The following is a 53,746-nucleotide window of genomic DNA, read 5'->3' on the forward strand; positions in this document are numbered from 1 at the left end:
AATTCGCTAAAAGATTTGATAAGTGAAAAAAATTGACCATCTCCAATAGTTTTCCATTTGGGCTTGCCAAATTAAAAAAAGGCCCACACCGCAACTACCCACACGCCGCTTTTCTGTGCGTCATTTTATTTTGGAATTTATTTGCTGTCATTTTATTTTGGAATCATCATTTATGAAACATATTTTGTTTGATTATAAAGTGTATTTGCTTGAATTTATTTGCTTCAATATTACTGTCATTTGCTGTCATTTTATTGAACAAACAAGTACTAAATTATTTGTTTTACCAAACACGGCAGCAGCTGTCTATCAGCAGCAGCACGGCAGTAGCTGTTGCTGTCAGCAGCAGTACGGCAGCAGCTCTATACCGATGCGCGAAGGAGTACGCGCGTGTAGAAATACGCGCGCGGCACCCGTCCATGGCAAGTGGAGACTTTTGGTAAACATGTTTAGAAAACTGTTGGGGAGGATTTTTCCATTGATTTGACAAATTTTGTGAGATGACAAGTGATTTACCAAACTGTTGGAGATGCTCTATAACTATCTTATGTGCTTACTTTCCTTGTCACGGTACTCTGCTAGCAGCGTGAACCTTCCTTCCCTCTCAACTCCGGTAGAATAAGAGGAGAGGTCGTCGGATCCTGCAGCAACGAGCGGGGATCCTAACACCGGTTCAAAGCTACTAGTTCTAGTGCTTGCGCGCTAGATCTCGCCATCGACCACACCCACTTCACCCAGCTGTAGCGATCCCGCGGCGTCATGGATACCACCGTCAAGATGACGTTTGAGGAGGTCCTTCGGCGATTCGACTCCTTCTATTCCGAGTGGGAGGCCAAGTTTGCCGAGGTAGAATCAGTGTGCCGAGATTGGGAAGTCGAGACAGTTCATGTGTCGCAGTTCTGGAGGGCTTCTCTGGATCTATTCCTGGAGCAGCCGCCCGCATCATCACCCTAGAGGACTACTGCTCCGTGCAATCCAAGGCTGCGGCAGTCATAGGAGAGTGGAACCATGACATTGCTGACCACATCAGGGAGATGGAGCAGAAGGTGGATGGCCTCGAGCTCATCCGTTTCTCAGAGATGAGGGACGAGCGGAACGATCGAGTCACCGCCCTGGAGGATACAACAGCGGTGTTTGAGGATTGGCGCCCCTGGGTTGAGGCATCCCTCTATGACGTTTTTCTGGAGATTCGGCGCCTCTCTAAGCCTGCGCCTCCTACCGCGACGGAGCTGGTCACACACTACCTTGGCACCATTAGGTTCAATGAGTTGGCCTCAGTGTGCCCAGCCGGAGCATAGGCCGACTAGCCCAACGGGCACTACGAGCAGGGCTACGGGGCAGTCACGACCATAGCCCACCCCTCTATTGATTGTATGAGCCCTCATCCTCCTCCCCCTATATTTGCTAGATTGAACCCGATCCCCTTCCTGCACATCACCACACACCTCCCTACTATGTGCATCCTCCTCTTGATCCTCCCGACCCACCAAATACCTTCCCTCCAACCATCCCCTTCAACCTACCTTCTAGTCTACGCACCACCCCCTCCTAACTAGCCCCAATTTGCCCTAATTTCTTATCCACACCCACAATTCCACTCAGGCCTCCCATTGAATCTTTCCCCAGCCATGGTCCCATCCACCAACTTGTCACATACCCTCAATCTAGCCCAACTGGGCCGCCTTCCAAAGCTTGACTTCCTAAAATTTGATGATGACCATGCCCAATTCTGGATCACTAGTGCCGTCAACTACTTTGAGATGTGTTGAGCCTCCTATGTGGGTCTGTGTCGCCACTATGCATTTCACTGGCTTGGCTAAACACTGGCTTCAATCCATTGAGCATCTGAAAGGTCCAAATGGCTAGAGGGGGGTGAATAGCCTATTTAAAATTTCTACAAACTTCACTAAGCAAGTGAGTTAGTAAAACAAATGGCGAAGCAATTCTAGCACTAGCTCAACTAAGCTATGCAAGCCACCTATACAAACTAGCACGAGGCTAAACACTAAGGCACAACAACAAGAGAAGGCTAGTTACACTCCTAAACAAGAAGACTAAACTGAACAATCTAAACAACAAGCAAGGTATACAAGTAAGTAAAGGAGTGGAGAGTGATTGTTATACCAACGTTGTAGAGTAGAGATATATCCAACCAATCACTCACAATCACAAGAGAATCCTCGGCAAGAGATGACACAAGATTTTTTACCGAGGTTCACTTGCTTCCCGGCAAGCTACTCCTCGTTGTGGCGATACACCCACTTGATGAATCACGAGCTAATTAGCAATCCAAAGCCAAACCCTCAGTGGGTGCCACACATCCACTCACAAGATGGGGATCCTCCAAGCCACGAGCAATCCACTAGAGTAGCCAATTGCGATCTCCCACGGGGAAGGCTCAAGAACCCCTCACAAATCACTTGGTGAGGCTCGAAACAATCTCCAATCACGAGCTCAACACCACCGCTGCTCCAAGCCGTCTAGGGCGTCGAGAAACACCCAAGAGTAATAAGAAATTCGTAGCAAACTCAAGAATCAAGTGCCACTAAATGCAACTCTTAAAGCAATGCACTTGAATCTCACTCAATCTCACTAGGATTAGCAAACAAGCAAGGAGATGAGTGGAGGGAGTGTTCTCTAGCTCAATGTATGCCTCAAGTAATCAAATGTGCAAGAGAGAGCCTCCCAAGCCGGCCACCAACTATTTATAAGCCCCCTCAAAGAACTAGCCGTTGGCTGTTTTCACTAGGCTCAAATCGGGGGCACCGGACGCTACTAAGTGGTCACTGGACGCTCGACCCCCAGCGTCCGGTGCTCAGAGGTAGGCCACGTGTCCTACTTGAATCCCGCGTGTCAGATTCTAACGATCACCTGCGCACCACCGGACGCTCTGTAGGTTCACACCGGACGAGTCCGATGCACACCGGACTCATGCGCAGAGAGTTTGTCAAACTCACGACCCCACCGGACGCTGGGCACCGGACGGTCCGGTGCGCACCGGACTCATGCGCAGAGAGGGTTGCAAAAACCCCTCACACCGGACGCTAACCACCGGACGCTACCAGAGTGCGTCCGGTGCTCAACCCTAGCAGAGTCAAGCTCTGACAGCACACCGGACGCTCGGGCCAGCGTTCGGTGCCTCCGCACTGAGCGTCCGGTGAGGGTTTCCAACTGAGAAACACTTCCGCGACTTCTTCAAATTTCCCACCGGCGTAATAGAAAATATACACTTAATTTTCTCAAAAGCGCCGAATCCCGGCGGGAGGGAGAGAGGAACCCACACCCCTCTCAAACCTAGGAATTCCACCTCCTTTGTAAATGTGCTAACACCAACAAGTGTCCACCACCAAAGTGCACGTGTGTTAGCTTTTCACAAACATTTTCCCAAAGGAGTTAAGTTAACACTTTACTAGATCCTAATGCATATGCTCAAGATATGGACCTAGTAGCACTTGATTCGAGAGATGACCGTGATTTCCCCTCTTGATAGTCGGCTATCTATCCTAAACCCGGTCAATCACTTCTCTACTCATCTTAGACCGGCAAAAGTAAAATCCTATGTTTATACCTTTGCCTTGATCACTTTGCTCCTCGTCTATCACCATGATCTTCACTTCATGCTTCATCCCTTTGTGGTCATGTGGCCACCTTTCCATGCCACCATGCACCTTCATCATATGTGTTGCTATGCCTAACTCAAATCACTTAGACACAAGGCATTAGCAACTTAGTGTCATTAATTACCAAAACCAAACTTGGGCTTTCAGCATCTCCTATCTTCCACTGACTAGAAGGTCGAGAACAAAAAGGGAGGCACCTGTTCGGATAAATATAGAGTCCACCTCTTCAATTACTAGCTTTATTAGATGGGTAAATAATAAATACAAATTCCCACCGAAAATAGTAACTCCCCTCGTTCTTGTCATTTTTATTTGCTTATATGACATGCCACTTCACCTTGCTAGCGTGGAACTTAGCCTGTCCCGGACACGTCGGCACGTGCAAATACTCTTTTCCTGGTCGCCCGGCCGCCGCGTTCCCCGAATCCTCCGCAGCCTCAACACCCAAGCCTACTCTGAGGACACAACCCTTCTGCACTGCCGGTCTCGCAGACCACAGTCCTCGTCACAGGCTCCATGGGCTACTTTGACCGGCCACTACGTCATCCGAGAGCTCCTCCGTCGAGGCCACTGTGTGCTCACCGTGGCTTGGTCCTGGAGCCTCATCCGCGGCCACAACTCTCACGATGACATTGTCGCTCCTCAAGTTCCAGCGCACCAAGCTCAAGTTCAAGGAGCAGCTGGCCGCAGAGATCATGCAAGACCCCACTATCAGCCACTATAGGCGCACGGACCATCAGTGGTCCGGTCTGGCAAGCTGGTCTAGGCGCACGCAATGGCCATTCAACGATCAGTTGCCAGTGACCGTTGGAGGAACTAGACCTAGGTGTCTAACCTTGTTGGTGCGACAGCGATCTCCTGTTGGTGGCGGTTGGCTATGGTCGTCCACGATGTGATTGGTTTGGGCTTGGATGTCAGGGTTTTTTTTCGCGAACAAGGCTGAAGGAGCCTGTATTTCATTAAGAGGCGGAGAAGTGTTGGAACTTATAGTACAAAGCCAGCTCAAAACAGATGGCGAGGCGCCAAACGAAGAGAGCAAGCAGCCACCTAAGCACCAGAAAGACAGTGCAAAGCAAGTAAAGAAAAAAACAGCTTAAGGCCTTGCTAGACCCTTGGTGTGGCGCCTTTGGTAGCACGTTCTTCGTTGGAGGCATTGTCGTGACTCGTGAGGCTCTTTACTCTCTAGGAGTTTGGTTAAAAAAATCTTGGTTCTCCTTTTGGCGTTGACAACATCTATGGACGTCGTTCCCATCATTGGAGTCATCGGTGTGGAAAACATACTCCCCCTGCTAGTTTACATCGCTTGTTTTCTTTGGTGTACAAAGTGACATTTGAATGTTGTTACTTCCAGTGTTCGTGGTTATTGTGTTTCTTGTGGCGGTAGTTTTGTTGTCACCTCCATCATGAGGTTGTTATTTTCCCTTTCTTTATTTATTGTAATTGCTTTTTGTCAATTAATATATGCCCTACATACTCATGTCGGTGGCTTAAACAAAAGATATGGTGCTAAGTGCAAAAAGAGAGGAGCCCTCAAGGTGCATCTTCTTGTCCTATGTACTCCCTCCGTATAGAATTTAGAACTCGTTTTGGACAAGCTTTGGATTAAACATTAAAAATATAAATCATCAATAACTTTTAAATTATTGAGTTTATAAATATGAAAATTATATGAATAGATTTGTCTTGAAAAATACTTTCATAAAAATATACATATATTATTTTTTAAAATATTTTTATAAAAATAAGAAGTTAAAATTGTGTTTTTGGAGACCGTATTGTTGTCCTAAACGACTTCTAAATTCTATCTAAAGGGAGTATTTATTTATTTATATATATATATCCTTTCTTGCGGCGGGGAAAAGAAACGGATTTGGGGAAGGCGGTCTCTGGTTTTCTTTCTTGGAGCGTGGGAAAGAAGGAGAGATGACGTCACGCACGAGCAGGGCAGGGACGGGACTGATCGAAGAAGGATTTGAAAATTTCGTCTGGAACCACCGTCCACGGGCCTGAACACCACTACTCTACAACTACAATACATTCCTTGCGGCAACGCAACGACTCGTGGGCTATACATTCGTTTGCGGCGGCTCGTGGGCTCGTGGCAGGTCCATCTGCAGCCAATTTCCCTCGACGGTCGCAGATGCGCGTGCACAGCGAGACGAGACGACTAAATATAGACGAAAATAAAAACTAATTGTATAGTTTAGTCGAAATTTACGAGACGAATCTTTTGAGCCTAATTAGTTTATGGTTGGACAATATTTGTTACATACAAACAAAAAAGTTACTATAGCAATTTTGTAAAAAAATTCCCAAGTAAATAAAGCGGTGGCAAAAGTGGTGCGTGCTCCTCTTCCTCTCCCGTACTGATCGAAGCAGGGGTGGCGTTTGTACTGCTGCTGTCACACGTACGGCTGCTGCTTTTTCCAGATGGCTTTGTGTTGCTGCTCCAGGCTCTCAAGCTAATGCTGCTGCAGGTTTGTTAGCAGTTGCATCAACGGCATCAACCCAGCGGTGACGCAACTGATGGTTACTGTAAAACTGATTGTCTGCTGAATATTCACACACTCCAGGGTAAAAGAAAGTCAGGCAAAGGAACTGTTGCTACGGTAGACTTGCAGAACCGTACCAGATGATGGAGCGATCGAGCCGGCCAGTGCTGAACTGCTAATCCTCATTCAATTCAACAATCATAATAGGAAAAACACTCAGTCATTTGGAATCTAATCTAAGGATCATAACAGCTCAATGGAAAGATGGAACACAGGCAATGAACATCAATTCAAAGTAACCAGAAGCACGAACTCATGGCAAATAGCTTCGGTGACGATTCGATTTCAGGCACAGATTGAGGTTCACATTCAACGAACTTGAAGCCGATCAGCACTGAGTGCTCGTGACGAATTACTGGGCTAACCATTCCCAAACCACTACCATGACAACTAGCATGACATACTATGATACTAGTTTCTGGGGAGACCAAAGAAGTATCAAGGCTTCACCGTAGAACACCCAAAGATTATTTACATTTTGTTTCCCCACAGTGATCAGACATAACACCTTCAGTGCGATTAAACTGCTTTGCAAGACAACGATCAGAATCCCCTCATTTATCCTGTTGTCACAGGCTTCGCCGCAGGCTCGACCTTCTGCTTGCCGAACACGTACCTACAACATGGCAGCATGGCACAGGCAGATGAGATTAGCCTTGAAACATGTCATAATCATAATTAGGGAAGCATCATATCTCAATAAAAATGATGACTATTAGAAAAATGCATAAGAAGCAGTATCAGATTAGCTAGAATGCTTGCCGAACAGCTAGCATGACTAGTAGCCAAATCGCTAGAATGTTGCTACACACTATTGCCCGAGATGGATCCCAACGGCATAAACAGGAACTTATTCACACAGGCTTGCCCAAAAAAAACAATAACACCACCATGTTTATTGAACAGACAGACTTAAACACAGACTTGCTAAATCTCCTATTCTCCATTATGCCATGATCAGTTCAATTCAAGCCCAAAAGAAAACGAGGAAAAAAAACACTACCATCACCATCCAATAAACTGGCTACTACAATACTACCAGAAATGTATTCCAACAGAACAGCATGGATCACCATGTTTGCTAAAACTACAGAAAGGATTTGAACATCAGAACATGCTAAATTGCCTATTCACCATCATCCATTCGCGATTAGGAGAAAACGAGCAAAATAAATGCTACTGCCAATAAAGCAATCTCTGATCGGTTGACAACATGACGAGTTTCTGATCACTTAGCGAAAATAACACCACTAACTGATACTATGCTGGCACTAGCGATGATTCAATCCAATGAACAACTCCATTCGCACAGAAAAGAAAACTGAAAAACAAATACTAGCATTCTGATCTTACCAGGTACAAGTTACCACAACTAGTTGCACACAACAATATGTCTCAACTCCCAGTCCCAACCAGGCAGGCCGGAGGCACAACAAGCAAAGTAGTACACCAACAAATAGCTAAGTACCAGAAGAAATCCCCAAGCAGTAGAAACCATGCATGCACATCATAGAACGAACGGGATATCGAGAAGAGATGGATGTGCACAAGAGACATTACCAAGCCGCACTTCCGGTTGAAGTAGTTCTTGAGGCTGATCCAGTGCTTTTACATGGGCAACAACTGGTTAATGCAGTAGCTTTCTCCCCCACCGTCTTCTTGTAGCATTTTTCCTGCACCTCTGGCGCCTACAACATGGTACATGCAGAAGAGATAGGGAAGCAGCTCAATAAAAATGATGTCTATTAAGTAATAACAGAACCTGGAACAATAAATTCTACTGCCATTGCCAACAACATCTAGCAATTTCTGAGACTACCATCACCATCCAACATGTAGATAGGATTGACACAGCACAATGCAAACCATATCTACAGACAATGCATAATATAAGTAGTAACAACTTTATTAGCTACTCAAATCCAAACCACAAGAGTACTACCATCACAAATCCTAACAATTTACACCGAAACAGAGAGCACCAAAACACCACTAACATGGAAACCACAGTAGATAAAGTTAAATGCAACTAAGACTGCCCAGTTACTCTATGACAAGGACAGTTAATGTTATTGTGCATTTGCTGGAGGTTGGTCCAGGTGTCCAGTACAAGTGAAACATGTAAGTTCATTATCCATTTCAAATCATCTGCACCTGATTTTAGCTCTGAGCACAAAACCAATTGATTAGCTAGCAAAATAAATGCTACTACCAATCCAGCAATCTCTGAACGGTTGACAACATGAGGAGTTTCCGATCACTTAGTGAAAGTAACTAACTGGTACCATGCTGGCACTAGTGATGCATTCAATCCAACGAATAACTCCATTCGAACAGAAAAGCTGATCCTATACCAGGTACAAGCTACCGCAACTACACACACAACGAATTTGTCCCAACCTGGCAGGCCAGAGGCACAACAAGCAAAGTAGTACACTACCAAATCACCAAGTAGTAGAAATCATGCACGCACATCATAGAACGAACGGGATATCGAGAGAAGAGGAGAGGGGTGGGCGCAAGAGACATTACCGAGCCGCATTTCCCGTTGTTGAAGGAGTTCTTGAGGCAGATCCAGTGCTTGTTGTGCAGATCTCCTTGAGCTGGTTTGAAGTAGTCTTTTGCGGTCTCCAGGAACGTCAGCATCTCCGGCTCCTACAACATGGCACAGGCAGAAGAGATTGTGAAATAACAAGCAGTAACAGAACCTGGAACAATAAATTCTACTGCCATTGCCAAGTGCCAACAACATCCAGCAATTTATGATCACGAGAGAACACTACGAGTTTCTGATCGCTTACCAAAAAAAACAACATTACAAAAAATGGTGACATGCTTGTACTAGCGATGGATTAACTCCATTCCAGCGGGGAAAAAGCAGCCCAAAAACAAATACTAGCATGGCACCATGACGAAAACCGTGATCACGGGACTAATTAAACACCGCAACAAATTTGCCACAAGCCGCAGGCAGATCACACAGTAGCACACCACCGAACAGCTAAAACCATTAACCCGTACACATCATCCAACGAACGGGATATCGAGAAATCACGCGGGCACACATCATCAAACAAACGGGATATCGAGAAGAAGAGAGGGGCGGGCGCAAGAGAGAAGAGAAATTACCACTAACATGTAGATAGGATTGACACAGCACAATGCAAACCATATCTACAGACAATGCATAATATAAGTAGTAACAACTTTATTAGCTACTGAAATCCAAGCCACAAGAGTACTACCATCACCATTCTAACAATTAACACCGAAACAGAGAGCACCAAAACACCACTAACATGGAAACCACAGTAGATAAAGTTAAATGCAACTAAGACTGCCCAGTTACTCTATGACAAGGACAGTTAATGTTATTGTGCATTTGCTGGAGGTTGGTCCAGGTGTCCAGCATTCATCTAGTGAAACATGAAAGTTCATTATCCCATTTCAAATCATCTGCACCTGATTTGAGCTCTGAGCACAAAACCAATTAATTAGCTAGCTATCCATGAAGTATCAAAATGAAATGGTTTCTCTAAATCCATCTTGGTGCTTTGTCTCTGCATTCAACCGTTACTTGTAGATCACAAGTCACTACCTCATTTTGCTCACTGGAACATATCTATACTACTAATTGACAGGTTTCTGCATTCAAAAATTTGACAGGTTCTTAGTTCCTACTGCATTCAGTATTTTCCCCCTCTATATGCAAGTAGCTTCTCATTATATGCCATATATATGCAGTACTGCTACGAAGTAGAAAAAATAGAAATACGGCATAATCGCAGACAGATAGAGAGATTACATAAATCAGTGCACTAGAGAGCTAGAACTCCATTAGATTCAAGGAAGCAACAGATAATCTATATACTTGATATGCATACAGCAACAACACAGGCCTGTATTCAATCTAACGAATAACTCCATTCCAAACCCAAAAACAAAACTAGCACAGTAATCACAATGACGAAAACCCTGATCACGAGACTGATTGAACGCCTACCAGGTACAAGTTACTGGAACTACACGCACACAACAAATTTTCCGCAAACAGGGAGGCCGCAAGCAGAACACGCAAGTAGTATTTCACCAAACAGCTACGAACCAGAAGAAATCACGAGAAATCATGAAACGAACGGGATATCGAGAAGAGGAGAGGGGTGGGCATTGGGCAAGCGACATTACCGAGCTTGAGGCCGGTCCAGTGCTTCTGAGCGGGTATCCCATTGAAGTGGTTGGCGTCGCCTCACCGAGCGAAGGCACCGAGGTGAGGGGTCGGGTCGCGGCGAGCGCGTCGCAGGCGACGAGGAGGCGCGCGTGCTTCTGTGCCGATATTTGGTTGAAGTAGTACTTGGCGGTCTGCACGAACGTCGCCCCCTCCACCACCGTCTTCTTGGAGCACCTCTTCGTCTCCGCCTCGAGCAGCGGCGCGGTGAGGGTCGGTGTCGCGGTCGTCGCCTCTTCATCCCTCTCCGTCGGATCTCCATCACCAAGTGAAGGCACCGAGGCGAGGGGGCGCGTCGCGGCGAGCGCGTCGCGGGCGACGCGGATGTGAGGCGTCGCCGCGGCACACTTCGCTACATCTGCGCTCCTAATGTCGGAGCATCGCCTGGTGATGCTGACGCTCCCCAACGGACTTGAAGCGATTCCGGCACCGCGGGCATTCGAAGCACTGGTTGTTCTGCTCCCGGAACATCTGCCGGTGGACAGTTTGGTAATGCGGCTGCATACTGCCAGGGGCGATGCAGGCAACACCGCCAACGGTGCCCTTCTGGAATGCCTCATACAAGCAGGCAAGGCATGGGTATCGGCCCTTGGGTGCTGCTTCACATGCGGCACGGACGGCCTGGTCGAAGAGCACCGAAGGCGATTTGGGCGCGTCGCCGACGGCCTCTGCAACAGAAGCCCCGGGCACCTGCTCCCCATCTTGACGGGCCGCATCAGCGTCCATGTAACGGAGGGCTTGCTAGATTTGGAACTGGCTGGCGGCGGGCGGCGGGCGTGGAGCGGGACGGGGTGGCTCGGGGAGCGGGAGCGGGACGGAATTGTGTGTGTCTTGTGGGACAAGAAGGGGAGCAGAAGGGGATGAGCAGTTTGGCGTGGGAGGACTGGGGGAACGGGGTTAATATAGAATCTTTCTCTGCAACAACCGAATTTTTTGCCCTCTCAGATATTTTTTTTGTCTATGTATTTACCAAGGTTCTGGAAACTTCGGTACTTTTGGATAGGGATTAAATCTTTTGACCGGTCAAACTATTCAGATTTTAACTAATATTTGACGGGATTTTAGACAAAATTTGATCAAAAAGCATGGAGATGAAATGAACTTATTGTAGCACGGTAAGTTTGCAATGTTAGACCATCTTCAACAGTTTGACAAATCACTTTCTATCTATAATTCTTTTAACAAAATAAAAAAAAACCCTCTACAAGAGTTTGATATTTCAATTCTCCATCTTTTCCAACTTAGGCCTTGTTTACTTCCCAGAAAATTTTGCAAAATTTTTCACATTCTTCGTCACATCGAATCTTTAGACGCATGCATGGAGTATTAAATATAGACGAAAATAAAAACTAATTGCACAGTTTGATCGAAATTGACGAGACGAATCTTTTGAGCCTAATAGTCTATGATTGGACAATATTTGTCAAATACAAACGAAAATGCTACAGTGTCCATTTCCCAAAATTTTTCGGAACTAAACAAGGCCTTACATATCTCGTTGTTTAGCGCGTAAATATACGTGTGGACTCCGCGCTTGGCATCGGTCTTGCTTAATAGGGCTTTTCGTTCGTTTAGCGGGGTTTTTCATTCACCTAGTGGGGCTCTTCGTTTCGTTAGTGGGTTTTTGGGTTTTTTTAAACAAATTTTGCCAAACTGTTAGAGATGCGTTTTTTTCCTCTCTATATTATTTTGGGATTTAGTAAACAATAAGATTTGAAAACAAATTTTGCCAAACAGTTGAAGATACTCTTATAAAGATAAACCCCACTAGTTATTTCTCTTGCCATGTAAATTGTTCACATCAACATCTACTAAAATATGTTACTAGCACATTCAACTATCTTACCATGCATTGTGTCCACATCAGATCCATTAACATATCCAACTAACCCATGTCATTATGTCTTCATTCAAGCTATTCATATTAGCAAACCACATCATTTATTAACATATATTGCTACATTATCAACACTATATTATAGATTCTTAGTGATTAGCATTTTAATATATTTATATTCCTTCTTCATAGCCACGACAAAGCGCGAGGAATCCTCCTAGTTCTATATTGAAATTAAAACTTGTAGGCATGTTTGATCTCTAGACTTAAGTGAAAAATTGAATGAACTCAATTTTTTGTAGTTGTTTTGGACCTCACCAAAACGGGTGAATTTCACCTAAACTCTGTTAATTTAGGCTGAATCCCATAACCATGGTGTTTACACTGTCTTTTTGCTACATTTGCTTGTCTGAAAAGCCATGGTTGAAAGTACTGTTTGCTGATTTATTGTGAGAGAAAAGCACCGCTGGCTGCAAAAAAAAGTACGACTTATAAGATAAGCGAACAAGCCAACGGAGCCATATTTGCACCTTTTGTTACTATGGACCTATTTGGCTGGGCTCATCTCCAGCTCCGGCTCTAGCTCTTCTAGAGTGATGTAATTTCTGACGACACAACTTCATTTTCCATGGATTACATATCCCAAAGAAATATATGCCAAAATTTTTAGTAAAAAATTCAACTTATTTTAATGGGTTGCAAATATAACATAAATATATGTCAAATTATTCATAAATTTCAGAACAACTTATAAGTTGTTTACAATTTGCGGTGGGACCCACCCTCCCGAACCTTAGGCCTTGTTTAGATCCAAAAAGTTTTTGGATTTTGACACTGTAGCACTTTCATTTTTACTCGTATTGGACAAGCATTGTCCAATCATGAAGTAACTATGCTTAAAAGATTCATCTCGCGATTTACAGACAAACTGTACAATTATTTTTTGTTTTTATCTATATATATTTAATGCTCCATGCATGTGGCGTAAGATTTGATGTGACGGAAAATCTTGAATTTTTTTTGATTTTTTAGGTGAACTATAAACAAGGCCTTACCCTTCCCTTACCTTCCCTTGAGGGAGCCACGTAAGCATGATGACGTACGGAGAGGGCCGGGTCCTAGGCCTTGTTTAGTTGCGAAAAAATTTCGGATTTCGCTACTGTAGCATTTTGTTTTTATTTGACAAATATTATCTAATCATGAATTAATTAAGATCAAAAGATTCGTCTCGTGATTTACAATCAAACTATATAATTAATTTTTGTTTTCGTCTATATTTAATGCTTCATGCATGTGCCGCAAGATTCGATGTGACGGGAAATCTTGAAAACTTTTTAAATTTCGGGGTGAACTAAACAAGGCCCTAGCTTAGCCCACCACTAGCGAAGCAGCTGTTGCAGCTGCCCTTCGCGCCGCCGTGGACCCGGATACGCCATGAGTCACCGCTTCCCAGGTGGCCAGGTGGTGGGGGTAGCTAGGGCGCCGTCCCCAGGCGGTACATAAGAGCAACTCCAGCAGGGCCCCTACTCAAGCCCCAATAGCTAAATATGAGTGCCCAGACTAAAAACATTACTCCAGCAGGGCTCCTATTCTAGACCCCATATTTGGCTGGGCACCCATATTTCTCCCTCGGACCCCATTCCTGTTGGCCCAACAGGACAGCCCCCATCCTCCATCGCATGTCCTAGCCCCAGCGTATGCTCCCTCTCTCTCTTCCCTTGCACGTGCATCACACCCTACCGTAACCGGCTCGATGCTCTCATTGTATCCCTATCCAAATGAAGAAGAAAGAGGAAGAAGAAAAAGACAATGACGAGTGAGTCTCTTCTGTCATTCTCTCTGGAATAGGTTTGGGGGCTCAAATTTAGGTGCTACTGTTGGAGTTGAAGCAAAAAAGTAGAGCCCCAAGAAATAGGAGGAGCACCCAAATTAAAAATAGAGGCTTAGTTTTGGGGGCTACTGCTGGAGTTGCTCTAAGCGGCGGCGGAACTGCTTGGCCTGCCAAAAGCGAAGCCGCGGCGGCTGCCCTTCACACCGTCATGGACTCGGGCCTTGTTTACTTCTAAAATTTTTTGCAAAATAGGAATAGTAACACTTTCGTTTGTATTTGATAAATATTGTCCAATTATGGACTAACTAGGCTCAAAAGATTCGTCTCGTCAATTTCGACCAAACTGTGCAATTAGTTTTAATTTTCATCTATATTTAATACTCCATGTATACGTCTAAAGATTCGATGTGACGAGAAATGTGAAAAAATTTTGAACTAAACAAGGCCTCGGAGACACCGTATCCCCGGGTATGGCCGCCTCACGCGGGTTCCACGCACCGACGATAGGCGGGTGGTACCTAGGCGGCGGCAGAGGCAGCGGGAAAATCGATTGCCAACCATCAGGCATAACAATTGTCCTAATATAAAATTCGTTGGTTAGAAAAACCAATTAGGTTTAAGCTTAAAATCAAATATACTATAACTCATTATCTGTTCGCTATAGAACTATCTGAGCAGTACTTTTCAACGATTTCCTTTTGCAATAAATCAGCATAAGCCACACATTTAAGCAAAACAAAGTCTACGTTTAATTTGAATCTATATAAAATATGTGAAACCAATTTAGATCATCAGCTTGTTTATTCCTTACACTAATTCATTACTCCCTCCATCCCATATAAACATTTGACTTTTTTAACCTCAAATTTGACCACTCAAAAAAATTATATAAACATAACTAAATTCAAGTCATTCTTGAATAACTGTTATTAATAAACCAAGCCACGACAAAAGAAGTGATATTTTGCAAATTCTTTTGAATAAGACGAGTGGTTAAACTTAGTGTTGAAAAAGTCAAATGTTTTATAATTTGAGATAGATTGAGCATTATTTATATAAAACAGATAAGTTCGTTTACTATAACCCTAATAAATATTTTTATAGTGCAGTGGTCTGGATATCATTATCTTTTGGCAAGGTCTATGATTAATTGTTAGTTTTCTTTTTGCTTTTTTTGTTTTCCGTGTAATACTTGGGTGTGACCCATTTTAATTCGCGAACCTATGCATGAGCTTATTTGGCTGAAAAAAAGAGTGAAGTCTAATGGTATCAGATATATTGGGTTGGGATACTCTCACTAGCCATTTACTAGTATAATGATTGTACTGCCGCCACGGCTTTATTTTAGGATGCACATAAAAACAAACGTGTTTTCTCCTAGTTCAACTTTTATACAATTTTATTTGATCATGTATACAATCTAGCAAACACTTTTACTTAAGAAGGCATAATAAAGTTATATCTCGCATTAACCATCTAGGTTACATTATTCTACCTAAGTCCTTAAACATGACTTAGAGATCTTCAAGGAAGCTATCAAAGTATTCATTTGCACAACTCTTCAAAATATTTGGCAAGAATTACACCCCCAGTGAATTTTATAGTTGTGCATAAGGGCACTCACAATGCAGACTCTATCATGGAGTCTAAAGTTATTTATTACCTCGAACAATGTGGACTTGGAGTCTAAATAAGACTTGGAGTCTTATTTTTTCTACCTCTTTCTTCAATAAATATGCTGCCACATCAGCAAAATACCATAAATAATATGTAATTAATTGTCTTGGACTCTGTGATAGAGTCTTGCATTGGGAGTGCCCTAACAGATCTTGCCCATACTAACACTACGACACACATTAAATGCAAAATTAATTCTATCAAGTTTGAAGTACTTAACTAATTGTGCTTTGACAATGTTGTTTTCATAGCATTGAAGTCAGCACAAATTCAACAATGCATTGCATAAACTAATGCTACCCCAAAGAATATATATATGTGGAAAAATAACCTTCAAGTCACTTGACACGAAGCAAGAGATAAAAATAAAGGGATATAAAGGGAGCCGCCTATGTAGGGAGAACCACGTGGCTTAGCAATGGCATGGTAAAACAGAAAAATATACCAGAAATTCTAAGATGGGTGGGATTCGAAACTGTACACTCTCTTCTGTCATCATTCAGGTGTTACACCAGTAGATGTTTAAAATTGATGGGCACAATAGATGTGGTTTTTTCCTAGTTCTTTCTCACTTAAAGCCCCCAAACCGCTAGTTTAATAAGAGGAGAATTCTTAATAGTTTTGCCTGCATTTGGGTGTCTATCAGTCTATGTATCAGATATAGAGTTTGTTCTTGGGAACAAGAGAAAACATGAATCATATCTAAAAGTAAGTCCTTTCATATCAATATTAAACCCAGAAAAAGGTTCAGCAAATAGAACACCACAAACAGCTGCTCTCGGGAGTCCAACCTCCAAACAAGAATGCAGCAGCGTGCTCCTCATTCCGTTTGAGCGCTTGAATTACAGATGCCCTGTGAAAATCAAGGTCCACAAGTTATTTGGGCGCGTCCCCGACAGCCGCTGCAACAGGAGCGACGGGCACATCCTCCCCAACTTGATGGGCGGCATCATCGTCCATCTAACGGAAATGGCGGGCGGCGGGCGGCGGGCGTGGAGCGGGACGGGGTGGCTCGAGGAGCGGGACGGAATTGTGTCTTGTGGGACAAGAAGGGGAGAAAGAAGGGGATGGGCGGTTTGGTGTTGGAGGACTGGGGTGGGGGAACGGGGCCCTGTTTAGATTTGAAATTTTTTGGCCAAAGTGGTAAAAAAAATTTATGGTCAGAATACGTGAAAAATTTTAGGTGTTTAGTTTGGTAAATTTTTTCTGACATAACTTGGGCTGCATGCATTTGCATTTGTCATTGGTGGGTTTCTATGGGAGTGCGTGCACAATTGCAGCCCAAAATTTTTTGGCCCCGTTTAGTTTTCAGGCCTCAATTCCACAAAATTTTTTCTCTTTAGGCTAAAAAATTTCAAATCTAAACAGGTGCTAACATTGTAAATATAGAATCTTTCTATGCAACAACCGAATATTTTAGCCCCGACATTTTTGTCTATGTACTCTAAAATGAGTAATATAATCCGTGACTAACTTATAAAAAACATTAATATTTATAACATAAAATGAGTATCTAATAAAAATACATTTATGATAAATTTAATGGTATTAATTTGATACTAAAAATATTAGTGTCTTTTTCTAAAAATTCGGTTAAAATTTTAAATGTTTAACTTAGTATTAGAATTGAAGCTTTTAGGGTCAGAAGAAGTATTTACCAAGGTTCTGGAAACTTTGATAATTTTGGGCCGAGATTAAATCGTTTTGATCGGTCAAACTATTCAGATTTAGGTACTGTTTAGTTTATCAAGGAATGCAAAATACAAAATACCAACTACTTTGGAACAATGAAATATAAAATCATAAAATTTTTAGGGCTATGTTCAGTTCCATTCAAAATATCAAATTTTCAGGGTTGGGTGGGGTTATTGAAGGTCCTTTTGGGTTTCTTTGGCCTTTTAAGGCTAAAATTTAGAATGCAAAATGGAAACCATTTTGTCAAAAAAAATTAAATGATGTTTAGTTCCATTATGCAAAATGGTGAGTCAAATCTAAAAAAATGACTCAAATAGAGAATTAAACAGACCCTTAGCTAATATTTGATGAGTTTTTGGCCAAAATTTGATAAAAAGCATGAAGATGAAATGAACTAATTATAGCATGGTAAGTTTGCAATTCTATTGAAATAAGAACTTGTAGACATGTTTGATCTCTAGACTTCACTGAAAAATCGAATTAACTCAACTTTTTTTTTTGCTGTTTTGGACCTCACCAAAATGGGTGAATTTCACCTAAACTTAGTTATTTCAGGCTGAATCCTAGAACCTTGGTATTTACACTATCTTTCTGCTACATTTACATTGTTTGTTACTATATTTACAATGTTAGCATCAATGTAATTTATTGGATAGAGTGATATAATTTGGGATAACATAACTTTATTTTCCATGGATTATAGATCTTAAAGAAATATATGCCAAAGTTTTTTGAAAAAAAATTACAAATTATTTTAATGGATTGTAGATATAAGAGAAATATATGTCAAATTATTCACAAATTTCACAACAAATTACAAAATGTTTATAATTTGCAGTGGGACCCATCCTCCCCAACCTTACCCTTCCCTTTCCTTCCCTTACGTGAGTCACATAGGTATGGATTAAAACGGATTAGATAAGGATGGATATAACTGATATTATATTTATTTTTATATTCTGCCTGGATTCTGACTCAAATACGTATAATGTCAACCATGCACTTCACCAAGATCAACCTAGTTTTAATATCAAACCCAAAGGAACAGTAGGTAATTTATGACCTAGCCTGTAACTCCTAATCTAAGGGGGTACAAACAATCTAGAAAACTATTGAGAATGAGGAAATAGCTAATGTACTCAGGTTCGGTAAACTTTTTATAATATCGTCTTATCGGACAAGTAACCCGAATAGGAGAAGAAACAGAGTAATCTCCTACCAGGCACCTATAAGTCTATCAGTCCTATCAACGGGAAGCGGACTACATAGGATTCAATGTAGCTATAAAGTCACCTACGCGAGCTACCACTGTCCGGCTGATCAGGGGACATCTACAAGCAACCATAGCCCAGACACCACGTCTATGCTACGAATCACTTCTCCGACCTAGGAACTACCCAAATCGAAGTACTCAATATAATATGAGTTGCAAACCAAAAAACGAATAAAAACAAGTTGCTTACTTGAATCAGAATCGTAAATACAAAAGTACCTCAGAACGCAGCTCCGAGCGAGGGAGCCGAATTCAGACGAATACAGCTCCTGAGGAAGCTCCGATAGGCCAGGACTCCTCTAAATCTCTACTCCTCTACTCTATCTCTCTAATCTCTATCTTGATTGCTAGCCTGGATCTCTATATGATACTCTGACTCTTCATCTCTTGATCTAGCCTCCTCCGAGGAGGTCTGGCTCTTTATTTATAGCCCGGTGGGATGGATATGCGCCGTTGGATCAAACCGACGTAGCAAGCGGCCAAGATGGCTCCTCGGAGGCGGTGGAGGAAGACTCCAGAAGGGGGGGCGGCCAACCCTAACCCTAGGGGCCGCCCGATGCAGGGGTGGGGCCGCCTAGCCCCACTTGGTGGCTGCTAGCTCCCTTGTTGCTTCGGGTGTCTTCTCGAGTATTCTTGATCCCTCTGGTGACATCCTTTCATCGCGGATAAGTTTCGTGGCAGATTAGCACTTAAATCCCTCTTTTTAGGCTTTTCTAGATAATTCCCTAGAAAATACACAAATCACCAAAACTCGTGGAAATTGTCAATGATAACCCTGTTCTAGTAAATATTCATATATGGTGGAGAGATAATTGCTAACAAATATTGTGGGTTAACAAGTGTCAACACATGAGTTTGAATGAGGATGAACCGAAGAAGCCTCTCTATCCTAATAGTACTATTCTACCCTTCAAATTTATTTTGTAGCTGGTTCTTCGCCTAGTAATACTTGGTTTCGGACCACATTTTCAGTTCATTTTAATTGGTTCCCCTCATTCATTTCGAGCACTCAAGTACAAATAAATCTGTTGTTCTTAAGCTACCTCGCAACATTCAAAACAAAATCACCAACCCCCAATTTATGCACAAAATCAAATTCCACTTCATTTGAGTAAAATGTAGACATGTACTGGTGAGGAACAACCAGAATACAACAATGCAGCACCATACAAATACACTAATGTATCTGTAAAGATGCTTATAATCTGGGAAAAACGTTGAGATGCAAAACTAGCAAATCATGAAACATCCCGCATGTAAAGATCTATGTTTACGAAGACTTTAAAGTAATGTTCCATAGGAAGATTTGGTTAAGTATATAGTAGTAACTGGCAACATCTAAATCGATAAATGTCCATATGGAACCTGGACCCGCACATTAGATTTACTGCCCAACAAGTTATCCATAAAAAAAACAAACAAACAATGAGAGATGGAGCCGACGCAGGCTAATCCAATCCTTAGCTCGAGAGGATCCATCCGACAGAGAAGGTGCCACAGAACACCTAATACCTAGATGTCATAATACAACTATTTGGTATGGCAAACTAAATCGACTTATTAATTTACCAATCAAAGTTACCTAGAGAATACATCTAAGATTAATGGTCACAACTATTTTGAATATAGAAGTCACTAATAGCAGTTGTCCAGATAAAAAGAAGCAATTATTCTGAATAACAAAAGTACAACAGCTTCTGCAAGCATCCTCCACTAGCTAGAAAAAGGATGGTTGAATCCAGATAGGAGATGGCCAATTCAGCCAAGGATAAATAGTCTGTGAGACATCAACAAGCTTCGACATGCTTCGCTCTGCCAAACTCCAAATACCAATTTCTCTCCGGTTATGCTTCCAGAAATTAATATACTCCATGGAGTCGTCAGTCATGTAGGCACAATTCGGCTTTAACCCAGGGAAATCCTTCACCGGTAGACACATAGAACCATTGTAGCCAAGAAACAATGCATACTCCGGCAGGCTCTTGATCAGCTCCACCCTGCGTCCATGGAGGTCAACCTTGTACAGCTGCATCTCAATGGTGTTGAGCTCCAAACATGGGTCCGGACCCCCTATGCTTTCGTCCACCACGTAGTCCGGTGGATACTCTGCCGGTATTTCCGAGTCGACTTCTTCCCTGGACCTCCAAACCTGCAAGATGTCACCGGCCGGTGTCTGAACGAGGTATTTGCTCGCATCGGCAGATTTCGGCACGCTGTCGAGGATCTTACGTGCCACCGGCGAAGGCCCGTTAAGGTCCAAGCTGCACATGGAGGCGTCTAAACCGAGCAGGTAGAACAAGCCATCGGCGGCACTGTACATGGCGTCCCGGTAGCCGTACCTCCACGGGAGACCCGTGTCGTCGTCTCCCGGTGCGACCCAAGTCCACCGGTCGTCGCCGAGCCTGGCGAAGGAGACCTCTCCCAGCGGCATGTGCAGCAGCAGCACGACGCAGCCGCGCCCGGCGGATGGGCCGGCCGACAGCACGACGCGGAAGTACATGCACTCGTACGCGTCGTCCATCTCCAGGATGGTCGGCTTGGTGTTCACCTCGCCCCGGTGCGTGATGTAATTGTACTCCAACAGGTTCTCGTAGACGAGGTACGCGGGGTCGCCATCCTCGTCCGTGCCGCTCTCGACGTGGTGGAGCGCGGTGATGGGCGGGAGCGCGACCTGGGCGCCGGTGACGGGGTTGAGAAGGTGCAGGTTGGAGGCCTCGTCGGCGGTGACGAGCCAGCCGTGGCCGGAGCCCAGCAGGGGCCGGCGGGCGAGCGGGGCCCGCGGGGAGGGGATCCGCAGCGTGGCGCCGGTGGACGGGCAGTGGAGCGCGGCGGCGCCGGGGCTGAGGGCGTCGGGCGCGTAGAGCAGGCAGGGGGGCTGCTTCGGCGACGGGACGCGGAGCCGTCGGAACGCGGCGTACGCCGAGTTCCAGGAGGCGCAGACGGCGCCGGAGCGGACGGCATCGTCGACGTGCAGCGCCCGCAGGACGCTGACCAGCAGGTCCTCCGGCAAGCGGGACCAATCACGGGTGTCGCCGGCGATAGGCCCCGAGTCGGATCCGAATCTGGATCCGTTTGCTGTCGCCGGTTTCATATCGACGCACCAGGCGGCGGCGGCGGCGCGGGTCGGTGAAAAATGATTTTTTTTTTCCGCTCTCACGGGAACTGATTTGTAGCTCTGTTCCTCACTTCCTCGCCGCGCGACTCTGTTTTAGCTAGGCGCAATGTCAAACGCGCCGTCAAATCAAAAACCGATGCGGTTTACCACGGCAAAAAGCAATTTTGTATTTAGGGATTTTCTAGGTTAAAAGGTTTTGGGTTGGGCCTTGTTTACTTCTAAAAAATTTTGCAAAATAGGAATAGTAGCACTTTCGTTTGTATTTGACAAATATTGTCCAATTATAGACTAACTAGGCTCAAAAGATTCGTCTCGTCAATTCCGATCAAACTGTGTAATTAGTTTTAATTTTCATTTATATTAAATACTTTATGCGTACGTCTAAAGATTCGATATGACGGGGAATCAAAATTTTTCAGGAACTAAACAAGGCCTTGCTGTATTTTTATTCTTATTTGATAATTATTATCAAAAAACTCATCTTATAAATTATAGGTGTAATTAGTTATTTTTTATTAGTATTTAATGTTTTATATAGGTGCCACAAGATTCGATATAATAAAGAATCTTTAAAAGGTTTTTGATTTAAGCTTAACAAAACCTTACTGCGTGTTAATCGATCAAAATTGAGATTCTATATTTCGCTTCGGTTCCGGGTTCGGATTGGGAAAAAAAATCATGTCAAAACTTTTAGCAGAGTCCGAGCCCGTAGTACTAGTTGTGTTAGGTTACTAGTCTTGTAAGGTTATTTATTAAACTTTTTCGTTTATTTATTGCATTATTTTTGGTTGAGTCGGATCACATTGAGAATTGACGCGGTTTTGTTTCCCAAATTTTTTTATAAAATTTTTCAGATTTCTCCTCATATCAAATCTTGCGCAACATGTATAGAACATTAAATATAAATAAAAAATAACTAATTATATAGTTTGTCTGTAATCTGCGAGATGAATCTTTTGAGGCTACTTAGTTTATGATTAGACAATATTTGTCAAATACAAACAAAAGTGCTACGGTGTCGATTTGGAAAAAAAAATATTTGAAACTAAACAAGGTCTTAGTTTCTCCCCCTTAAAGTTTACCACAAGCCTTGTTTAGTTTACCCCAAAATCCAAAAACTTTTCAAGATTTCTATCATAGTGAATCTTGCAGCAAATGCATAGAACATTAAATATAGATAAAAAATAATTAATTGCACAATTTACCTATAATTTGCTAGATAAATCTTTTGAGCCTAGTTAGTCCATGGTTAGACAATAATTGCCAAATAAAAACAAAAGTGCTACAACATCCAAAATTTTTTAACCTCCTCAATTAAACAAGGCCTTATAATATCGGATGTTTGAACATATGTATGGAATATTAAATTATAGATTAAAAATAACTTATTGCACCAGTTGTAATTAATTTATGAGGTGAATTTTTTAAACCTAATTAGACATGATATGACAATATGGTGCTACAGTAAACATGTGCTAATGATGAATTAATTGGGCTTAATAAATTTATCTCACGGAATACTGAGAAGGACTTCTATAATTTGTTTTATTATTATCCGAGCACTCAATGTAATACCCCACGTGACATCTGATGTGACACTCCTAAACTTTAGTCCTTGGATTTAAATACCCCATGAAGTTAGGTTGTTCTGTTGTCAAATGGCCCACAATTAAGGCCTATTTAGGAGAGTTTAGATACATCATGGAGCAACTCCATCATAGAGCTAGATACTAATATGTTTAAAAGAGCACAGTTGTGGATCTGGACCTTAGCAGCCTAGGAACGGGAACATGACCAAGTTCCCGTTCCCATGTTCCATGTTTTGAAAATATCTACATCCCGGAAACGTGAATGTTCTCATTTCCATGTTATAAATTGATACCCCAAGTTCGCATTCTCGTCATTGTTTCGAAAACTGATACGGAAACATGGTTGCTATGATCTAAACTTATACGTGATTTTAAAATATTACCTAGGGGCCAAATTGACAAACATGTCATCTTTCTTGAGCCATAGGGTCACGGTCTAGCATACACGATTGGGCTTGGAGGTCTTTTGCATAGCGGGGAGCCAGGCGTGCGTCGCTTGGCCAATGGGGCTCCTCGCATGAAGGAGCACGCCCAGTCAAGGGAGCTCCTCCATACAACTAGGGACAGATCGAGGTGCGGAGGGCTCGAGGCCTCGGCTTACTCATGCCGACTGCCAGGCCACGTCGCTAGCCATCAGGAGCCGAGAAAGGTGGAGGTCGCAAGGGATGCAAGCAGTGGCGCGTGCGTAGAAAAATAATGAAGCGTCAGCAAAATAGAATGAACAAGTAAGTTCTTTACAAGTGGTAGTGGTGGTTAATTTTCTCCAGCCCACAAATCTTATTGTTTTCAAAGCACCCTTTGAGGTGCTCCAGCATTTGCCAGATCAGAGGGCAAATCCATGGATTAAATGGAGTTTCCCTATGGTCATTCTGTGCGGATCTAGAAGTAGTTGGCATGGAAAAGTAGATCTGGAGCTGCTGGGGTGCTCCTAAGGGCTTGTTTGGCAGAGCTTCTTTCCGGCTCTGTCTCTGGCTTCTCCACAGAAGCCCTACCAAATGTTTTTCTAGAGAAGCCGTTTTAAGTAAAAAGTAGAGAGCCGAAACCGTTTTGGCGAAGCCACAAAGAGCCCCTCGTGAGGAGCCCTACCACACAGGCCCTAAACAAGGCCTCAGTTCTACCTTGAGTTTGAACTTTAACTTTGCTATCCTAAGCCCTTCTTGTTTTTATACACTACTAATGCCCTGACAAAGCATGCACACATGATATACCTCTATAAGCACGTCCCAAATCTTCTTGTTTTTATACACTACTAATGCCCTCACAAAGCATGCACACATCATATATATCCACTCCTCTTCTTCTCAAGCACCCCCCTCCTTCTCTGTACACACTGCTCCTCTCTCTCGCATGGAGGTGGTCCCTCTCCCCCCCGATGGCATGGATGCGCGACCCTCCTTCCTCTCCATGGAGGGAACGCTGCTGCTTTCCCTCCCAGCAGCGGGAACGCAGTCCCTCTCCCTCTCGACGGCATGCACACACGACCCCTATATGTCCAACCACATGTTTAGAAAAGTTGTATGTTCTTTATCGGTTACAGTCTTCTTGTCAGTTCTGAAGGTGTTGATATAGTTGGACCAGCTCTCAGATCTTACACTTTCTAGTCTTCCAAAAGGCTTCACTAATAAATTGAAAGGATTGATTTGTCCTATGATATTGAGACCGGTCAGCATATGGACATCGGCTAAAGTAGGGGACATTAGGCCTTGTCTGAAGAAGAAGAAAACATTGTAGGTGTTGGACCAGAAAAAACATGCAGCTTTGAGCATGTGCTCATTCTTCTTGATGTTAGAGAGGGACAAAGAGATGCACTGATCCAGATTACGAGTCACCTAGTCTGGTCTTTTCTTGGCTACTACCTTAGTCAACCAATTCCTCCGACCCGAAATGATTGATGGCCAGTTCCTCATAGAAGATTTCTTGTCCCAAAGATTTGGGTTCATGGAGGAGTGCTTGAATGGGATTCTGCTGGTCTCGACAATGATTATCTTGCTTGGGTCCAAATTACCCATGGGGCCTAGAAAGATCTTTGTTGATTGTCTTCAGGGAGAACAAAAATTTGGTTTTTGGAGATTCTAAAGATTAAGCATAAGTAAGAAAATGTCAATGGAGCAAAGAAATCAGATGAAGACAAAGGAGGAAAATCACCTCAGAGATGTTGTCGATTGAAGCCATTGAGTCGAAGAAGTCGCCGAATTTGAGTTTGCTCAGGAGGTGTCAGGGGCGGATTCACGGCCCGGGCTGCCTGGGCTACAGCCCGGGGCGAGGCCCATTAGCTCTGGGAATAAGTTTGACAAAAAACATGTAAAAAGGCTTGGCAGCCCATTAGCCCCCGAATACAGCCCAATAATTCTTTTCTTCAGCCCTGGCCGACGGAAGGCAGGCAGGCAGCAGCCAGCAAATGCATATGAGTTGCCGTGACTCTGGACCTGCTTCGACTCGTTAGCCTCGCCGTCTTCGTGCCTCGCTCCCTGCGCTGCGACTCGTCGACTCCCTCTCGGCTCTCGCAAAGTCACGATCGCGAGTCACCGGCGGCCCGGCGCGAGTGGCCAGCTTCACCCGGTCACCCCCCGTCACCCTGCGACCTCGCCGAGACGCCGAGTCGCCGACAGTGCCGGTCTGCCGGACGGCCAGATCGGCAGATCGCAGCCACTCAGCTCCTGCAACTGCAGGTGAGATTTGAGAAGCAATTTTTTTTTTTGAGCTGCAGCCTGCAGGTGACCCTAATTATATATTGTTTGCTACATACATAACTTTTATTTCTTAATTCATCAATTAGATAGTGGTGCACTGGTGCAGTTTTTTATCAATTATATTTGATCAACTCCTAAGATAAAATTCATTGTCAAGTTACCCTGCAGTGGTGCTATTTTTATCAATTTTATTTTTTATCAATTAGATACTAATTTCATATGAAAAATCCATTGTCTTAGGATGGAAAGATACTACGCTAAGAAAGATGCATCAAATAGAAATATTAGAAATGAAGAAAATTAGCTTGAGCAGAAATGACCAAGGGTTGAACTTGATTTGAGAGATATAGTTCATGATCCAGGAAATAGAAAGGCAATTGATGAGTTTCATCATGACATTAGGGATGAGGCTAGGAGAGCGTATCTACAGAAAGATCCATATAGGCCGGCTGGTCATAAGTTTCCAAAAACAAAAGTCAATGATAAAGGTCAACCAAGAGGATTTGTTGGATCATGGTTTGATCAATTTGATTGGTTAGAGTACAGTGTAGCTAAGGATGCAGCCTATTGCTTTTATTGCTATCTCTTTAAACCACAACAAACTGGGTTTCATAGTAATGATACATTCACTAGAGTTGGGTTTAGAAATTGGAAGAATGCAAAGGATTCTTTCAAGGAGCATGCTCAATCAATTGATGGCTTTCATAATAATGCAAGGAAGCGTGCACTTGATTTCATAAATCAGAGACAAAGTGTTGAACATGTGTGGACTGTGACAAGTGCAGCAGAAGAGGAAGCATATAAAGCTCGTTTAACATTGCATTGCTAGATTTTTGTTATCTGGATTGATAACAAAAATGGAGTCATTTGAATTTGTGTTCATATTACATCTTATGATTAGAGTATTGGGATTGAGTCAAGAACTTTCACAATGTTTGCAAAGGAAAAATCAGAACATTGTTCGTGCAATAGGATTGATTGGTTCTGTGATGAGAAATATGAATGCCATGAGGGAAAATGGTTGGGATGATCTTTTTGAAGAGGTAAAAAGCTTTTGTGTCCAAAAGAAGATAGACATTCCTAATATGGAAGATATGATACCAGTTAGAGGCCGCTCCAAATTCCGTGGTGCCAAATTAGTGACACACTACCATCATTTTCATCATGGGATTTTCATTGTTGTAATTGATCAGATTCTTTGTGAGTTAAACAATCGGTTTCCAGAAAGGTCAACTGAACTCTTAAGATGTGTTGCTTGTCTTGATCCGAATGGTTCTTTTGCTAACTTTGAGATAGAGAAATTAGTTGAGCTTGCTAAGATCTATAAAGATGACTTCAGTGATTATGATTGTGAAAAGCTAAGGGGTGACCTTCTGGTATTTATTGATGAAGTAAGAAATGATAAAGATTTTGGCACTTGTACTGATCTTGGTAACCTTGCTGAGAAGATGGTTCAAAGTGATAGACATACACATTTTCCTTTGGTGTATCGTCTCATTGAACTTGCATTGATTTTGCCAATGGCAACAACAACAGTTGAAAGAGCCTTCTCTGCTATGAATATTATCAAGACCGAACGGAGGAATAAAATGAATGATGATTGGATGAATAATAGCATGATATGCTATATTGAGCGGGATGTGTTTGCATCCGTTGAAGATGAAAATTTTTTGAAGCGCTTTCAAGGCTTCAAAAACCGTAAGATAAATTTGCCACGTGAGGGCACGAGGTGCGTATTGTTTTAGTATATTTTTATTTTATAATTCTATCTCAATATATGAAGTATGACATTTTAAAATTTATGTAGCATTGAGCGTCGTGGTGGTTCAAGTGGTGTGAATTCGTGAAGGCGGAAGACATCAGGCATGAATTTTTTTAGTTATTATGGAAGACTCTTTATATTTGGTACTTTTCTATTCTCATTATGGTTCTATGTATCTTTGAGCACTTTGAATCAATATTAATCTTTGTTATATCTATTAGTGTACTATGTACTGTGGGCAATTTTTTCCCACTATGTTATTTAGCCCCCCCCCCCCCCTTAGATCCGTTTCTGGATCCGCCACTAGGAGGTGTTGAATTACGTCGAGATGTGTGGATCTCTAGGGTTCGAATTTTGTTTGATGACAGCTCTAGAGGGAAGCCCTAATTTTTAAGACCGGCAAACAAGGAGAGACAGAGTAGTAAACGGGGTCATCAATATATCCTTACCATTCATGATTTGGATTCGGATAATTAACAATTTTGGAATAAAAATCAATTTTATCCCAAAATTGGGGGGCATGTGTTGACCCCAAATTTTTTACGAGACAGAGTCTGCTTGTGGGGTCGCTCCATGGAAGGAAAAATGGCTGGTTTGTTGGATCAACTAAACAGAAGCTTGAACGGAGATAGTCGATAAGGGCGTGCCAGGCCATGACAAGTTGAGAAGGAGGACGTGTCAGACTTCATTATAAGGAAAGATTGGAGTCCAAGTTACCTTTTTTGGAGTCTTAATTCGTTGGGACATATGATCTGGATTATAAACACCAAAGGCCTGATCATTGTAAAATAATCCACAATAAAATATAAAACCTTTTTGGCTCCAGCCACAAACCTTAAGAGTAGGAGTAAGAGTAGATCTCGACAAGACCTTCGACAAATCGAGCTGCATCGGTATTTTGACCTTCAATTTGCTTGTAAGTATTATCACAGTTCATATCTAGATAACATGGCTGCATCATTTGATTTCATGTTAAGCTTGATTTGAGCTAGTTATCGGTTTAGATCGTATTTGTAAGGCTGCATTGCTTCAATCCCTTACAAGTAATTGATCTAAGCTATTTATCGGCTCTACCAAATTAGCAATTTGATAGATTCATTAAGTTACCAATATTATTTTGTATTTAAAGACTTATTTATTATAACAATATTTTACCCAATCGAGATCTGACAGATTAGATTGAACTTCAACTCTGTTGTGATGAATTCTAATATAAACATTAATAGTCAAAATAGTCGATCAAGCTTTACTAGCTAGTCTGTCAATCTTGATTGTCACGTGTTGTGCGTTCGAGATATTTATTTGATCATAATTAATTTAGAAATAGAATAAGACTTGTCTTAATATTAGTTGTACTGGCTTCGAACCCCACTGTCAAGTATATTAAGCCAAATTTAAATAGATCTAAATTTGGTTATGACAAAGTGGATAGATCTTATTCGTGCTTTATGGACCCTGTATCGACTAAATAGCCGATCCAGCTATACTTTAATGAATAGTGGATGCGTATAGATTTTGAGTAAGACATTAAATGAACTAGTAATATATGTTGAATTCATTGAAACCCGCTGACCATTAGACCAGGTGAATATGAATTTAATACACTTATTATGAAAATAACTTGTTAAGACCGCATGCCTCTAGACCAGTCTTGATAGGTTATTGTTTATTTAACAAACAAAAGAATAAACATGTGTAAGCTATCACTTTCACATAGGCATCGTATCGACAATTAGTCGATCCAGTTACTCCGTCGTATAATACTATCAAGTTGTTTGCTTTAGAGAACGATTTAAATGAATGAATTGATGAACAATAAGTACCATAATCATTCTATCATTATTAAAGTATTGTTAGGTGTTGACTTTTTAGTCAATTTCGTCTAACCAATGGCTATTGTGAGCCATATATTTTAGAACTGTCTGGCAACAACCAACAGGTTCCATAGTTTGTCATTTGCTTTTCTCCTTGTCAGTTACAAGTCAAATTGACTTTTATGCTGCGGATCTAAATCACTAAACTCAGTTCGTGTGTTGAGGCTCAAGAGGTCAGGAACTCTAGCTTTTAGGCGGTCTTTGAGAGCCTTCGAGTGTGTTACGCGAAGGCCAATTTTTGTGCTAACAGCAGCAACCACTAGGGGCCTATGATTGTTGGGACAACTTCATTCTTCATCAGATATTGAGATTTGTACAAGTAGAAGTTTGTCAAGTGGAACTTTGGAGTTGACTGCTATTTTTTCTGCTAAGGTGTGATTGGATGTTGGAGCATAGGCTTGCCCACAAAAGACATATTTATCCAACCATATGTTTAGAAAAGTTGTATGCTCTTTAATCAACCAGCTTTGAGCATGGGTTCACTTTTCTTGATATCAGAAAGAGAAAGGGAGATGCATTGGTCCGAATTGCGAGTAACCCAGTTTGGTCTCTTCTTATAGCTGCTACTTTAATCAACCAGTTTCTCGAACCCGGGATGATTGATGATCAATTACAGGTCAAATTAACTGGCAAGCCGTAGACCCATATCACCAGATTCAACTCGTGTGTTGAGGCTCAAGAGATCAAGGACTCTAGCTCTTGAACGATCTCTAAGGGCTTTCGAGTGTGTTACACGTGAAGACCATTTTTCGTGCTAACACCATCAAAGTGACCTAAACAAAATTTCTAAGATTAATGGTCACAACTATCAGAATAAAAAATAAGTGAATGCTAGCAATTATTCAGATAAAAAAAGTACTCCAACAATTTTTGCAGGCATCCTCAATCACTAGCTAGAAAAGGGATGGTTGAATCCAGATAGGAGATGGCCAATTCAACCAAGGATAACTAGTTGGTGAGACATCAACAAGCTTCGACATACTTTGTTCTGTCATACTCCAAATACCAATTTCTCGGCGGTTAAGCTTATAGAAACTCACGTACTCTGCGGAGTCGTCAGTAATGTAAGCACAATTCGGCTTTAACCCAGGGAAATCCTTTACCGGTAGACACAAAGAGCCATTGAAGCCAAGAAACAATGCATACTCTGGCAGGCTCTTGATCAGCTCCGCCTTCTGTGTCGATGCAGGTCAACCTTGTACAGCTGCATCCCAATGGTGTTGAGCTCCAGACACGGGTCCATGCCCCTTTCGCCGTCGTCCACATAGTCTGGTGGAAAGTGCACTGGCGTCGACGAGTCCATGTAGTCCTTGGTCCTCCAAACTTGCAGGATGTCACCGGCCGGCGTCTCGACTAGGTATTTGGTCTGGTTGGCTGACTTCGGCAAGCAGTTGAGGACCATACGTGTCACCGGCGAAGGACCATTAACGTCCAAGCTGTGCATGGAGGCATGTAACCGGAGCAGGTAAAACAAGCCATTGACGGCACTGTACATGGCGTCACGGTAGCCGAACATGGACGGGAGATCCTTGTCGTCGTCGTCGACGGGTGCGACCCAAGTCCACCGGTCGTCGCCGAGCCTGGCGAAGGAGACCTCGCCATTAGGCATGTGCAGGAGCAGCACGACGCAGGCACGGCCGGCGGACGGGCTGGCCGAGAGCACGACGCGGTAGTACATGAACTCGTAAGCCCGGTCCACCTCCAGGATGGTCGGCTCCGTGTCCACCTCGAACCGGCGGTTGCTGGAATTGGACACACGAAAATTCTCGTAGACGAGGTATGCTGGGTCGCCCTGCTCGTCCGTGCCCCTCTCGACGTGGTGGAGCGCGGTGATGGGCGGCAGCGCGACGTGGTCGCCGGTGACGGGGTTGAGGAGGTGCAGGTTGGAGGCCTCGTCGGCGGTGACCAGCCAGCCGTGGCCGGAGCCCAGCAGGGACCAGCGGGCGAGTGGGGACAGAGGGAAGGGGATCTGCAGCGTGGCGCCGGTGGACGGGCAGTGGAGCGCGGCGGCGCCGGGGCCGAGGGCGTCGGAAGCGTAGAGCAGGCAGGGGGGCTGCCTCGGCGACGGGAGGCGCAGCCGCCGGAACGCGGCGTACGCCGTGTTCCAGGAGGTGCAGACGGCGCCGGAGCGGATGGCGTCGCGGACGTGAAGCTCTCGCAGGACGCTGACGAGCAGGTCCTCCGGCAAGCGCGACCAGTCACGGCCGGTGCCGGCGATACGCCCCGAGCCGGAGCCGGATTCGCATCCCTTGTCTGTCGCCGGGTCTATAAGTTTTTATGTTGTGGGATGGGATTATGGGAAGCAGGGTACGCGCCAGCGCCGCGCCGCGCCGCGCCGCCGATTTATAATTGCAGCCTACCGCCCGCGACCAGACTCGCTCCCACGAATTGGAAACTGAAGCGGTTTGCCAATGGAAAAAGCCATGTCGTAACTATTCTGGACTGACAGATGGCTTGATGGTTGGACTGTCAAGGAGATGGCACCTGCGATCTTTGCATCGGTGGGATCATGGAAAAGAGGAGCTACTGTGGCCGAAGCCCTACACAATCACAATTGGGTGCGTCACATCACTGGACGCTCTCAGCAGACCATGCTTACACCGCGGCATCTGCTTACGGTGCAATGTTCCTAGGTTCTTCAATGCCACTGGGCGCCAAACAAATTTTGAATACTGTTGCCCCGCCGAAGGTGCGCTTCTTCTTTTGACTTGTCTTGCATGGCCGATGTTGGACAGCCGACAGAAGATTTCGGCATGGGTTGCAAGCTTCGCCACATGCATCATCTGCGATCAAGAGATTGAGACGATAGACCACGTCCTCCTCGGCTGCTGCTTATGTCGGGAAGTTTGGGAACCATGGCTAAGGAAGCTTCATGTCCATGGTGTGATCGTGCTGCGAGAAGAGCCAACTATGGAGTGGTGGACTCGCTGCAGAAAGCTTGTCCCGAAGCCTGCTCGCCGTGGGTTTAATCCCTTGTTCTTTCTCATCGATGGAGGATTTGGAAGGAGAGGAATGCGAGGACATTCGGTGGAGCTGCAGCTTTGCCGACCCGGATACAGGCGGTGATCTAGGAGGAAGTTCTGGCATGGTGTTTGGTGGGCTACAGGCAGCTGTCGGCAGCTGTCGCGTCCCTCTAGTTGTGCTGCCTGCGTCGCATTTAATCTGCTGTTTTTCTGTAATCACAACCACGTGTCTACTGCTTTCGGAGTTTTGGTAACCGGGGATTACCGCTACTCCAATGCTTTTGTAACAAAACTCTGTCCTGCTTAATGAAAAACATGCTTAGGCATGATCGCTAAAAATATCGTATGTATAGATAGATATCTAGATAGCACAAAGGTCTATTTTTTTTGGCCCAGCACGAACACGTCCTGACCCACGGGCCTAGGCTGGCCTAGCATGCCGTGCCTGGCCTGGCTTAGGATGGCTCAGCACGTCGTGCCCGGCTAAGTTGGATGGGTGGCCCGATGCTCCGTGCCCGGCCTAGCACAGGTCATGCTTTTTATCGAGCCTGTGTCGGGCAAGGCTGGGTGGCCTGATTGGCCATCTATAATAGTATGTATTATTACTCTCTTGTCTTATAGATAAATAAAATTTTAAACAATGATGTTACTATTGTCAAACATACTTCATGGGTTTTATAAATTATATTAGGTCATGCCTTCGAATCTGTGCAATGGTGCTACATAGGCATCACATGGCGGCTTCTACGACAGTGTCGTAGCCTATTGTTATGCTCAAGGATGGCCATACTGTAACCTTGAGGCATCAAATGAGTTAGGTGGTAGGCTACTTTTGGCGTGTGGGTAGTAGATGGGGGTGTTGTGGAGGTGCTGGCGAAAACTTTAACGGTGATCTTGCCGGTTGGACATTGGCAACCCCTTCTTATGCATTTTCTCTTCATGAAGATATAGTCATGGCATTACCATAGTCCTCCATATATTCTAATCTTCGGGTAAAATTCTTGCCTTGGTGAGGCGGATGACATCAGCGACCTTCATTTTTCCTTCTTGGAGGCTTGGCCTCAGAGGTCTATCTTCACACAAAGTCGACTGCAAGTTTTAATTAATGTTGCAGTTGAGTAAGAGTAGGGACTTAGTTCTATTCCTTCATTAGACATGCGATATGAAGAGGTGCTACGCAAGGACAAAATATATAGGTTTGAAGCTTAGTCTTTTTTAGATTTTTTTTAAGTCTTTAGGCTCTGTTTCTTGCTTTATGCCTCTATAAGTTTCTGAGTCTTCGGACCTAAGAGCTCGTATAATTTTGGCTCTATATATCCTATGTGGATATAGAGGCTAGATTCTATATATCTTTTGTTTGTAGATATAACTATAAGTTATTCTGTTTTTTCTAAATATATTATTTTTGTTATATATCTAGATATATAATAAAAGTTACATATATCTAAAAAGATAAGAAGAATGACTTATAATTTAGAATAGAGAGAATACTAAATAAGTATAATTAGATTTATCATTAATCATATATTCAAGTAGCATATGTGATATTATTTCTTACAAACTAAATTTAAGATAGTTTGATTTTGACCAAATCCAAAATTAAATCCTTTTGGGATAGGGCTTTGAAACTAGGTTAACATTTCATTTTCGGATAATATGATTATTGATGTGCCCACAATGATAACTAAGGGCATTAGTATGTTCGTTCTGTAATGTAGTGCATTCAAGTTTTAAGAAAATATACTCAAATATAAGGGATTCTAGAGGATAAAAATAATTTTGCATCAAATATAGTTTCACAAATTTGGTAGGTATTATACTGCTACTTCCTATTTATGAACCGATCACTTATCATTTAAAGAATAGTGTGCAAATCCTGAAATAAATTTAGAAGAATGTGAATGGTCCTATCAAGTTGAGGATTTAAATTTGAATGGAAATGTTCCAACACAACTATCCTAACCAACTAAGGTAAAATTTTAACTAAAACGACATGTCATTTGATGAGAAGACAGTACTACAATTTTGCTATGCCCTTTGATTAGAACATCTTCCATAGTTCTCAAAACCCACTCTCAATCTTTAATTTTTGGCAATATTAAAAAAACCCTCTCCAATAACTTCTTATCTCAACTCTCAATCTTCCCATATTTGGACAACTCAATCGACTAAAACCACATGTCATTTGATGAGAAGACAACACTACAATTTTGATATACCCATTCGTAAGTGTATCTTCAATACTTCTCAAAACTCACTCTCAATCTTGATTTTTGGCAAGACTAGAAACAAAACTCTTCAATAACTTCATATCCTAACTCTCAATCTTCCAATAATTGAAAAACTCGATTTATTAGTGTGTTATGCTGTAGAGGTGACTCCCAATCCGCATTGGTGCGACTTCTCTCATGTTTCTTCTTTCTCGAGCTAAAGAAAGAAGCCAGCCCCACGATGGAGTGTGGCCAGCCCTCACTGCGTGGGCTGACATAGCGTTGTCTGTCCTCCATCACCACCCGCTCCCGCCCCTCGCCACACATGCCGCCAAGAATCCCTACAATACCTCTTTGTGGAGTGCCCTTTTGCCATGTCTTGTTGGAATATTCTCGGACTAGCACAACTGATTTAGGGCAATTTGCTAGACACAATTCCTCTCTTCAGGTCACATATTAACAAGCCTTTCTTCATCGAGATAATTATTACAATGTTATGGAGAATCTGGACTACTAGAAATGATGCAATCTTCAGAAACCGCAGTCATTCTTTGCAAGCTGTCAAGTTCATCTTCAAAAAGGAATTAGCATGGGTTAACCTCAAGGCTAAGAAGGCTGTTAGTTCCCAGTTGCAGTTATGGCAAGCTAGACAACTTTGTGTAATTTGGTTGATTTTCTTTCTTACATTCTTCGTCTCCTGATTTGTATTCTCTAGGAACTATAATTTGATTTTAATAAATTCACAGTAGGGGGCAACCCCTTCTGTTTCCCTAAAAAAACAACAACTTGATCAACACACAATTTCCTGATGCGGCCATCCTCTCAAATGTAGGTTGTCTGTTGTCACAAATCCTTTAGGCCTTGTTTGAATGTTGTCGTATTCACCTGAGTCCACATGTGTTGAAGTGGATTAGGGTGGAATTTAGTTCAACTTACACTCCAACCCACCCAAACACATGTGGATTGATGTGAATCCGACTACATCCAAACAAGCCCTTATATGAAAATTTTGGTCGGTATCTCTCATGGATCCCTTGAATTGAATCCGGTAAGCTGAGTGCATGGAATACTCACCTTCTAGTCCATTTTTTCAAAATTTGGACTCATGCACCTCGAACATTACGTCTATCAGACTTCCCCTGAGACTGTTTTTAGTTTTCTTCACTTCAGCCTCTGACTAGCCTACTAAATAATCTCACTTTGGATTGACAATACAACTATTTGGTATGGCAAAACAAATTAATTATTAATTTACCATCAAGCTATCTAAACAAAAATTTAAATATTAAATGGTCACAACTATTTGAAGAAAAAAAGTTAACAATAGCAATTATTCAGATAAAAGTCCAACAGCTTTTGCAAGCCTCCTCCACAAGTAGTAGCTAGAAAAAGGATGGTTGAATCCAGATAGGAGATGGCCAATTCAACCAAGGATAAGTAGTTGGTGAGACGTCAACAAGCTTCGACATACCTTGCTCTGCCATACTCCAAATACAAATTTCTCGCCGGTTAAGCTTCCAGAAATTCACATACTCTACTGAGTCGTCGGTCATGTAAGCACAGTTCGGCTTTAACCCAGGGAAATCCTTTACCGGTAGACACAAAGAGCCATTGAAGCCAAGAAACAATGCATACTCTGGCAGGCTCTTGATCAGCTCCGCTCTCTGTCGGCGCAGGTCAACCTTGTACAGCTGCATCTCAATGGTGTTGAGCTCCAGACACGGGTCCATGCCCCTTTCGCCGTCGTCCACATAGTCTGGTGGAAAGTGCACCGGCGTCGACGAGTCCATGTAGTCCTTGGTCCTCCAAACTTGCAGGATGTCGCCGGCCGGCGTCTGAACGAGGTATTTGGTCGGGTTGACAGACTTCGGCAAGTAGTCGAGGACCTTACGTGCCACCGGCGAAGGCCCGTTGAGGTCCAAGCTGCACATGAAGGCGTCTAATCGGAGCAGGTAGAACAAGCCGTCGGCGGCACTGTACATGGCGTCGCGGTAGCCGAACCTCGACGGGAGACCCGTGTCGTCGTCGTCATCGTCGTCGTCGTTGACGGGTGCGACCCAAGTCCACCGGTCGTCGCCGAGCCTGGCAAAGGAGACCTCGCCATTAGGCATGTGCAGGAGCAGCACGACGCAGGCACGGCCGGCGGACGGGCTGGCCGAGAGCACGACGCGGTAGTACATGAACTCGTGCGCCCGGTCCATCTCCAGGATGGTCGGCTCCGCGTCCAGCTCGAACCGTCGCGTGCTGTACCTGTACTCCACAAGATTCTCGTAGACGAGGTATGCCGGGTCGCCCTGCTCGTCCGCGCCGCGCTCGACGTGGTGGAGCGCGGTGATGGGCGGCAGCGCGACGTGGTCGCCGGTGACGGGGTTGAGGAGGTGCAGGTCGGAGGCCTCGTCGGCGGTGACCAGCCAGCCGTGGCCGGAGCCCAGCAGGGGCCGGCGGGGTAGCGGGGCCAGAGGGAAGGGGATCCGCAGCGTGGCGCCGGTGGACGGGCAGTGGAGCGCGGCGGCGCCGGGGTCGACGGCGTCGGAAGCGTAGAGCAGGCAGGGGGGCTGCCTCGGCGACGGGAGGCGGAGCCGACGGAACGCGACGTATGCCGCGTGCCAGGATGCGCAGACGGCGCCCGAGCGGATGGCGTCGGCGACGTGCAGCGCTCCAAGGACGCTTACCACCAGGTCCTCCAGCAAGCGCGACCAGTCGCGGCCGGCAACGGTGTCGGCGACAAGGCCGGATCCGGATCTGCTGTCCGTTGCTTGTTCCATTGTGACGTCCGCGTCGTCGGCACTCGGCAGCCTCTTCTTCGTCCGGTGGGGGAAAAAATTGGAATTTTGCACAACAGGAGTCTCGCTCTTGCCACGAAATTTCACAACAGGAGTCCGGGTATGTGCCACGCCTCTTCTTCTGTCGTACAGTACGTTTTTGTAGCGGACGAAGGGTTCGTCATCTCCAACTGTACAAAAAAAAACCAAAAAACCAATTCTTTTTTCCGGAAATGATTCTTTCTGCACAAGCTGGATCGAGTCTCTCAGCACGCACAGTGTCTCCGCCATCCGATGTGCCCTGCAGCCTGCCGCGGCCGTCCGCTGCGGCTACGGCTACGCCCGACCATGCTCGTGCCGCCACCGCACCTGCACCCATGACCTTCTTCTCCAACCTAGGCCTCCCTCGCTGTAGAAGAAGTGTGCTAGGATTCTGTCGAGCCACGCATCCATTGTTCCTAACTCCAACGGGCTGAGAAGGGGCCCCATAAGGGGGTGGAAGGCTAGCTAGACGGTGGGGACAGTGGCTGGGGGGAGCTAGCAGCGGCAACGGTGGCTGGGCCAGGTTAGCAAGGCACCACGGCTAGAGTTTGCCAGAGTTGACCAGAGTTTCTCATGACGGCATCCGCATGCGGGTGGGGCCGAGGTGGAGAAGGGAGAAGGAGGAGGTCGCCGCCAGCGATAGGGTCTCTGTGGCCTCTGTGGCCAGTTGGGAGCTCTTCACACCACGGTGGCGATGGGTCGCAGGACGCGTGACTAGCTATGTGGTTCTTCTACTTTGCAGGATGTTGGATGTTGGTTTAGCACACCATGTTGGATGTTTGATGTTGGTTTTGCACACTTAGTATGATTTGTTGGATGATGGACTTGTTGAACTCATTTATTATGGTTTATGTGTGCTATATATGTGGATTTGTGTGATATATATGTGGATCTATGTGAATTCTAGTTATATAATCATATTTGTGATACAAAATAAAAAAAACAGGCTAAAATTTTACTTATTCCAGCTTTGTAAAGAGCCCTTTGCCACCTGCCAAAAGAAGCAGTCGGCAAAGAGCCCTTTGCCACCTGCCAAAAAAAGCAGTCGGCAAAGAGCCCTTTGCCACCTGCCAAAAAAAGCAGTCGGCAAAGAAATTCTATTATAAAAAAAATAAGAAAAGCCTTTGCCGACTTCTTTTGGCAGTCAGCAAAGGGGATGCGCTCCATCATCTCACGCCGGCGTTCGTTCCCTTTGCCGACTACCATATTGGCAGGTGGCAAAGGCTTTGCCGACTGCTTTTCTCTTGGCAGGTGGCAAAGGTTTCTTTGCCGACGAATTCTTTGCCACGTGTTCTTTGCCGACTGCCACGTGTAAAGCAGTCGGCAAAGCCTTTGCCACCTGTTTTAGGGCCTTTGCCGACTGCTTTTGGCAGTCGGCAAAGAACAGAATTCCAGTAGTGTTAGGCAAGGCACCACGGCTAGAGTTTGCCAGAGTTGACCAGAGTTTGTCATGACCGCATCCGCATGCGGGTGGGGCCGAGGTGGAGAAGGGAGAAGGAGGAGGTCGCCGCCAGCGATAGGGTCTCGCTGGAGTTCCATGGCCACAAGCCTGGCCATGAAGCTCTGACAAGACCCTACTATCGACGGTGGGGTAGTGGACGCTAGTGCGGTGAGAGGTGGTGGAGCCAGGGGTACAGTCACTCACTCGTGGTGCTGAGGGCGACATATTGGAATGCTTGAAAGGAATTCTGTTGGTTTTGGCGATGATCGCTCTGCTTGGATCTGGGTCGCCCATGGGACCTAAGAAAATCTTGTGTAGGTTGTTCTCGAGAGGGATGAATATTTGATTGTAAAGATTCTAAAGGTGAAAAGAAAACGAGAAGATATTGAAGGTGCAAAGGAGGTTAGAAAGAACAAAAGGAGAAGAAATACCTCAGGAATATTGTCAATAGACGCCATTGGAGTGAGGGTCGCCGAGTTGAAGCTCGATTGGATGGTGTTGAATCGTTTTGAGATCTTGCGGGTTATGTGGGTTTCGAATTTTCGACTGAAATTACTTTGGAGGGAAACCCTAGCTTTTAAGACCGACGAACTCGGAAGAACAGAGAAGTAAACGGAGTCATCAATGTGTCCGTGTCGGTTTTGAGTGGGATTGGATAATTGGCAAATTTTGGAATAAAATCAATTTTATCCTAAAATTGGGGGGCATGTGTTAATCCCAAATTTTAGCAAGATAGGGTTTGCCTGTGGGTCCACCCCATGGAAGGGAGAAGCGACTGGATAGTGGATCGACTAAACAGAAGCTTGGACGCAGATAGTTGATCAGAACGTGTCGAATTAAGGCAGGAGGTGAGAAGACATGTCGGGTTTCATTACAAGAAGAAATTGGAGTTCAGGTTACCTTTTTGAGTAGTCGTGTAATATTACGACATATGACTAGATTTCTGGGCTATAAATATCATAAACCCGTTACTTGTAACATACACACAATCAAATACAAAACTTTTTCGGTTCCATCCACCAACCTTAGGAGTAGAAGTAAGAGTAGATCTCGACAAGACCTTCGACAAATCGAGCTGCATCAGTTGATTTCGACCTTCGGTTTGCTTGTAAGTATTGTCATGATTCACGTTTAGTTTATCACGGCTGCATCATTCAAACTCGTGTTAAGCTCGATTTGAACTAGTTATCGACCTAGATATTATTTGTAAGGCTTTATTATTATAATCTCTTACAAAGATCAATTTAAGTTAGTTATCGGCTCTATTAATTTAGCAATTTAATAGATTCAATAAGTTATCAATATTATTTGAAGTTTAATGTTTTATTTGTTATAACAATACTCTACCCAATCAAGATTCAACGGATTAGTTTAAGCTTGAAATATAAGCACTTGTAGCAGTTCTAATAAACAACAATCATCAAGTAAATTTAAGATAACTAATCTGTTGATCTTGACTGTTACATGTTGTGTGTTTGAGATATTTATTTAATTATAATTAATTTGGGTAAAACCAAATTTACTTATGACAAAAGTAAATAGATCTTGTTCGTGCTTCATGATCCTGTATTGGCTAAATAGCCGATCTAGTTAAGCTTTAACGAATAGTGCACGTGAGTAAATTCAATTATGAAATTAAATATACTAGTAATTTGTGTTGAATTTATTGAACCCCGCTGACCTTTAGACCAGGTGAATATAAATATACATCTATGAAAGTGACTTGTTAAAACTGCAGGCCTTTAGACCAGTCTTAATGAGTTATGTTTATTTAATGAATACGAGAATAAACATGTGTAAACTATACCATGTGCATGCATAACGTATCGACTAAATAGTGGATCCAGTTGCTTTTGTTCGTAACTCAATTGCTTAATAATATTTGAAAGTAACTCGATAGTCAAATAATAAATGTCATAATTCATCATCATTACATTATCATTAGGAGATGACTTTTTAATCAATTTTCTTTGGTCAATGACTTCTTTGAGCTATATATTCTGGAACTGTCTGGCAGCAACCGACAGGTTCCATAATTTGACACGCCGCAGATTTAAAATTGACTGGCACGCCGCGGATTTAAATCACCAAGTTAAGCTCGTGCGTTGAGGCTCGGAGGTCCAGAACTCTAGCTTCTACACACCCTCTGAGAGCCATCGAGAGTGTTGTGCAAGATACAAATTTTTGTACCAACACCTTGCTAAACGTTTTTCTGTTTTTAAGTAACAACAGAGGAGCTAATTTTAGCGAAGCCATAAATTGTGGCTTCTCTAAAACAGCGTGAGGAGCCATGCCAAACACAGCTCACCCTTTGGGGAGGCGCACAAGCAGCCCGCACAGCGGCGACGAAACGGATTTCCTTGTCGTCTGTGTCCTCCGCGCTGGCCCATGGCGATGACTCGGTGATGGCGTCGTCGCGGTGTGGGGCGTCAGCTGCCTCATCGATGACGAAACCGCATCGACCTCCCTAGCCGGCTCGAAATCTCCAAGAAAGGCTGCTCCCGCGTTGCCCCCGTGCATGGTGGCCGTCGCCTCATGACCGGTGTCACCTTCTCGATCCATACAATTTGGTAATCCTCCTCTAGAGCAGTGTTGCAACCGGAATGGGAGGGTTATTCAGACTGAATTTCCAATCCAATTAGGGAAAAGCAAGAGGGAGAGGCGCCGAGGAGGGAAGAAGGATTCGAGAATAATGTTTTATGTCGGTGATTCGAGAATGGGGTTTTATGTCGGCGCGCGAAGCGGTTTAGTGGTGATTAACAGTTAACTTGTGCCGGTAAATAATAATGAGGGGGCTTCAGCCACGTTTTTACTTTTTACTTCGCGATTTTACTAAAAAATACATAAAGTTAAAATTGTATATATTACTCTATATCAAAATAAGTGACATTTAGGCCTTGTTTAGTTACAAAATTTTTTTATAAAATGAACACTGTAGCACTTTTGTTTATATTTTACAAATATTATCCACTCATGGACTAACTAGGTCTAAAAGATTTGTTTAGCAAATTACAAAACTATGCAATTAGTTTTTTTAATCTATATTTAATGCTCTATGCATGTGCTATATAAAATTTAATGTGACGAAAAATCTGAAAAAATTTACAAAATATCTAAAAAAACAAGACGTTTGGTTTGCCTTCACGCTACCCTACAGCTCAATATATAGGCGCTTCTCATCTCTCATGAAAATATCTCCCCACTCTCCTCGCTCGTCACCGCGGGAGGCCACGTCTGCGCTCCGGGACCGCGTATCGCTACGCCTACCATATGCCTCCTTTCCACCGCACCTCTCGCCGGTAGAGATGTCCAATAGGCCATGCTGGGTTGGTCTAACGTCGTTCCGTGCTGCAGATTGTCGGGCCGCTCAAGCATGACGTGTCGTGCCAGTCCACGACCTATCAAACCGACAACAACTTATTTTCATTAATATTTTCACCAAATGCTAGAATATTTCATCATTTTCACCAAATATTCATCATTTTCACCAATATAACAATCAACAACACATATATAAAAGTCATAACTACACCAACAGTTCATATTCACCGGGCCACTACAGGGCCGACTGTTGGAACGGGTCGTGCCCATGCCATGCCACGTGCCTAGGTGGCAGCCTAGGCATGGCCTGGTCCCTCAGGCTGAGCCGGACCGGACCCAATAGCCACCGTGTCGTGCCGTGCTCGTGCTGGACCAAATCACCGACCCATGGGATAGGCCATCGGGTATACTCGCTAGCCTTCATCTCCACAACCGCGTGCCCACACCGCCATCGTGCATGCTCTGCCATGATGCCAGTGCTGCCTCGCCGTGCGAGGCCACACACACACCTAATTATTGCTGTCGCCTCCTCCGCGGGCACCGCTCCTCTAGGGCAGAGCATGTGCCCTATCGCTCGTGACAGTGCAGCCTCTCAGTGGGGGCCGCGCAACTGTCCGCCTGCTGCCAGTCTCCTCCACCGTGACCGCACAATCAGATCCCGTTGTGTGCTGCTCCATTTGCCCGCGCTGCTAGGCTTCACTGAAAGGGCATGTTGCAACCATACGTTTTAAGAGTTGAATTTTGGAGGTATGATGCAAGTGTTTTAGATGGATGTTGCAAAAGTAGATCGAGATATTACATATGTTGAAATAGCTTTACACTTATGTTGCAAAGGTCTATTGCCAATGTTTCATCTGTGTTTCGGAGGCGTATGTTGTAAGTATGTTTATCTAGATATTGCGAATGTTTGATTTTCAAATGTTTTGAGGTGTTTTATTTCCATTTGTTTTAGTAGCATGTTTCAAGTGTTTTATTTGTCTTCTTTGTATTTTGCAAGCGTTGCATTCGGATTTTTAAAAGTAGATCAAGTGAGTGTAGTGGATCTCCATCTGATTGGTGTGGATGAAATTTATGGCGGTGTTTTCTCGACTCCACGTTGTTTAGGTCTTGTTTAGATGTGAAATTTTTTTAGATTTCGCTATTGTAGCATTTTTCGTTTGTTTGTGGTAAATATTGTCCAATCATAAACTAACTAGGATCAAAAGATTCGTCTCGCGATTTATAGGTGTCGACGAAAGCTAGTCGGCAGTCTACCTTGGGGTATACCCACGGTAGTAGTTTATCGGTAGACGGTGCGCAAACTACGAACTCGATGGTGACGCAAAACACGGACAAGTTTTTTATCCAGGTTCGGCCGCCGAGTTGGCGTAATACCTACGTCCTGCGTCTTGTTGTATTGATTTGTGTTGAGAGAATAATGTGTCCTAGGGGGGTCCCTTGCCTCTCCTTATATAATCCAGAGGGCAGGGTTACAGATCTGGAAACTAATCCTAGTCGGTTACAATTGCCATAGATAGTTCGATGTCAATTCCTATTCTAACAGACTAGAATCCTGCTTGATCTCCGCGTCTTGTGTTTCCTTGCACGAAACTCCGAGCAATCGGATCAAGCCCCGAACTTGTCTCGTAATGGGCCAAGCCTCCTGGCCCAAGTCTAGCCGTAAGGGTATAGGGGTTTATACCCCCACAGCTAGTCCCGAGCACCATGTATTGTGAAGTAACATGCCGTCTTAAGCTTCTTCGACCAGTGAAACTTGACGTCTTCAATAAGTAGGAAAGTTGCCTAAACAGTCGCAATGGCATTTTGACCAACTTCAAAGATAGTTGACCAACATTGGCGTCGAAAGAGCCAGTTGTTCGAAGAATGCATGGTGCTTTCAAGAAAAAATATCTATTTTCTAGGTGAAGTGTGCCCACTTTACTTTTTCAAAAAGTATTTCCTGAACAAAAAAGGCAAGCAAGTTCACCGCAAGGTGAAGTGTGCCCACTTAGTCCCCGAGCATGGTAGCAGGTGTCGTAGGCACGTGGTGCTAGGGTCAAAAGAAAAGTTCTCAAAGAAATTCTGAAACTGCGATGCATCGCCAGATGCATCGTACCGATGTAGTCCCCGAGCTTGCTGGAAGGCGAAGTATGAGCCTTGTAGCAAGGTCTAAAAAATTCAAGTTATCCAGTCCCCGAGCATCTCATGCTCATTTGCCATCAGATAGACTTACCAACCAGTCCCCGAGCGTGTAGTGCTCGGTGGTTGGTGCAGTACCCAAATTTCCAAACTGGCAGACTGGTCGACCAGTCCCCAAGCATACAGTGCTCGGTAGTCGGTGCAGTCCCCAGATCTCCAAACTGGCAGACTGGTTGACCAGTCCCCGAGCATACAGTGCTCGGTGGTCGGTGCAGTCCCCAGATCTCCAAACTAGCAGACTGGTTGACCAGTCCCCGAGCATACAGTGCTCTGTGGTCGGTGCAGTCCCCAGATCTCCAAACTGGCAGACTGGACGACCAGTCCCCGAGCATACTGTGCTCGGGGGTCGGTGTAGTTCCCAGGAACGTTGATCCTCCACCAATTTTTGTCTGTTATTTTGAAAAACATCTCATCACATAAATGGGTGATGTGACGAGACCTCCTGACGTATTGTCAGATGGTTGCGTGAAAAGGTGCGCCCGGTAACTGCGCAGCCGCTCTTTGCGTGGTTCAAGAAAAGGAAACCATTAATTATGCAAAAAGGCCGCCGTATTAACTGCTGGTAATTGTTGGAAGCCGAAACGCCGCGTCCACCGCTGGGCCCGCCCACTTTCCAAGAATGCGGGAAGTGGGAGGGGTGGAGTTGTTACTTATAAAAGCTTGATGGTGCCCCCGTATCGCTTACCCTGCCATTGCCTTCAAGCTTTCCATTCTTGCCTTCTGCAACCATCATCAATCCCCCAACCTCGCAGTCATTCCCACAGCGTTAATGGCGAAAAGCGACTACAAGAAGAGGGCCGAGCTGATGGCTAAGGAATGGAAGAAGTCCCGGAGCAGCGTGAGGTCCCTCAACGACCTCGTCGGCATGGGGCTACTACACAGCCAAGAGCTCGGCGGCTGGAGGGCGCCGGAGGGGGAGAGCTACCCCGACCCCCGTGCCGGTGAGATAGTGGTTTTCGAAGATTTTTCAAGAGGGGTTTCGGGGTTTCTGTCCATCCTTTTCTCCAGAGGCTTCTTCTTTACTATGAGATCGGGATCTGCAATCTGCACCCGAACTCAATTCTTCTTATTTCCACTTTTATCCATCTATGCGAGGCCTATGTTGGGATAGAGCCGCACTTCGATCTTTTCCGCTATCTTTTCTGTTTGAGGAAGAAAGGAGCGGTTGGAGGCTCCAAGATTGCAGGTGGAGTATACCTCAATCTTCGTGACGGGATGAAGAACCGGTATCTCAGCGGCCCATGGAACACTTCGCTCACCGAGTGGTACAAGAAGTGGTTCTATGTCAGGGAAGAACCGGGCAGCTCCACGTTTTGCGACGTGGGGTACATTCTCGAGAAGAGGGTCAGTTGGACAGACCGCCCAGCGTTCGTCGGTCAGGTAGAAGACCTGATGAAGCTGATCGACTGGTCGCGTTTAGACGGGCTAGGAGTGGTCGGCAACTACGTTTGTCGTCGGGTGATGCCCTGCCAGAAGAGGGTGCACTCGGCGTATGAGTACGCTGGGAGCCAGGACCCGACCAGGATGAGCCCAGAGGTCTTGGAGAAGGCGGAAGTGCAACAGCTGTTGAACGAGCTGTTCAACTTTGCCGACGGCAGCTTCGTCCGTAGTAGTGATCGGGTGCAGGCCTTCAAGCTGGGGCGACCAGCTCCCAAGGTAATGTTGCGAACCGATTTTGCTCTACCGAGTACTAATTCTCCTAGTTGTTGATTTTTCTTTTATTTTTGCTGTAGATTGGAGACGTTGACCGGTGCGCGGTGTTCGTATCACTGGCGCCCGGCATGGAGAACCCCGCGGGGGTAGACCCATCGGAAGAGGACGCTGCTCGGTGTGCTCGGTACACCAGCAGTGAGGAGCAGAACCATCCCGCCCCGACCACCGAAGATAGAGTGGCGGGGAAAAGGCCGCTAGCAGCAGACCCCTCCCCTGCAGAAGCGCTGACGGCTGAGAGCAGTCAGGCGCCAAAGCGCCGTCGACTCGTCCGGATCACCGACGACGATGACGAGGAGGAGGAGGCCGCGCCTTCCCTGGTCCGGAGGCCGCGCAGTCGTCCGGACGTAGCACCGGCCACCACTGTTCGGGTGACCCGCGACCCTCCTGCACCGCACGTCGTAGAGACGGGGGCGCAGGCACCATCCGGTAGGACCAGGAGGAGGTTCACCGCAACACACAGGCGGTCTGACCTGTAAGTGTTTAATCTTACTTTCGTACTGCGACGTTCTGCTTGTTGTTGCTATTTCTAACATTGTTTAAATGTCGTTTCGTTGTCTAGCGCGGTGTCGGACGTCGACCCCGACCAGGTCGCTGAACAGAGGACGGCTGAGCCTGTAGCCGCCGTTGGAGACGCCGCGCCGCAAGCCACGGAGCAGCCTGCCGTGGCAACCGCTGCTACGAGCGCCGAGGAACAACCGGCCCCGGCGAGTGCCGCGGCGAGCACCCCGACGAGGGATGAAGAGGCAGCGAGGACCCCTCCCCCGAGTAATGTTGTGGGGGAGGAAGACAGAGTCCCGACTCCTCCAGCCGGAGAAAGGGGGGTCCCAACACCGCCCCGAGCAGAGGCCTCTTCGCCCGTAGGCTCCCCTGGCCTGGACCAGGGGCTAGTGATGCCTGCGACCGTGGCCGGTGGCAGTGCGGCGAACGAGGAGCCCCGGGCGGCCTCTGACGACGACGTGGAGGAGATCCAGGGTCGTCCCCGTGACAGCCGCCAGCACGTCTACGTGTGGCGCCAACGCGGGGACCACTTCATTGGACACGAGGAGCTCGCGGAGACGGAAGAGGCCGCGAGGGTGGAGCGCGCGGCCAAGCGTCTCGTGGACGAGGTTAAGGTATGTGGTCCTTTGTGCTGCTTGACACTTATATGTTGTGTTCCTGGGTTCAACATATGTTCTTCTTGTAGGGCGCGATGAAAACGGCAAAGTACCGGAAGAGGTGCTTTGACCAAATTGAGGGGATTGTGGCCGAGAACAAGGCCCTGTCCGCGGAGGTGGACCGGCTTCGGTCAGAAGTTGGGGAGAAGCTGGCCGAGATGAGTGCTCAGGAAGAGCGTCGTCTCGAGCTTACTCGGCGTTTAGCCGACCAGTATCGGCAGAGGACAGGTCAGTCGCGCACTCCGAGCAGCTGTATATAGCCGTGTGATTAGTTTTGCTGACCAAGGGAGTGTTCCTGTAGACTTGGAGGAAGAGGTTGCGCGCCTCCGGCAAGAGAAGGAGCAGCTCGGCCAAGAGCTTGCCGGGGTGCTAGAGGCCGGGCGGCGAGCAGGCGAGGAGCTAAGCCATAGAAATCGGGAGCTGTCTGGTAATAGCCGTGCCGCGCCCCCCTTTTTTTATTTGGTTGCTCAACGTTCCTTTCCTTGTTCTTGAACTGACTTCCTGCTTTGTTTGTAGTGCTCAAGGTTAATACCAAGAAGCATTTAGACGAGCTGGTCAAGGATCGGGACTCCTGGAAGACTAACTGCATTAGGCTTTGGAAAGGAGTAGCCCCGGTTCTGGACTTGATCAGCCCCGAGCTTCGTAAAGACCAGCCCCGCGCGCTGAGGCTGACGCCAATTGAGAAGGTGCAACGGGCATGGGATTGGCTCCAGCAGTTCGTTAAGGACGCCGGGGAGTTCGCCGGCGCGCATGTCCTCAGCATGGTGCGCGCCCACTATGCCCTGGTCGACCTGTCTAGGCTAGAGAGGGGGTACCCCAAGGAAGTTGGCCCGCAGGAGGCGGACGACCTTCGAGCTGGCCTGCTAGACTTGTCGTCGACGGTGATCGGCGACATCAAACTATGCGGGACGGCCACTTCCCCCGCCTAGCCGGGGTCAGAGAGATCGGCCAGGGAGTTGTCGGGGGCGTCTATTGTCGGAGATGGGCGGTCGACGCCTGCGGTCTCGACCAGCCAGGCGCCGGTGGCCCCGACCCCTTCGTCCGGGCAGCAAGGCCAGGTGGGTGATCAGCCCGAGCAGTAGGCCTCTAGGATAGTCTGTAGAAGTAGACTAGTAACCGCCCGTCGGGGTGTTTTTTGTAAACTCTGTATGTAAAGTTTGTAATAAAGTTTGATTTTGTCATGACTGTGATTTTGAGCGCTGTAATGTTATCTGAGTGATGTATCACCGTGTTTGATTGGTGGTCGTTGAGGATCTTTGCCGCAGAGGAAGATTGTTGTGCTCGTCGAAAGCTCTGCGTGTAAACAATGTATAGCGAAAAAGGAAAATTTTTATTATTGCTAATTATAAAAAACTTACAAGCAAAAGGTACTGGAACTTATGGATAAAAACGGCGCAGTTTGTCTATGTGCTAAGAATTAGGCACGCGTGTTCCATCTGGATACGCCAGTCTATAGGATGTAGGGCGTGTGACTTCGGCGACCACAAAGGGTCCTTCCCAAGGCGTGGATAACTTGTGCGTTCCTTCCTGGCTTGTTTTCCACTTGAGTACCAGGTCACCGACCACGAAAGAACGGTCTTTGACGTTCCTGTTGTGATACCGCCTGATGGCTTCGAGATACTTTGCTGTTCGAAGACATGAAATTAGACGCTTTTCCTCCATGCAGTTGATTTCGAGCTCCCTGGCGTTGTCAGCCGTTGATTGGTCGAAGTTTTCAACTCTTGGAGATCTGAAGGTTATATCAGACGGAAGTACTGCCTCGGAGGCATAAACCATGAAGTAGGGTGATACACCTGTATTGCGACTGGCCTATGTTCGGAGACCCCAGACCACGGCCGGCAATTCTTTCATCCATCGACCAGGCGCTCTGTCGTTCTCGGTGTACAACCTTTTCTTTAGGGCATCAATGATCATTCCGTTCGCGCGTTCGACTTGACCGTTTGCTCGTGGGTGAGCTACTGACACGTATTTTATGACTATGCCTCTGTCATCGCAAAAGTCCCATAACGTAGTGCCAGTGAACTGAGTGCCCAGGTCGGTGATTATACTGTTGGGGATCCCGAATCTGTGTATGATTTGATTGAGGAACTCCACAGCCTTCTCGGAGGTTGCTTTGACCAGTGGCATATACTCGATCCACTTCGAGAATTTGTCGATTAACACGAAGACGAACTTGAAGTTGCCGGGAGCCGGTTTAAATGGCCCGATCATGTCGAGGCCCCAGCAGGCGAAAGGCCAGGATGACGGAATAGTTTGAATCTCATGAGCAGGTATGTGGGTCCTTTTGGTGAAGAACTGGCATCCTTCACAATGTCGGACCAGTTTTTCTGTGTCGGTGACCGCGGTTGGCCAGTAAAAACCTGCTCGGAAAGCCTTCCCGACCAGTGTTCTGGAGGCTGCGTGGTTGCCGCAGGATCCGGCGTGTTTGTTGTCTAGGAGCTTGATGCCATCATCTTGGGATATGCATTTGAGCAGCACTTCGGAACTTGCATTTTTTCGCATAAGTTTGCCGTCCACCAGTATGTAATTCTTTGATCGTCGAATGAGGCGCTCGTTCTCCGTTTTATCCTAAAAGCCTGACCCGTCCGATATATACCTGATGAACGGGGTGCGCCAATCACGGTTGCTGGTTGTCGGAGTAGCGTCGTCTATGAGAATTGCCTCAATAGGTTGCTTTTCGACCAGGTCTGTGCCCACACTTGGCTCATGGATGTCCTGGACGAAAATACCTCACGGGATATGGGCCCGAGATGACCCTAACTTTGACAGCGCATCCGCTGCCTGGTTCTTATCCCGAACCACGTGGATGTACTCTATGCCATAGAAGTTGGATTCCCATTTGCGGATTTCTTTGCAGTAGAGATCCATCTTCTCGTGGGTTGCGTCCCATTCCTTGTTGAGCTGGTTGATAACTAAAGCGGAGTCGCCGTGGACGTAGAGGCGTTTGACTCCCAACTCAACGGCTAGTCGTATGCCATGCAAGCATGCCTCGTACTCAGCGACGTTGTTTGACACCGGAAAAATGATCCTAAGGACGTAACGCAGTTTGTCCTTGTTAGGCGACACGAAAAGTATCCCAGCGCCGGCGCCGTTGATGTTCAAGGACCCGTCGAAGAACATTGACCAGTGGTCGGAGACGTCGGAAACGGGAGGCTCGTTAAGATCCGTCCACTCTGCGATGAAATCGACCAGGGCCTGAGACTTGACTGTGGTGCGGCTCTGGAAATCCAGGGAGAATGGGCATAACTCCATTGCCCATTTTACAATTCTGCCATTGGCGTCTTTATTGCGCAGAATATCCCCAAGAGGGAAACTGGTGGTTACCAAGACCCAATGGCCGTCGAAGTAGTGCTTTAGCTTCCTCGACGTTATTAGAATGGCGTATATGAGCTTCTGTATTTGTGGGTATCTGGCCTTGGACTCATTTAAAACTTCGCTTATGAAATAAACAGGTCTCTGGACCTTGTAGACATGACCTGGGTAGTCTCGCTCGACCACTATTGCCGTTGATACAACCCTATCGGTTGCTGCAATGTAAAGGAGTAGGTCTTCATTGGGCTGAGGCGCTGTGAGAACAGGCGGTGTGGTGAGGAAAGTCTTGAGCTGGGTGAACGCAGCGTCAGCTTCTTCTGTCCAGGAGAATTTTTCCGACGCCTTCAAGAGTTTGAAGAAAGGGAGGCCTTTTTCTCCTAGTCTTGAGATGAAGCGGCTGAGGGCGGCCATACATCCGGTGAGCTTCTGAATATCCTTGACGTTCTTAGGTGGTCGCATGTCGAGCACTGCTTTTACTTTTGAAGGATTTGGTCGTATGCCGTCGCGGCTGACGACGTTGCCGAGTAGTAGACCAGAAAGGACCCCAAAAATGCACTTTTTGGGGTTAAGCTTCCACTTGTACTTGTTTAGTGCCTTAAAAGTTCAGTCTAAGTTGTTGATTAGGGTGCTTGCGTCCCTTGTTTTGACGACGACATCGTCTACATAAGCCTCGACGAGGTCATCACGAATCTTGTCGTGGAGGCATTGCTGGATGGCCCGTTGATAGGTGGCTCCGGCGTTTTTGAGTCCAAAGGACATGGTCGTGTAGCAGTATGCGCCGAAAGGAGTAATGAAAGACGTTTTGATCTGATCGTCTTCCTTTAGCGAGATCTGGTGATAACCAGAGTAGCAGTCTAGAAAAGAGAGGAGTTCGCATCCGGCCATTGAGTCGACCACCTCATCGATGCGAGGGAGACCAAAAGGATCTTTAGGACAGTGTTTATTGAGATCAGTGTAATCAACGCACATTCTCCATTCATTATTCTTTTTGCGTACAAGAACCGGATTGGCGAGCCAATCGGGATGATACACTTCTTTTATGAATCCGGCTGCTAGAAGCCGTGTTATTTCTGTCCTAATAGCCTCCTTTTTGTCACGAGCGAACCATCGCAGCTTTTGCTTGATGGGTCTTGCGGTCTTCGAGACATTTAAGGAGTGCTCGATCAGGTTTCGTGGGACGCCGGGCATGTCTGCGGGTTTCCATGCGAAAACGCTCACGTTGTCCCTTAGAAACCTAACGAGCGCGCCTTCCTATTTAGGGTCCAGATTGGCCCCGATGAGGGCCGTCTTCTCGGGGCTGCCTTCGACCAGCTGTACTTCCTTGTACTCCTTGGATTTTGAATTCTTCCTGGCGGTCTCCTGCTCGGGTAGTCGGAGCTGGTCGGGAGGGAGCTGTGCGGCTTGGTCTGCTGTTTCTGCCATGCGAATTGAAAGATCAATTGCTTCAATGATCTTGAAGCTCTCCTCTTCGCAAGTATATGCAGTGTAGACATTGCCTCTGATAGTTAGGACGCCCTTCTCTGTAGGCATTTTGAGTACCAGGTATGAGTAATGTGGAACTGCCATGAACTTTGTCAGCGATGGTCGGCCCAGTATAGCGTGGTAAGTTCCATCAAAGTCGGCGACCACAAAGTTGACAAACTCTGTTCGAAAGTGGTCGGATGTGCCGAATTGGACAGGAAGTGTTATCTGTCCGAGGGGCACTGAAGTTTGACCTGGCAAGACTCCCCAGAATTGAGCGTCGTAGGGTTTTAGCTGTGCCGGAGATATCTTGAGGGCGGGCAAGCTGTTGCGAAAGAGGATGTCAATGGAACTTCCTCCGTCCACGAGCACGCGCTCGAATCTGATGCTGTTGATGCAAGGGTCCAAGATTAGAGGGAAGCGACCTGGCTCCGGGATAGCGGCCCACTGATCCTTCCTGCTGAAGGAGATTTCCCTGTGCGACCAGGGAGGAAATTTCGGATTGGCAATCAGGCCATCCATGCTGTCTATGTTGAGGCAGGCTCTCTTTAAGAGCTTTCTTTCTCGCTTAGACTCGATGGAGACCTTGCCCCCGAAGATGGAGTGGACCACATCGGTAGGACTAACATACTGGTGTCGTGGGTCCCTATCCTGGTCCTCGTCCTCGTCTTCGTGATCGCGCCCGTCTTGTTTCTCGCCTTTCTTGGCGGGGTCGTCTTGAGCGGCCCACCGCGTGTAGATGTTTTTGAGGATGCGGCATTCCTCCATCGTGTGGTTAGATTTTGGGTGTAGCTGGCATGGCCCCTTCAACGTCTTGTTGTAGTCTTCCTGGTAGTCACGCCGCCCGTTGGGACGCTTGACCGTATTAACCTCATGGTCGTGGTCGCGAGGGCGTTTGCCTCTGAAGTCATCGCTATTGTCATGCCGCCAGCCTTCTCTGTGATCCCGGCTGTCGGGGCGACGATGGTTCCTATTGTCGAAACGACCTCGACTGCCGTCTCGTCGAGGAGGCTGGTCGGGTCCTCTCGCATAATCCCGGATGAGTTTTTCAGCGTCGTCGGCATCGGCGTAATTTTTAGCCGTGGCGAGAAGCTCGGCCATCGTCGTTGGCCTTTTGCGCAGTAGCTTGTTCCTCAATGCTTCGTGGAAGCGTAGCCCTTTGATGAAAGCAGATATGGCCTCGTCGTGGGAAATTTTTGGGATTTTAAGGCACATATCCGAGAATCGTCGGATGTAGTCGCGCAGAGGCTCGTTTATCCTGTCCCTTATCCTCTCGAGGTCGTACTTGTTGCCAGGCTGCTCGCAGATAGCGATGAAGTTGTCGATAAACGCTTGGCGTAGTTCTTCCCAGGAGTCGAAGGAGTCCTAGGGCAGGCCTAGGAGCCACTGATGACCAGCCTGGTCGAGGACTACTGGGAAGTAGTTGGCCATGACGTGCTCATCCCCCGC

At 45.6% G+C, this 53,746-nt stretch overlaps 3 protein-coding genes across 3 annotated transcripts; all 3 read right to left on the bottom strand.

Moving 5' to 3' along the window:
* On the bottom strand, positions 6,370 to 11,123 carry LOC110435991. The gene is made up of 5 exons (XM_021462125.1): positions 11,003 to 11,123; positions 10,358 to 10,902; positions 8,705 to 8,827; positions 7,733 to 7,860; positions 6,370 to 6,788 (listed from the first exon to the last, which is right to left on the bottom strand). Exons 1-5 carry the CDS (start codon positions 11,121 to 11,123, stop codon positions 6,731 to 6,733), a joined length of 975 nt encoding a protein of 324 aa, XP_021317800.1. The 3' UTR covers positions 6,370 to 6,730.
* Positions 20,154 to 21,829, bottom strand: LOC8071994. Its single transcript, XM_002450993.2, has one exon. It carries the CDS (start codon positions 21,799 to 21,801, stop codon positions 20,428 to 20,430), a length of 1,374 nt encoding a protein of 457 aa, XP_002451038.1. The 5' UTR covers positions 21,802 to 21,829; the 3' UTR covers positions 20,154 to 20,427.
* Positions 30,903 to 37,966, bottom strand: LOC8062685. The gene is made up of 2 exons (XM_002450994.2): positions 36,385 to 37,966; positions 30,903 to 32,005 (listed from the first exon to the last, which is right to left on the bottom strand). The coding sequence occupies exons 1-2, from the start codon at positions 37,964 to 37,966 to the stop codon at positions 30,903 to 30,905; spliced, it is 2,685 nt and encodes an 894-aa protein (XP_002451039.2).

This window comes from Sorghum bicolor, chromosome 5 (assembly GCF_000003195.3).
Source record: "Sorghum bicolor cultivar BTx623 chromosome 5, Sorghum_bicolor_NCBIv3, whole genome shotgun sequence".
NCBI lineage: Eukaryota > Viridiplantae > Streptophyta > Magnoliopsida > Poales > Poaceae > Sorghum > Sorghum bicolor.

Coding starts and splice junctions, on each gene's coding strand:
- LOC110435991 (XM_021462125.1), bottom strand. CDS start 11,123: ATGGACGCTGATGCGGCCCGTCAAGATGGGGAGCAGGTGCCCGGGGCT. Junction 10,903..11,002: donor CCAGGCCGTCCGTGCCGCAT/GTGAAGCAGCAC, acceptor CGCCCCTGGCAG/TATGCAGCCGCATTACCAAA. Junction 6,789..7,732: donor TCAACCGGAAGTGCGGCTTG/GTAATGTCTCTT, acceptor GCCATGTTGTAG/GTACGTGTTCGGCAAGCAGA.
- LOC8071994 (XM_002450993.2), bottom strand. CDS start 21,801: ATGAAACCGGCGACAGCAAACGGATCCAGATTCGGATCCGACTCGGGG.
- LOC8062685 (XM_002450994.2), bottom strand. CDS start 37,966: ATGGCGGAGACACTGTGCGTGCTGAGAGACTCGATCCAGCTTGTGCAG. Junction 32,006..36,384: donor TTGGAGTATGGCAGAGCAAG/GTATGTCGAAGC, acceptor AAAAACTTATAG/ACCCGGCGACAGACAAGGGA.